At 46.8% G+C, this 70,531-nt stretch overlaps 10 protein-coding genes across 10 annotated transcripts in view; 2 read left to right on the plus strand and 8 right to left on the minus strand.

Moving 5' to 3' along the window:
* Window positions 1-11,574: 11,574 nt before the first annotated feature.
* Window positions 11,575-15,537, plus strand: PtA15_5A608 (uncharacterized protein; the record flags this gene model as incomplete). The annotated part of the gene is made up of 11 exons (XM_053169387.1): window positions 11,575-11,778; window positions 11,867-12,428; window positions 12,519-12,549; window positions 12,636-12,782; window positions 12,860-13,053; window positions 13,118-13,400; window positions 13,492-13,576; window positions 13,662-13,703; window positions 13,778-13,901; window positions 13,979-13,993; window positions 14,096-15,537. 11 exons carry the CDS (start codon window positions 11,575-11,577, stop codon window positions 15,535-15,537), a joined length of 3,129 nt encoding a protein of 1,042 aa, XP_053020589.1.
* A 6,441-nt stretch (window positions 15,538-21,978) lies between these two features.
* Window positions 21,979-23,720, minus strand: PtA15_5A609 (uncharacterized protein; the record flags this gene model as incomplete). The annotated part of the gene is made up of 4 exons (XM_053169388.1): window positions 21,979-22,306; window positions 22,610-23,350; window positions 23,429-23,509; window positions 23,602-23,720. 4 exons carry the CDS (start codon window positions 23,718-23,720, stop codon window positions 21,979-21,981), a joined length of 1,269 nt encoding a protein of 422 aa, XP_053020590.1.
* A 639-nt stretch (window positions 23,721-24,359) lies between these two features.
* PtA15_5A610 (uncharacterized protein) lies at window positions 24,360-25,834 on the minus strand (the record flags this gene model as incomplete). The annotated part of the gene is made up of 3 exons (XM_053169390.1): window positions 24,360-24,413; window positions 24,540-24,611; window positions 25,655-25,834. The coding sequence occupies 3 exons, from the start codon at window positions 25,832-25,834 to the stop codon at window positions 24,360-24,362; spliced, it is 306 nt and encodes a 101-aa protein (XP_053020591.1).
* A 740-nt stretch (window positions 25,835-26,574) lies between these two features.
* On the minus strand, window positions 26,575-27,895 carry PtA15_5A611 (uncharacterized protein; the record flags this gene model as incomplete). The annotated part of the gene is made up of 3 exons (XM_053169391.1): window positions 26,575-27,066; window positions 27,171-27,311; window positions 27,797-27,895. 3 exons carry the CDS (start codon window positions 27,893-27,895, stop codon window positions 26,575-26,577), a joined length of 732 nt encoding a protein of 243 aa, XP_053020592.1.
* Window positions 27,896-28,580: 685 nt separating this feature from the next.
* Window positions 28,581-29,535, minus strand: PtA15_5A612 (uncharacterized protein; the record flags this gene model as incomplete). Its single annotated transcript, XM_053169392.1, has 2 exons — window positions 28,581-29,075; window positions 29,167-29,535. 2 exons carry the CDS (start codon window positions 29,533-29,535, stop codon window positions 28,581-28,583), a joined length of 864 nt encoding a protein of 287 aa, XP_053020593.1.
* Window positions 29,536-37,052: 7,517 nt separating this feature from the next.
* On the minus strand, window positions 37,053-37,328 carry PtA15_5A613 (uncharacterized protein; the record flags this gene model as incomplete). Its single annotated transcript, XM_053169393.1, has 1 exon — window positions 37,053-37,328. One exon carries the CDS (start codon window positions 37,326-37,328, stop codon window positions 37,053-37,055), a length of 276 nt encoding a protein of 91 aa, XP_053020594.1.
* Window positions 37,329-37,514: 186 nt separating this feature from the next.
* On the minus strand, window positions 37,515-38,464 carry PtA15_5A614 (uncharacterized protein; the record flags this gene model as incomplete). The annotated part of the gene is made up of 2 exons (XM_053169394.1): window positions 37,515-38,009; window positions 38,105-38,464. 2 exons carry the CDS (start codon window positions 38,462-38,464, stop codon window positions 37,515-37,517), a joined length of 855 nt encoding a protein of 284 aa, XP_053020595.1.
* A 4,834-nt stretch (window positions 38,465-43,298) lies between these two features.
* Window positions 43,299-44,239, minus strand: PtA15_5A615 (uncharacterized protein; the record flags this gene model as incomplete). The annotated part of the gene is made up of 2 exons (XM_053169395.1): window positions 43,299-43,799; window positions 43,880-44,239. The coding sequence occupies 2 exons, from the start codon at window positions 44,237-44,239 to the stop codon at window positions 43,299-43,301; spliced, it is 861 nt and encodes a 286-aa protein (XP_053020596.1).
* Window positions 44,240-47,022: 2,783 nt separating this feature from the next.
* On the minus strand, window positions 47,023-48,236 carry PtA15_5A616 (uncharacterized protein; the record flags this gene model as incomplete). The annotated part of the gene is made up of 5 exons (XM_053169396.1): window positions 47,023-47,251; window positions 47,313-47,407; window positions 47,464-47,616; window positions 47,715-48,077; window positions 48,159-48,236. The coding sequence occupies 5 exons, from the start codon at window positions 48,234-48,236 to the stop codon at window positions 47,023-47,025; spliced, it is 918 nt and encodes a 305-aa protein (XP_053020597.1).
* An 8,538-nt stretch (window positions 48,237-56,774) lies between these two features.
* The window catches only part of PtA15_5A617 (uncharacterized protein), a gene marked incomplete at both ends in the record, with an annotated part of 18,855 nt that continues 5,098 nt past the window's right edge, over window positions 56,775-70,531 (plus strand). Inside the window, one exon of the mRNA XM_053169397.1 lies at window positions 56,775-56,870. Within this exon, the coding sequence (XP_053020598.1) occupies window positions 56,775-56,870 (96 nt within the window). The remainder of the gene's footprint in view (window positions 56,871-70,531) is intronic.

Consider the following 70,531-nt stretch of genomic DNA (forward strand, 5'->3'; position numbering starts at 1 on the left):
TGTAGTAGGGCTTCCTCTGGTGAGTCTCTTTTCAGGATTGTCGGTACTCGTTCCCGGCTCCAGACTTTCTCAGGCGCCTTTTTCGGAGTTTCTTTTGGTGATCTGTCCACTTCTTCTTCACGATCAATATCCATGGCATCTTTTTCTGGTTCCTGGATCCTAACTTCGCGTCGGCCTTTTTGAGCTTCTGACCTAGTGACAGGATGAGATCTCATGAAGTTTTCCGCGCCTAAGGTAGGAGGGCTCCAATGGATGGTTTGTACTGAGGCTTTCATGAAGGCCGTGTTCCCATTTTCAGTTTGCTGTGAGTCCGCCAATTTCTTGATGGCTTCTTGCATTCGAGGTTCGGCTGATGCTCCTGCAACCACTGATCGTATTGGTCTCGAAGGTACCCACGGTATTTGCTGGCCGTCAGGTAAATACCATTCTTTACCAATTTGCTTCACCAAGCCTTGTTTCATGTCTTTTGCTGCTTCTGGGCATTGATAGGTAGGGTGTCCTTCTCTCTTGCAATAAAAGCAGTTCTGGGCTTCATATAGCGGGGTTGACGGCCGAGCATTTCCGCGGTTGAATTCTTGTTTTTCTGATGGTCCTTGCCGATTATAGCCGGTGGGTGCTCCATTCTTGATCTGTTGTTTAAGCGTGGCAAGCTCCTGCTGTACTTCTTGTAGTTTCTGTTCTACCTCCTTATTGCTTGGGCTTTCCTTTAGCATCTGCTCTCGTTGCTTTCCGTCGCCTTTCTTAAGATCCAAATCCTTCTGCATGATGCGCGTGGATTCGGAGAAACTGGAGAAATTTGTGTAACCTTCGTCAACTTGTACCTCTGTTTCCGCGGCCTTTGTTAAGTCTTCCCATTTTGGTGCCTTGTTACTTCCATCCTTGGCCTTTGGAAGCTGATTTTTATTGATGAGTGTGCGTTTAATGCTTCGTTGGCTTTCTGTCGAGAAGGCACTTAAGAATAGTAAACCGGCGTCATCGTCTTTGTTGATATGTTCGTTCTTTACTAGATACTTGAGGATCGGGGTGAATTTTGCAAGGTACGCTTTATAATCCCGATAGCTTGAAATTCCTTCTTTAGCTTGCTGCTTAGCTACTTTGATAAGGTCGTCCACAGTATACATGATCGTATTATCGAGGTCACCCCAGGCTTTGACCATTGCTACTCGAAGCTTCTTCCAATCATAATCATCGTACCCATCCATTTCCTCAAGCTGGCACTTTAACTCTTCTGTTCGTATGAATCGTGGTATCTGGATTGCTTTCTCGCGATCCAACGCTCCGTGACCATATGCCGCTCGCTCGAATCGTTGCAGGAACTTCATAAACTGGCTACCCTCGTAGAAAAGCCCAGGTTCTTTGATGATGACTGGCTTTGATTGGGGTATTGGTTGGGGGTAATAATACATAGGTTGCGGATTTTGCATCGGTATTTGTTGTTGTTGAAATTGAGGCTGAAACATATATTCTTGCTGATTTTCTGTATTGTGGATTCCGTACCCAGAAGGTCGTTGTCGTGGAGTTGTTTGTCTTGGGGGTATATTTTTGGGTTGTGGAGTTTCATCAGTGTCTGATAAGTCCTCTTCAGTCTGCTCTCTGAATTGATTCTCTGGTCCCTTTCCCTTGTCTTTCCTAGGTGGTGGAGGTGGATTTGTAGATTCCGAATTCCAATTCAGTCCCGAAGTTCCTGTCAATGTTCTGTTTCTAAACGGGGTGGAGGGAGCAAATCCGCTCTCCATATCTGGTAGACTGAACGGTAAACTCATGCCGGTTCGTGTTGATTCCTGGTTTTGTAATATGAATATCCGCTGCTACCTGTTACTGTGCTCTGAAAAAGAAACAATAATATCTGGTCTCTGGTCTCTTTACCAGGGCAAATTGGGGGTTTTCTTTTAATAATTGATATAAATAACTTTACCGTTCTGAGATTGTTCTTCAAACAGTCTCTGCCTATCCAAATTCTTCAGGTCTTACACTTGCCCTTCTTAAGGTTTTATAAACAGCTGTTTTCTTCAAACGATTCCGGAGTTCTCTTCTAACAGGATCCTAGTTATCCAAATTCTTCAGGTCTTACTCTTGCCCTTCTTGAGGTTTTATAACTGGCTGCTTCCTTCGAGATACTCTTTTCAGTTCGGATGGTTAAGTTTTCTTTTCAGAGGTTCGTAATCGGTCCTTTGGATGTTCCTAAAAGTCGACTAGTCGTTCAACAGAATAACTGAATATGCCGTTGAGTTTGATAGATTTGTTGATGAATTTGATTCCTTTTTCCGCTCGAAGTTGAGATCCGTAGACAATGTATTTCTGGTTATATGGTTGAAATTGATTATCCGTTGTCGATCAAACAAGATTATCCTATCACGTTGGGGACTCCCTTGTAAGACTCAAAAGTGTTCCTGAGAACCTTTTGCTGAATGGAGAAGGGGATGATGGAGGTGCAAACTCTGCCCTTCTATACTATCAGATAACAAGACCCACCAAGGTAAGCTTGGCAAGTTTTAATGAAGTGATAGGGTTGGTTGGTTCAAGATGAGCTTGTTGATGACACTGAATAAATTGTTGTTATTGTTAATGTAAGGGTTGTTATGTAGGTTGTTTAAGTATATATATAAGGCTGAACTGTAAATGTTGGGGTGACTGTGATTGGTGAGTAATGAACTGAGGAGCTGACAACTGGGGAGGAGGGAGCTCCTTATATAGACAAAAGTGGAGCCCCAGAGGGCTTGTGGGTTAGGGTTTTGACTAATCTAGACAAGTGTGAGGGATTTTAGCTGGTGGGAGTAGATACAAATGATGTCATAATGTGTCAGGGGTACATAAATGATGTCATAAGAATGCAGTAGGGCCACATGAAGGCTGCGTAAAGTGACAGTAGACTGCATGAGTTGACAGGTGGATGCAGGGGGTGCATAAATGAAGTCTGAGGCTGCAGAGTCAGTGTGTGATGACATCATAATATGGAAATAGAAGAGTACTTGATAATATGTAATGACTGCAGTCTGATGGGGAGATGTATGTTTGTATCCTGTGATTTGTATAAGCATAATGCTGTGATCCTTGAATTGAGGCTGGTGACAGGCTGGTGACTGGGTATGTTGAACGTGTGATGGGTGTCCAGTGTCCAGAGAAGTGTAGGTTCCAATCCAGCGGGGTTCAGGTGATGCTTTCAGTGGTGACTAGGGGTAAAATTGGCCGTAGAATCCATTTCTGAGGTCTGTTTGATGGTATCTTGAGGCGTATTGTGAGTAAATATATGTATGCGAAAAAACTTTTGATTTTTCACTTTTCCGTCTACCACAACGTAAGTACGATACAAGACAGAGACCAATCAGCGTAGCAGCTTGGTCTTATCCTGTTGGAACGGATGGTCTTGTTGTGGGTCTGTTTGTTGATTGTGCAATGTTCTGAGTCAGTTTTTCTTCTATCTCTTTATTTTGTCTTTGCTGTGTTTCTTCTGCTTACTGGGCACTTGGGCTTCCAATAGTCTTACGAGTAGGTCTTGTTTCTTTCTGGGTCCAAGTCAATCCGCAAGAGTTCTATGGCAGAAAGATAAGGTCTAGTCAGCCTTATTTCTAAGTCTTCTATGATCTAGCTCTTGGGACGTACAAGGTTGGTCTTTCTTGTTTGTTTGGCTGGGCTTTGAACTGTGCAGTTCTTGCTGGTTGATCCGCGGCTGCAATTGTCACAATGATGTTCGTCAGCTTATGGTCTGGGGCTTTGTGCTGCAAAAGGGGCTTAATCAGCTTACCTTTCTTAGCGGCTGGGCTTAGTCTGGTTGCGAGCTTCCTTGCGGAATGCTGCGCGTCTGGGGTTAACCGCGCAAGCTTCCTTGCGGGTAGCTGTGGGTGGGGGTCTTAGTCCATAATCCTACAATTGGAAGGAGCACATATTGTCTTTTCAAGAACGCTTGGACTGATTTCCAGCAAGGTTCACAAAAATCGTTGATTTGGAAATCTAGGTTTGTAGTTTTTCACCTCACCTCAAAACCCATGATCCCTCCTCACAGCGGCCACAGCCACCAATGTACGATTCCTGTGTCTTGATTGTATGGATGGTCAACAGGTCAGCATCATCCGTTTCCCCCCAGTTCATATTACCAGTCAACTACCCACCAACATCATATTATTTTCTTTTTGAATGTATTGCTTTGGTCTGGATCTTTTTGCCAGGGAGAACCCACCTCCTGGTTACTTTACCAGTAGTGAATACCAGCGTGTTCACCTCTCAGGAGAGCCAACAAAGGACTTGCGGGTAAGTTTTCCTATTCTCATCGGTGTTGATCCCCAAATTCTGATCTTTCTTTTTTTCTGCATGCAGCCGCAGATCATTTTTTGCAACACCGGCTTCAAGCTGCTTTGTCCAAAGAATGGCAACCAGTGCCGAGCTCAATGGACGCCTGTCAACTTGTCCATGGCCCACGGGAATTTTTATGTCTTAATCACTGCCAGACAGACCCCGCTTGCAGAGTTTCAAGAAAAGATAGCTTCTGCATGCAACAAGAAATTTGACAACGCGGGTAACCTGATTAGAAATGCACTCAATAAAGGATCCCCCCAAATTGTTTGGAAGCTTTTGATGCATGCCAAAGTTTCTCCGGAGTTTGCAAAATCAAAGAACTATACAATCAATGATGCACCATCTTTTGATTGTTGGATGGATGCTATAATTGAGCTCGGGAAGGACCGTACCAAAGTCTTGTTACTCATTGAAATGATCAACACAGAAATCAATCTCAAGAAATCCAAAGCCGTTGTTGAGGTCAAGAACCACATCATGACCGTTGAAGCTGCTCAACAGGCTTCTTTGACCCGCCCAGCTCCGGATCATCCAGCTAACGTCATAACTGCTGATTGATTCAGCCCAATCAACATCCAGATGAACCTCATCTACTCGACTCACCCACCGAACTCAAAATACCACAAAAAGTTCCTGGTTTTCATCTATGCAACTGATCCAAATCGATTCATCCCCTTGACTACAGTGATTGTCCAACAATGGGCCACAGACCTGGTAAGTCAAATGGCTTTGATTTTTTTTTTAAAGATTAATTTGCTTTTTTTGCTTGAAAGGTCAACATTGTTGCTGGGATCTTGATCTACTCCCCTCTGGGCGACTTGAAATACGAGGTGTTGTCTTTGAAGAGAAGGAAGCTTGTCCACACCTCCGAACATCGCAAGCGAAGCCAATCTGTCAATTCTGCCAATTCTGAAGTTGTCACCCCCGATCCTCAAATGCTTTGTGATTACATCAAGTTCATCAAAATCCGTCCCAGCAAACGGAACAAAGTTTTGGCAATCCTTGATGAAAAGGACATCACCCATCCAATGTTTTTCAAATCAAAGCAAATTACCAACAAGAAGATGCTTCAATGGGGTTTAAGCAATGGTATAGTTTATCAACTAAAAGAGAATGTCTCCAAGTTTGAGAAAAATTTGGCCTTGCAATAGCCATCTCTTTTGATTGTTGTAGCTCAATCTTGAGCCTAAGTCTTATCACACTAGCATACTCATTTCCGCTTTTTTTAGCCCAAATAACCCCTTATCAACACTAGCTCACCGCTTTCCAATTTGCTTTTAGCCCAAATAACTCAAGTATTTCAATCATGGCACTTGACTTTGTAGCTTGTATCCCACCAATCAATTTCATCTTGATTCTTGACAAGATTGAATTGTGTAGCTCTGAATCTTATCTCACTTGCCTTCTTTTTGTTGAATTGTATTAGCCCACACAAGCCCATGGCCCCATATCCAGAATAGCAATCCTAGTCAGTTTTAGGGATATCATTGGTTTTTTTCTGCCTGCTACCAAGCAGTTTGATTGGAAAAACTTGCAAGAAAAATACTGTCCTGATGGGTAATACCCATCAAACAAAGGGCCAAGAATCCTTTGAACGATTGTCCCAACTGTAGCAGAAAAAATGCTCACTTGCACTTGCTAGGATCCACTAGGAATTCACTAGGACTCATTTGAAATTACCCGGACTTACTCAGAATCACTGAGATTGCTCAAGATGTGCTAACTGTATGATTTAATTTCAATTTGGGTAGCTAATTTTTTGGTTAGAAGACTCTTTGCTACATGGTTTGTAATACAGGCTGATATTGATAAAAAAATCAGATTGGAGGGGTCGGAGATCACACTAGAGGAGGATCAATGGTTTGGTACGCAGTAGCCTCAATGCTTGTAGGCATTGTAGGCCATCTCCGCAGTCAAAACCTTGCCAGCGATGCAACGGATAGTGCCTTCAGGATCCCTAGAATGGTTGAGTTCCTGAGAGGCTCGCAACTTATCTTTGATATTCGCAAACCCAAGCTCAATGGGGTTGAGCTTGGGACAGTTTGGTGGAAGGTGGTAGATGCGAACTCCGGCCTCGCTACAAAGCTCTTGAACCCAATTGCCCCAATGGATCGCCGCGTTGTCACAGACAAGAACAGAGTTTGGACCTGGATATCTGTTCATTTGGGGAAGCTTTTAAAAACATTTGTATTAGTTGTAGGCTCTAAAACCCTAGATGTTTGTAACTCACCAAGTCAAACTCAAGGAAATGCTCAAACTTGCGAGTGTTGTAAGTTTCAGAGGTCATCATAATAGCCAAGAGTCCGTTGATGGATATCACAGGTAGGAGACTGAAGTGCTCCGGGTTCTGATTGATAATCTGGCAGTCAGCGGGGGTCCCTATTGCTGACCTCGCAAATGATCACAGTAGATCACTGTCACAAAATGAGCTCTCATCTGAAGAAAAAGATTGTCAGTTTTTGAATCAGAAAAAAGAGAAAAGAAAAACTTACCAGTAAAGACAAGAAAATAAGCTGGGAAGAACTCCATCTTCTCGATATAGGAGTATTTGGCGGTGAGTGACTTTTGGATGTTTTTTGTCTCGGGTTTCTTCAATTTTATCAATAAACGTTCAACAAGATTGTGGTGAACGGCCTCGGTGCTGAGAAGGATGCCGGAGGAGTCATAGAGACGCTCCTGGATCTTGTGGAGAAAGAGTCCCGGCTCCAACCGGACTAGTTGGATCATGAAGTTGCATTTGACTGGAGTTAGGCTCGCCGGTCGGCCCCGCTGTTCATACAAACCCGGATCTTTGACAAAGCATTGGGTCTCTTGGAAAAGGTGGATCCACCGACAGAGCAACTGCGGAGACGACGTAACCTCCAGTAACTGGCGGATGTGGGCCAACAAATGCCCTTGTTGCGCCAGGCAGACCACAGCGACCTTGATTTTGGGGGTGTAGGGCTGATAAACCATGGTAGGATTGACGGAGGTGTTGGGTTTGACCAATATTGGGTGGGAGGGGTCGGGGTTATTGGGTGGGATGGATCGTGGTTATTGGGCGGGATGGATTGTGGTTGCCGCCTCCTGACCGCACAGCTGGATTCAGGAGGTCGTCCAACCACAGCCGGCATGCTGTGTTTGGCAGAAACCCCCCCATAAACACGGGTGCTGTGCCCCAAACCCCATAACCTTGTCATCCTGAACTTGTTGAAGAGTCCAAGCTTTATTGAAAAGACAATACTTTACTGGATGACCGAGTCCACCCCGGTCATGGAGAGGAGTAAAAACTTGCCTCAATGACTGGGTCTGTTCTGGTCATTGAGAGGAGAGAAACACTCCTCTTGATTACCAGAACAAACTGGTCATTAAGGGGAGGATGCACTCCTTCTTGATGATGTCCAGAATAGCCCCTCAATGAACGGGTCCGCTCTGGTCAATGAGAGGAGCCGGACCCGGTCATTGGGGGCAGTGGTTACTCCTCAATGACCGGCGAGGGGAGTATGTTATACTCTCAATAACCAGAACAGACCCAGTCATCAAGGAGAGTTTGCACTCCTCTCAAAGACCGGGTCTGTTCCGGTCAAAACACTACTCTCAATGACCGGAACAGACCCCATCATTGAGGCAAGTGTTTACTCCTCTCCATGACCGGGGTGTACTTGGTCATCGAGTATAGTATGTGCTCCTTCCAATGACCAGAGCAACCCAGTCATTGAGAGGAGTACATATTCCCCTTGATGACCGGTAATCTGCACTGCACCTGGCCGGTCATCGGGGAATCCAGTGTGTAGACACTGCTCAATGACCGGGCTGTGCCGGCCATTGGTATGGCAGCCGGAGCTTCTGCCCCTTGAACTTTGGTTTTGAGGGGTTGTGTACCCGATCCGTGTGTATTTGGCAGGTTGAAAGCCCCGGAGGAGCGCTCCCGGGGGAGCAGGAGCCTGTGCTCAGGATTTTTTTTGTCTTTCTTTTTCATCCTTTTTTTGTGTCCAGCTGAGGGCTACAAATCCTCCAAGAGTTTGATGGAGGAGCAAGAAGAATCCCTTCTGCCGGCTGGCAGAAAAAAAAGTGAGAATTTCATAGTTTTGTGTTTGCAGTGCGCAAAGTGTTTTGAGCTACCGCGCACTGTGGCTGGGACGTCGAGTGGAAGCCCCCTGCAGTGCGCGACGAATTTTTCGCGGTGTGCGAAGTACATCCAAATTTCAAAATTAACAGTTTAACATTAAGCGGACCGCCGCGCCCACCAACAAAAAAAATGGCAGCATTTCTTGCTTCCCCCCCCAAAAAAATACAGGTCCCAATGCACCTGGATCGCTTGGCTCTTTAAGCAGTTGGTGCCGAGCAAGAGCCAAGCGATGACCAGCAATCATTGACTCGCTGCCTCCTTTTATACTTTTCCCCATACTTCAATTCAAGCCGGACTCTGTTATTTAATTTCCTTTTCCCCTCCCACCTTTGCCCACATCCCCCTCCCCTTTTTCTTCCATTTTCATCTTTCCACATGCAATCGAAAATCACCCCGAGCCATTTCCCTAGCCCTTCTCCAGGCTGACACCTTTTCCGGCGTGCCTTCGAGTCTTCCCGGACGCAATTGATCCCACAAAAACGGGAAATTGAGTTTCTTTTCAGAAGTTTCATCAACGCCCTCTGCGCACCTATCCGACCCGCTCTATAAAATCCAACTCCGGCAATCCGCGTATTCTGGTTGGAGGAGGATGCCACCTTGGCATACCATAAAGGCAACATTTTAGGAAGTGTCTTAGGGCCTGTACCATAGGGCATGAAAATTGAAATTTTCCAAATTTATTAGCCTCAAAATTTCTTGGGACAAAAACTGAGCCTGGCCAAAATGTAGGCTTGAGCCCAAATGTGAAGAATTTCAACATTTGAACCCTCCGCTAGTTTTCAATTTTCGTGTACTGGGCAAAAAAAGTTGAAATTTTTCAAAATTGAGGCCCACGGCACAGGCCCTTAAGTTAATGGTGAATGAATTTACACCAGCGATCACGGGGCGGCGTAGCCGCCCTTAAACGCTAGTAAATGATATAAAACCCTCGAACGGAGATCCCCGAAGACTCCCCGCGGCAGCAGCCAAGGGCTTGCTTCCCGCCGCAGCGAAGGGCTACATATTTAAAGCGGAGGGGCCCCGGGACGGCTTCCTCCATCTGCTTGTCCCAGTCCCTGATCCAACATTTGGAGGGACCCTCGTCTCAGAGCCAGAGGGGCCTTTCCGGGTCCGTATCTCCAGTCGGCGCCAAACTATTGACCATCACGCCGCCAAAGGCGGGAGTTGCTTGATCAAGTTATCAACCATGGTGTACTCAGAGAGAAACAGATCTTCCAGAAGCAATCTTCTGATCATGCTCCGAAGCTCAGGCACATGCGCGTCCTGCCTTTGCAAGGGTCAACATGTAGCCCATACAGAGCGGTTACATCGCTGAACGAACCCGTCGTGATACGAGTGGATCATTTCCGCCCTTCAAGGACTTGTTAGAGGTCGCTGCGACGGGCCCCGGTACAGCCTGGGCTGGCGCGAAGCGCGACCTGCCAATGGGAATGGGAAGCATCAGGCTGCACCGGTGCCATCGGGAGACTTGCTTAAGTCGAAAGCGAGCCAAGATCCGACCGGGCCTCAACGGAGGACGCGTTATTTGTTCCCGGCATGAGTTTTGCTCGATTGACTGGCAGCAAGGATGGACCGACAGCCACGATCCTTCATCCCAAAGGGCCCGGGCTTTTTTCTCGTCTGTTCACTTTCTTGCGCCTGGAACCTGCTGTATGGTAGTCGTCTCTACCGCTAGGTCAGGATCCCTCGTCTCCATGCCTTTCACTGAACTTTAACTTGTGATCTTTCTCATCACCATCGGAAGAAGCTGACCAGGAGAAACACGCCCCATAGTACTCACCCTTTTTACTTGTTTCTTGCAGGGTTGACACCAGTGGAATAAGATTTAATTAGGCGGCCTGATGGCCCTTCGGCAGCTCCTCGACCAATAGTCAACCGACATGCTGGGCGTAAAACTCACAGAGATCCGTTGAACAGATCTTGATAACCACAGTGCTCGATATTTACATCAACTTCTTGTATAACCGGCGGTTCTCTCAAAAGCTCTTATTAGATCAACGAAGCAACTCAGCTGTTTTCCAAGTTTATATACCCTCCTCTATTCGTCTGCACTTTGTCTGTAGACGAGCGGAAATCTATCAAGTCCATCTGTTGGCCGGCAAGGTTAGTAATATCATGGGCTTCAGTAGCTACATCATTTTCGTCAATATGTTCTTCTTCGCGGGGCTGGTCGCCGCCAACTGGGATCCCTCAACTGGATTTCTACATGACTATCGTCCCAACGCGACTTGGCAGGCAAAAAACAAACTGAGGCGGCTCCATCACGAAGTTAAAAGTCCCTGCTACACAGCTGTTTTTATTTGGACTCGTGATTCAGCTGCGGCCTCCAATGATCGCGACGCTGCCAAGTCTCTCAATGTGCACTCAACTCTCGCCTTGCTCACCCAAAAGGCATGTTGCGCGATTCACCTGGCCTGCAAACGACAACTGCTTAAATTGTTTTGCGCTTCCATCTCGGTTCCTATAGTCCAACTCTTTGCTTGGTCTGAAGTCAACCACAGCTTTGACGGGAATTACGGTTGTGCACACCACGCCGTTTTTTGTGAAACAATGCGATGACTCACTGTAATGTTTTCTGTTGACGAAACAGCCGTATGGTACTTGCCACGCTTATACCGTGAGCCCCGCGTCCTCTGACCTAGACCCAGCTTATTTCACCTTTGGGGGAGTTAAAAGTTTCCCAGTTCCGGTACAACAGCCTCGAGCTAACTTAAGTCCCTCCCTTTGTGGAGGGGGGACGCCGTCCGGCAGGGACTACAGCTGTACTGTATAGGATGCGGCTGTAGCTGGCTGTAGCATAGAGGAAACTGAAGGCGCGATGCCTAGCCGAATCCGGACGAGGAGTACCGGTGAGGAGGGCGTGTATGCCTCCTTAGTCAGGACTACAGACCTGTACCTGAATGTATGCGCATATATCCATCCTCTTTTTTCCAGTCCGCTGCTCTGACCTCGGACCCTGTCTACCCAACACCGTCAGGTACATATATTGAACAGCTATTCCAAATTCATTCCACAATTCCTTCGGTTAAACTCACAACAACACCTTCCTCGTCCGACACCCAGACTCAGAACATTAACACTCAATCACTTCACATCAAGCCACTTTACAAGCTCACATTGCCAGCCGAATATTCATCCATTCTAACCTCAAGTCTCTTCACATTTGACTCGACAGCATGTCTGGACCGATCCTTCCGCTCAATGGCGCCACAGTTGGCTTAATGGCACTCCCAACCGTTGTTGGCACATTCTTCAAACACATCCTTCCATCTCCAGATTCTGATCCGGCGAATCGCACCGAACTGAAATCAGATGAAGCGCTAGCCGTTGCCCGATTAATGAGCCAGAAAATTACCCAATACCCGGTTGAAGACGTACAGGTCTGCAGGCTACAACCCCACCATTTGAGATTTGCCAGTTAAATATGGCTTTTATTGACATCACTTGTTTTTTCACTTTTTGTCACAGCGCCTTGCGAATACCTTCCAGCCAGCCCCATGGACCGTCAGGGTCATCCGCGTCTCAATCCCTGCTTCAACATGCTCTTCCGCTGCTGAGTACCTCACCGCGGCCTTTGGCCCTGATGAGATCAGTAATCTGATTGGTGGACGGCAATGGTGGCAGCTTCGTGAGAACAAGGATGGCTCAATCGAGGGGGAATGGATTGCCATGAAGCACGACCTGCCTCGGTCGCCCTCCTCACAGTCCATGTCGCGTTCGCCGTCGAAACGATCCCCTTCGCCAGCTAACACCCCCCATTGCCGCCACCCCGACACGTCTTCGAAAGCATCTCCCAATAGCAACTCGGCTCAACTTGCTGACCTACTCGCTGCCCCAGCTTTACAATCCACTCTGACCGACAAAGAAAATTTGCCGCACCTGTTTTCCATGCTCTACCCCGGTACGACTCCTAGTCACCCTGTTGACTCAAACACCCCTAGCTCATCCACCTGCGAAGATGAAATGGCCAGTGACCCGTACGAGGATGACTTGGACAAGATGCCTTGTATGCTCTATGTTCACGGGGGAGGTCAGCATTGTCTTTCATCCTCCGCTACTCCTATAGGCCAATATCTTGTTGCATGAAACGCTGACTTGAACAAGAATATTCAAAATGTAGCTTATTACTTTGGGAGCATTAATACCCATCGGTAAGTCTAGATCCCTCTGCTCCATAGCTCTCAATACCACATTTTCCAAAGAATGGGAATCTAAGTCACCATTTTTTTTTCTCTAGATACGCCATCTGGAGATACGCTCAGGAAATGGGTGGCCGCGCGTTTGCTGTCAATTATCGGCTCGCCCCTCAATACCCATTTCCTTGTGCACTGGCCGACTGCCTCGCAGCATACCTCTACCTCATCCGGCCGCCGGAAAATGCCAAGTCACGTGCCACGGAACTTATCGTCACACAAAGTCTAACTTTCTTACTTACCCAACTACATCTTCACGGTTATTCAGACACAGGATGGTAGACCCGTCCAAAATCGTCATTGCGGGTGATTCTGCGGGTGGAGGTCTTAGCTTAGCGTTGTTGACTTTGATTCGTGATGTTGGACTGCCGATGCCCGCTGGCGCCGTACTGATCTCCCCATGGGTTGATCTCACACACTCGTTCCCGTCAATTATGAGCAACTCGGACACAGACATTTTACGTATGTCCTTTTGATCAGGTCTCCGGTGTTGAATAGTCCTGATGACTTGGATAAATCATCATAGCACCCTACGGACTTATGCACCAGCCCAGTGTACATTGTCCACCGTCATACGTAAAGTCCAGTGTCTCTGGCAAAACCACTGCAACACCTGCAAACACGTCTGAAGCCCAACCTGCTCCCTCAACCTCTCAATCGCAACCCCCAAGACCCACCGAAGATTTTAACCCCTTCAAGCTCAAGTTATGTTCCGAGCTCAAAGTCTGCACCAATAAGTCAGATCATGCCACACCAATCATCGAGCTGAAAGATGGCCAGCCAGTTGAAATGGATCCGCAAATTCAGCTGTAAGAATCTACTTCCAGGCATTTTGAATCTTCTTTGTCGGGCTTCTGACTCTTACCTATACTCCCTTGCGTGTCTCCCAACTGTTCTCAGCTACGCCACCAATGATCAATTAACTCATCCATACTGCTCGCCTCTTTTCTCTCCAAGTCTAGGTGGATTACCACCCTTGCTGATGGTAAACCTGATAATCTATCTCAAATGATTAAAGATCAACGCTGGTGACTGATTGATTCCCTCCTATCGTTTTTTGTGCTGTTTAGATTGCTGGAGAGAACGAAGGTCTTAGGGATGAAATCATTTACGTATGTGACTCTAGCCGATCAATCTTCTATTGGGTTTTGCTGACAGTAGATTTTTATTTTTCTTGGCTTGACAGCTCGCTCATCGTGCGGCACACCCAGACCGATATCACCTTCGGGAAGGTTTACTAAACGCTCACCCCGAGAGGAAAGCCAAGATAGCTGAATACCCGCCAACCAAGGTTCACCTTCAGGTCTACGGTGAGTTTAACCTGTATGACTCACTGTTGCAGTCCAGCTTATGGACTTTGAACCTCTCTTCTGTTCCCTTCATCCAGATGAGATGTTTCATGGTGAGTTTAATGTCTCAAGCTGAGAGATTTCTACCTGTGGAGTACTCACCCGTCTTTTTTGAATCGCTTTAGTTCTACCCATGTTCTTTTTCCTACAACCAGCCAAATATTGTTACAGGGCAATTGGTTCTTTTTGCAAATTCATAACTGCTTCGAAAACCGAAACAAATCTGAATACTTCTAGCATGCCTGTATCCACCAATCTGAGCCTCACGACCAACCTTACATCTCCACCAACACCGCTTCCCACGCCACCACCTTCTGCGTTGGTCACACACTTTCTGTCTGACAGAAAATTCTCTCGCATCGCACCTGATGAACCACCTCAGGCAACCCTTCCAGAAGCTACTTTGGCTGAACTCAAGCACACCATCTACCATGCCTCATTCCCTGAACGACGCCCAGACTTTGTGGACGAAATGATTCGTGAACGGGTGGCTCTTGATGGGCATGTGAGACCCTTGGAAGATGAAGCCAAGCTTGATATCCTGAGAATCTCGCCTAACCAACTTGGGATCATGAAGGATGGGCCCCTCAGGCGATGGGCTGAAGGAAGAAATATCCCTGATAAGCAGCACCTTTTGCCAACTCCTTTGCCCAAACCTCACATCTATGGCCTGAAGAATGTTCCGCAATCGGATCTTCTTGACATGCCCTCAAATACCATCTGGAGCTACATTCTTACAGAGGCAACCTACGAGCCAGATGCTTTTCGAACACCAATCAATGTGACAGAATTTATTCACTTTGCAACTCCATTTCTCTCCAAACAGTATCTGCTTGATCTTGAAGAGCGCTTTCATCAACTATCTCAATCTGAGGCTGGCCTAGACTTTACTTTGCGTCATCACAATGTTGCAATACTTGAACAAATCTTGGCAGATCTTCAAGAACTCAATGATGGAGCTGGTGACAATGAGAAGAACCAACGCCAAAAGAACTCATCAAATCAACAAAAATTTGTGAACCATGAAGACCCAATCAGATCAAGCCCACTAGATGACTCAGACGGCAATGATACTCTCCAGCCTTCAGGTAGTGACAACCCACCACCTCTAGACATTTTTCCACAAATCCTACACAGCTTTCAAGAAGCAATACTCATCCTGGTACCCATGTCAGCTTTCAAAACACCTCCAAAGAACATTTGTGGCCGCAATCGCCCAATAAGTGACAGAAGCAAAGCTTTCCGGACCCACCCTACAATTTTTGACGTATCCAATGACGCATCCTTGTACAACCCACATCAACAAACAGCCGGAATTGCTTGTATTTTCCACGGCACCCGGAATTCCTCATTGGCATCCTTCTACGAAAATGGGATCCAACCTGCATTTGGTCGAAATGAATTTTCCTTTGCACCTGCATTCTATGCCTCAAATGATCCCCAGCAAGCCTTTGAACATCCTCTTCACCAGCACATAGGAATAATCTCACCTGGCACCATTGACACTATTGCTGTCATACAATTCGATGTAGCTGTCTCAGTCTTGCATGGAATCAAATCACCGGGGGATGGACAACCACCGTTCCAGGTATATTGATTCTCTGCAAAATCTCTTGATCAGTGGCAAAAGTTCTGTGATCACAACATGAAAGCACGGAATTCCATCAATCACCACTTCGACCTTGTTATTGGGCCTGTATGTTTACCCTCAAAAAATAACAAGCCTGTAACCTGCTTACAGATGAAGCACTCCACCATACAGACTACCCAAATTGCATTTTGTTCATCTAGATCCATGGCTTGGCTTGGTCAACAAGTGAAGAAAATTTACATAGAATCTCGTCCTCTAGAATGAATTCACATACATTATGTTGAAGCTTGACATCTCTCCTTGACATCCTGCGGAACTCTCCGTGAAATCTCAAAACTGTGGACCCCCGAAGCTCTTACTATCATCACTGAAACCTAATCTATCAAGGATCAAATAGCTCAACCGGAAGCCCTCAGTCATCCCTTCCTATTTGACCCACCAACAACCATCCTTTCCCCTTTTCCTTCCGTTCCTCCCTCTCAACCAACCAATCCTGACTCACTCTCTGCGACGCTCATCGCCTCAAAACTTACTGTCTTCTTTGATCTCAATCGACTTCAAACCTTCTTCGATTTCAATCGACTTCAAACTCCTATAGGCTTTCTCGCCATAGCTTCAACTTGGTGAGAAGACAAAACCTAGAACTCTCGGCGGCATCCTCCTCGTCACTCTCTCATCAGCGATCACTAGTCCTATTCCATTTCTTTTCTAGTCCTTGCCTTGTGTTCCTGTCCCGTCATTATTCCAGTCCAGTTGTTTGTTATTATCATTTCATTGGGTATGCTTTCTTTGATTGTTGTCTCTCTCTCTTATTATTTGTTGTTGATCTCTAAATCCTCTTGTTGTGAAGACTTGGCTTTTGTTTCTCAGTAATAGAAATATATGGGTTCTTTACATTATATCAACAGTGGGTCAGCTATGCAACCATACCTGTTAGCGTAGCGTAGCGCAGCGCAAATGCGCTTTTTTTTCAGCGAAGTGTTAGCGCAATCGCGCGCATCTGCGCTAACGCTACGCGCACAGGGTGCAAAGCTATTTTAGCTTTTAGCGTAGCGTTAGCGCAGATTTGCGCAATGGCGCTAACGCTAAGCACGCAGGGCGCAAAAGAGCGTTCGCTACGCTGCGCTACAGCGCTTTTTGAGGCAAAAAAGTTTTTCCGCTAAAAGCGCCTTAGCGCAACGTAGCACAGCGTAGCGGCTGTAGTGTAGCGCTCACGCTAAACAAAAATTGGCGTGCTGTTAGCGCCGCTGAAAATTAGCGCAGCGTAGCAGCGCTAACAGTGCGCTAAAGCTATTCAAAAAAGGCCAGCGCTTTTTGCCGCTACACTAAAAGTTAGGGCTAAAATAGCGTAGTTTAGCGTAGCGGCCCACTGTTGATTATATGCCTATGTCTTTCTCATTCTTACTCCTAAATTTTTAATGTTGTTTTACTGTGATAGTTGCATCTTGAACTATGATAAATGCCTCCTATTGACTTTGCTAGAGGCACTATTAACTGTGTCAGAGACACTATTAAAAGTGCCAGTGTGGTGGATAGACTGGTACACATGTAGAATCAAGATTTCATTGCGCGTGGTGCCCCCCGGAGGACATCAAGGCTTCAAGACATCAAGAACTCAAGCTTTCAGCCCACAACACGTCAAGATTCAACAGCGCGGCGCGTGCCGCACCCTCAAGGTGTTTCAGGCTCTCTCTTCCTTTCCTCCTCTTGTTTCTGTGTTGGTTGGTTTATTGTTTCATGTTGGTTTCTTTACATTATGTTCTTTTATTTTATTTTCATTCTGCTTGCATTGGATAGGTTTTGGATGTTGGAGGGTTGGTTTTCTTTATGATTGTGTCTTTGTTTTGTGTTTGTTTTGCTTCTCCTGTCTTGTTTGTTGTAGCGCACCTGTGTGCGGTAGGTTGTGATGAGCTGTCTGCTAGATGTCACAAACCCCAGGGGTTGAGTTCAGCTTGAATTCAGACTTTGGGGCGGCATTGACTGGCACTGCATCAGAATTTTAGTGATCCATCAGTTGAAAGTTTCTCTCTTGGTGTTGTTGCGCCCGTAACCACACATCTTTTAATTTCATTACCCCGCAACATTGATCACTCCTCTTTATGGTTCTGATCACATCTCCGCCGGCAGTATCCCCGGCACCTTCTCAACATGAACATCGCCGACGCGCCATTCCAGCCTTCAGAAAATCATCCCCCCCCCAGCAATACATGACTGTCAGCTTCATTTCTTGACCAATCACCCCTGAGGGCATTTCAACACTCCCATTCTCAGTAATCATTTCTCCTCCACAAACTGCCTACCATCTGACATGGTAGCCGGAGGTGCTATAAACTGTTTCTGAGACACTTTCAACAGTGCCAGAGGCACTGTCAACTGTGGAGACAATGTTAACAGTGCCAGAGGCACTGTCAACTGTGGAGACAATGTTAACAGTGCCAGAGGCACTGTCAACTGTGGAGACAATGTTAACAGTGCCAGAGGCACTGTCAACTGTGGAGACAATGTTAACAGTGCCAGAGGCACTGTCAACTGTGGAGACAATGTTAACAGTGCCAGAGGCACTGTCAACTGTGGAGACAATGTTAACAGTGCCAGAGGCACTGTCAACTGTGGAGACAATGTTAACAGTGCCAGAGGCACTGTCAACTGTGGAGACAATGTTAACAGTGCCAGAGGCACTGTCAACTGTGGAGAAAATGTTAACAGTGCCAGAGGCACTGTCAACTGTGGAGAAAATGTTAACAGTGCCAGAGGCACTATTAACTGTGTTGGCAACACTATTAACAGTGCCAGAGGCACTATTAACTGTGTTGGCAACACTATTAACAGTGCCAGAGGCACTATTAACTGTGTTGGCAACACTATTAACAGTGCCAGAGGCACTATTAACTGTGTTGGCAACACTATTAACAGTGCCAGAGGCACTATTAACTGTGTTGGCAACACTATTAACAGTGCCAGAGGCACTATTAACTGTGTTGGCAACACTATTAACAGTGCCAGAGGCACTATTAACTGTGTTGGCAACACTATTAACAGTGCCAGAGGCACTATTAACTGTGTTGGCAACACTATTAACAGTGCCAGAGGCACTATTAACTGTGTTGGCAACACTATTAACAGTGCCGGAGGCACTACTAACTGTGTTGGCAACACTATTAACAGTGCCGGAGTCACTATTAACTGTGTTGGCAACACTATTAACAGTGCTGGAGTCACTATTAACTGTGTTGGCAACACTATTAACAGTGCCGGAGTCGCTATTAAATGTGTTGGCAACACTATTAACAGTTCCAGAGGAGAACTGCGGAGAACTTCTTGGGGGAGAACTTCTCCAGGAAAAACCCCTCCGAAGAGAACTGCTCCAGGGAAAAAAACCTCTGAAGAGAACTGCTCCAGGAAATACCCCTCTGTGGAGAACTTCTTGGGGAAAACCCATCTGAGGAGAACTTCTTGGGGAAAAAACACCCCTCTGGAGAACTGCAGAGAACTTGGGGGAAACCCCTGCTGGGGAGAACTTCTTGGGGAAAAGCCCCTCTCTGGAGACCTGCGCAGAACTTCTTTGGGGAGAACTTCTCCGGGAAAAACCCCTCTGCAGAGAGCTGCGCAGAACTTCTTGGGTCAGAACCCCTCTCTGGAGAACTGCAGAGAACTTCTTGGGGGAAAATCCCTATGCGGAGAACCTCTGCGGGGAGAAGCCCTCTTTAGAGTAGTGGAAACCAAAGTGGTTTGCAAGAGGAATAAATGACATTACATGTAGATGTAGGAGAAACACTTGATATATATGTGATGACATGAGCAGGAAAGGGGGGTCTAGGTGAGTCTAATCCCTGTGCCCCTACCAGGTCACAACATAGAGAACTTCTCCGGAGGGAAGCCCTCCTCGGAGAACTTCTCTGGGGAGAAATCCTTCCCCTGAGAACTACTCTGGGGAGAAGCCCTCCTCAAGCGCCTGGCCAAGAGCCAGATCCGTGTGCGGGCACTTGGCCAGCTCTCCTTCTGGGTGGCCTAATACCTCATCATCTCCCCCCTCATGCTGGCCATCCTGTCTGTTATGTTGTTTATTTTTTGTTACAATGCCTATGCGGATGGCCAAGCCCCTCTGGTTACTCATCCAACATGTGGGAACTAAGCGGCTTGTGCCCCACTTCCAATCCCCCCCAACATATATAAACTTCACAAGGTTGAGATTGGCCTTGCGGCTTCTGGCCACCAGGAACAAGAGGTGCACCGTAACAGCCAGTCCAATCCGGAGGAGAGGCCCCACCACCCTTGGTTCACTACTGTGAGAGCCCCGCAGGGTCTCTGTCTCACAGAGAGGGAGGTCACACTTTGTGCCAGGTGCTTTGTGCCGCACTCCCTGGCCGGCAGGGGACTTATGCTAAGTTTTCTTGATGCCCGGTCTGTGCAGGTCTTCAATGGGAATCAGCTTGATGCACAAGCCACTCATCAAATTCCTAAGAGACCGCATAAACTCAATATGTACAGTTGATTACATTATGTTACTGTACATATTTATGCATATTGGAGTTGAATTTCCTATCAATCTCCTTCTTTCCTTTGTGTTGCCCTCTTCTCAGCCAACCTACTATTTACTCCAGAAAACTTACCAAGAGTGCCACCTTTTTGAAACTCAGCAAAAATTGTTCATCAAGTCTGACAATAGTTGAAATATGCATGAAAACAAGGATTATGGAAGGCTAAGAACCCAACTAGATAAGTTGGAGGTTAGTACTTCATACAAAATACAGCATAATGTGTTCACTCAAGCTGACAATAGTTGTTGCTATTTTGTAAAACAATCTTAGAATTTGACTTATTTTCCTTGCTGAAATAGGCCCTGAACCTGGCAGAATTTAATAAAAGGTTCACACTTCAAGAAGTTGCAGTGACTGTGAGTTTCAACCGGAATACTTTTATTTCCATATGAACTTATCCCTGTAATCATTTTCTGGAGGATTTGTCAGCTGGGGGGGAAAGTACTAGAGCTTGAATCAAAATTTCAAGAGATTGTTGAACGAATGGAAATGATGGTAAGATTTTATATTGGACATCCTTTTTCTTTGATGGAAATCTATAGGTTATCTACTGAAACCATGTACACAAATTCAGGCACCAGTTTTGATGGATCTGAGTGCCAGGGTCATAGGGTTGGGAGACACTGCAGTGAATGTATGTTTCTAACCAAATATTATTCCTTCTACATGAACTGATCCCTGCAATCACTTACCATTCAAATCATCAGCTGGGGGAGAAAGTACTTGAACTTGGATTGAAATTTCAAGAAACCCTTGGCCAAATGGAAGGAGAGGCAAGCAGTTCAGTTCAATATTATCCATCTGCTCCATTAATATGTCACTAATGCTCCAAAATTTTGTAAACATCAGATATTTGCTTCTCAAATTGACCTCAGCTGCATTGGAGAAGCTATGAAAACAAGCCAGCAAGCTACCTTGGAAAACCAGAAGGATCTCCTGAGGCACAGAGTTGAAATGAACCAGATTCAAACTCTTGCAAAACAAGTCCATCCAATCATATTTCAATTCTGCAGACAACATGCTGATTTTCTCTATTTCTCAATCTGCAAGCTTTCCAAATAGATTACAAACCTCAAAGATTTTTCAAAGCAAAAATCAGAGTGATCTTGCAGGGCAACTGACAAACCACCCAATATTAGTCAAGCCACCACACTGGAGAAGAATCAAATTGAGACAATCAAACAGACAGCGCCAAGGCCTCATGCCATTCCAGCCAACCCACACAAAATCTCTTTGGATCCTATTACTTCTTTTGATAGCTACTATCCGTGTTTGAATGATCAAACTCATTACTTTTTAAAGGGTTTAATTTCTCTGCATGGTGACCTAATGGCCTCAACTACCCTCAAAACAAATAAATTTTATGAAGAGCAATACAACGCCTTTCTAGCGCTTGAGATGACTAAGCTGTTTACTTTTCCACAAGAAGATTTTCAAATTTATTGAGTTTTTGCTGCATGTGCACCTGGTCAGACTGATCCATACAAGCAAGCCAATTCAGTATTTTAAATGCACTGAAGTCAAAACTCAAGCAAGAGATAGAGATTGATAATTTTTTACACATGTTGAATGGGCCTCTTCCTCATTCAGTTAAACTAAGCAAGGAAAAACAACTTTAACAAAAAAAAGAAACTCAAAGATTCCTCCAAAAAAAAGGGGAGTCCACAATGGAGTCAAACCCAGTAGGAACTATGGGAATAATACAAGATTTTAGGGGTTCTTAAAGAGACACTCTCAATGTTGGAGAAGCTTTGAAATCTAACCAAAAAACTTGAAATCAATTTGAGCCATATTTCTTTCAAACAACTGTCAAACCTTTAGCAGAGAGTAAAAACAATGCAGTACTGATATCAGACAGCTTCCTCTTGTAATTCAATAGATAGTGAAGAGGAAAGAAACAAACACACAATCATTTCTTCTTTGGTTTAGCCATCACTCTTTCATCAACCTTAGCCTTTGCGTGACTGAAAATATAATTCAGGTCTCCAACATGTTTCTTGTGCATGTCAACAATCTCTTGAAGTAGGTATCTTTGACAAATGTCGGTGGTCCTTTTGGAAACTTGCAGAGACATTCCCGTTTTTGTAAAGTCATCCGGTTCACTTGGCTGGAGGGTTCCATGAAGATAATGGACTTGGGAGAAGGTGGCTAGGACCATTGTATCAGGATTGAACTTGAGACCAAAACCACATTCAGGAAATACAAATTCTCCCCCTTCAACATTGTACCCATCAGATCTGAGAGCAAGCAAGCCATTTAACCGGGATGTTGGGAGCACAAGCAAGAATGCAAATGGAAGCCGGTTGTCATCTCTTGAGTCTTTGTGAGGATGGTTGAAGAAGCCATTAGAGGTAAAGGTTAGGTTGCTGGAGAAGCCCTTCTTCTTAGATTCTTCATTATGAAGCTCGGAATCAGTGTTCTTGATTTCAGGTTCAGGATCAGATTGCAGATTGGGATTGCTAGTCGACGGGTTCAGATCACACAAATCATTTGGCATTTTGGCATCAGAAAAGAAAGGGATATTGTTCTTCATCATGAACTCGCGGTTGTTTTCAATTGCAACATTTGCTATTGGATGGAAGAGATCCCACAGAATATTGGATACTTTTTGGGCTTGTCCAATGTGTTCAAGGAATTCGTCTAGATTCTGGCTAATGAAGTCCATGTTGAGATACTGACCAACAATTTCGATTTCTAAATACCCCTTCCTCCACCCTATAGCCCACATGTCCCCAGCACACAAGCGTCCTTTCGATCCAACCCGCCTGACAAATTTCTTTGAGATATGAAGAAAAGACAGAAAGAAATTAATCTTCCCAAATTTTTCTGGATTGGATTCCTTCATCTCTTTGATGTCTACAAAAGTTGCATCTAGAATTATTTGCTTCTTGCCTTTCTTCTTCTTCTTATCAAAAATGGTCACATGGCCCCGATCGAAAAGACGGAACTTTTTTGGATTGTTAACAATTGATCTGGCTGCTTCAATCTCGTTGGTAGTAGGTTGACGACGGTTGATTGTAACTTTCTTCGGAACAGGATCAAGCTTCAATTTTTTGCACTCCTTCACATACAGCTTCCTAGCATCCTTGATCTGCTTCAAATCAGCAGTAATATTTGAGAACAGATCCTGCCCAGGATTGACTTTGACATCCCAAACAAGATGGCCTCCAGAACAAAATGGCAAGTCTGTAATCCAGTCGTGCATAGCTTTTGGAATCTTTGCCTTCCGTTTCTTGTCGTTATTCTTCTTGTTTTGACGTTTTTTGGTTAGTGCGCGCATCCTAGAAGAAATAAATTGAAAATAAGCTTTGTAACTTGTAGCTCTGGGCATAGTAGCAAAAATCAAAACAAAAACATACTGTTCCTTGGTCATAACAGGTGCTGCCGGAGTCACTCCATTTTCCACAGGGTGTTCGTAAACCACAATACAATCATTTGGCCTAGAGGAAATACAATATCCATCAGAGATAAACATTGGAACCTTATACTTTGCATCTGCAAGAGTGAAGGGGGACGGAAAATAGGATCACACTTCTTCTTTGCCACCTGCGGCTGTGCAACAATACCATCCTCATCTTTGCTTGACTCTTCATTGATAGTATCTGGAAGGTCAGATAAACTTGAATCTGTATCATCTGGGTGGAAAGTCATGATGCCTGGAAAGCTTGCGCAGACAACGTGGGGCAATCTTATGGTCAGTCTAGATTGCAGAGAGTTAAGTGCTGAGAAATTTAAGAAAAAATGGGGATGAAAAAATGTAGAACTTACCAAAATTGTATGCTGATTACGTATTCTACAAATGATTCCTGTGCAGCAGAAAAAGTGAGAACACATAAAGACAAGTCAGTAAATATTCTAATATTGTCCATTCAAAAACATCAAACAAATATCACATTATCCATTAAAGCTGTTACCCGTTAGTTTAATAACATGTTGGGTTGGCATCTTTAATTCATAATGTGACTGTTTTAAACTTGGAGCTTTTGCACAGGCCACAAAAGATGGCACATGTGCGGAGGGAAAGACTTACTGTTTGTGTATACTGCGTTTGAGGACAATCAAAGTGTCCTTCTTTACGGGCTGAATAATTCCTGTGCGGCAGAATGATTTCAAACGGTATAAAAGCAAATTAGTTGGTTTTCTGAAATTGATCCTTTGACACAAAAAATTAAGATTGTACTATGAATCAAAGCTGTTACCCGTTAGTTTAATAACATGTTGGGTTGGCATCTTTAATGCATAATACGAGGCTAAATGAATGCGTGGGTGAATACTTACTTTCTGTGTCTCCTATGTGCTGGCGGTGGAGCAACTCCAGGTTAGAGCAATCTCAGCAGGACTGGTCTAGAGAAAACAATCATGTCAAAAATCAGCATCCATTCGTGAATACAAAACCCAGTTTTTCAAGTTGGAGTGCTCACATTTGCAAGCAGGCAGTACAGCTGTCAGCGTAGTGTTAGGCGCACTCACTTCGATTGAAAGCTTGCTGAGTATATGATTCCGAATAAATTGAGAGCTGGAGGGTCCAGTGGCAATCGGATACTGTTGCAATTCAGGTCAAGCGGAGTGAGAGCAGGCAAGGGCCTACAGTGCAGGTCCCAGAGCAGGCGATTTGGGAAGAGCTTGGGAGCAGTCTCGAGCACGCAATCCCAATGGTTGGATGGTGATTGATAGTGTATCATCCATGCCGCTTATGCAGTACCATCAAGGGCCCAGACACGTAGCAACCAATCAAGCTGTATACATTGAGCCCACAGAATTCCGATTATGTAGGGAACCTTAGGGAACTCGAGGGAAATTCTCTGCAACGACCGACCCTTGGGTGAAGCTTTTCGGAATGCCTGCAAGGGGAAACCGTCGCCAGATGGTCGGCGTTTCCACTGAATTTTTTCAGAAATGAGACTGGAAGGAATTCCAAAAATATTTCGGATTCCCAACCAGCCCGAATGTGATTCGGATTCCCTTCGGCCTAAATACTAGGCAAAATACCGTAATCCAAACCAATGGTCTGGAAATCAAAATAATTTTGGAATCTTTCCCATTCCAATTTGGGGTCAATTTCATTGGAAGGTATGATTTTGACTGGACAGCCAGTTTCTTAACCACCCGGGGTTTCAACCACGGGCCATTCCCTCAGTGAATTCCCTGGTTGAGTCGTCTTCATGATATGTAGCAGTAATTTGATTCATAGTAAAGAGGGGCGAGTCGTCCCAGAATAGTGAGAAGTCAAAACAACAAGAGATAAACAAAAGATAGAAAACAACGGGTATGAAAGCATGAAATGCAACAGTCAAACGAGAGACGTAAAAAAATGTCAATAGCGGGTCGGGCACCTTTGATGAACAACTGATCAGCTTCCACCAACACCCAATTTGTCGTTCTTCTTAGCAGCTCGTTCCAATAGACGCGAGTGGAGGTACGGAAACAGAAACTATCAGCCAAACTGGATTTGCTGGGCAGGGAAGAGTTCAATCAACATACAAAGACCTGTCCAGGGTAAGCCTCACGACCGGAGGGACAATGGAGACGCACAGAAATCCGACGATGGGCCACAGCCTGCATAGAAAAGTCGTTGTAGATGATACCTTTGTGTTGATGGACTTGATACCGGCCATCATAGGCTTGTTGACGGTTTGACGGGGCAAGACACCGGGGGCCTTCAAGGAAGCTCGGCGACACGCCTTGCAAGCAATCGGACCTTTTCCATTGATCGGGTTACGGAGTGCATCAACGACACCGCTCAAGAGTTCAGGGCACTGAGACATTGGCAATCTGACCAGTTCGCTTGACAGTGTCACCCTCCTTGATGAGTCAATCACTACCAAAGATCGCCACACCGACGTTGTCGGCTTCCAAGTTCAAATACATGCTGCGAGCTTCAAAGGAGAATTCCGCCATTTCCTCGACTGGAATATGAGGAGGGTTGGTGATGGGTCAGGTGATAATTGGGGTGTGGATGAAGGATGTGTTGTGGGTGGTGGGGTGGCAACGGGGAGGATTTTGTGCATGTGAAGGATATCAAGGAGGGTTGGTGAGGACCAAGAAAAAAAATCCTTCATCCGATGAAGTTCAGTGGGACAGAGGGGAGGAATAAAGGATGGCATCATGTCAGCTGACTTGTGGTTTTGAAAAACCTGTGCCTTCAGTCCACTCGACGGAAGTCCTCAAGTGATCCTGGTGCAGAAGTGGGGTGCACAGGGGGGGCTCTCAGCTCTGGCGAACCGAACTGACATCGGAATCATATTGGAATTATTCCGATATAGTGCAAGCTCATGCGCTCAAGATGAGAGATTCATTGATTTTGGATTGCACGCTGACGCTTCCTTAAGAAAAAACGGCGACTTGTTTGCGGATTCGTGGAAACTGTGGGTAGATCGAGGGACAGTAGCTACAAGAAAGTATAGTACGGCATGATTGTCAGAACAGCATTCAAAAATGCGAGGAAATAAGGAAATGAGAAGGAAGATACCTGAAAATGAAACCGGGAAACCAGATGGAACAACTTTTAGAGGTGCGTGATGATGTTGAGAAAACGGTTGACTAATTGGGACAGTTGCCGTCGATGTCCCATTTCACAATTGCCAGTTTCTTGATGCAATAGCAAGCCGGAGAGGGAATAAAAATGGACTTTTCCGCAGCGTGCGGAAGGACAGACGTATGCCTTCTGGTCGTGGTTCTTATGTCTGGGAGAGTCGAGATGGGATAAGAGCTGGCCGTGATAGTCGAATGCTTTAGGGCAGCACGGACATTGGAATGGACCATAGTGAGCGGGAATTGACCAGCGACGTTTGGCAAAGATCGATTCCCTTCTGACAAATAGTTGTTGATGGTCGCAATCGTATGCGAAGTGAGCATCTACGTGTTCCAGCGTCACTCCAGATTGACAGATACCGGCTTCGAAATGCGCAACAAGTGCCGGAGTGTTCACAAATGTCTTAAGGCAAGCGCGATGGGGACATCTGACAACCTTTGATTGATGGACTGAGGACCTGCGATGCTGATAACAAGAGAGAAGAACACGATCGTGGACCATGTGGCTTGTCTTAGCTTTCTTGGACAGAAATTTATGGTTTCCGAAGCTGAAGAAAAGAGCCGACTTACCATCGCCAATTCGTTGGGCTGGGCGAACAGCACTTTGCATGGCGCACAAAACACATCGGCATGATCCTTTGAGAGATGGCGTTCAAGTTCGGCGCGGTCGGCGTGCCACCGGTCACATCTCACACACTGCATGTGGTATTCCTGATAGTGAAAAGTAAGGTTGTCGCCAACGTCTGTTCGACACCATCGGTAGATTTTACGCCTTACAGAGAGATGCGCTTGCTGGGCCCGTTCGGATTCGATGTGTATCTCACATGGTCCGTAGTAGTGGTGATGAGGAGAATTGGCAAGATGGTCTTCATAATCCGCGTATTGAGAGAAGCTCCAACCGCAACATTCCCCTTCCCAAGTTATATACGGCAGCACTTCGAGATAACCGACAGTAATCATGTTTGGAACTTTGGCTTGATGGTGGTGCAACAGTACGGCTCCGAAAGGTCACACAGAACGGCTTCGAAAGGTCACACAGCGCGGCTTCGGAAAGTCAAACAGTACGGTTTCAATTGGTCAAACAGTACGGCTTCGAAAGGTCAAACAGTACGGTGTTGAGAGGTCAAACAGGACTCAGCTATGACAAGGCTTCTGGCTGATATCACAATCAGCAACTTATCTTGTGAATAACTGACGGGCTGGGCGGATGAGGGTGAGGGTGGTTGGCACTGGCTGTGGGCTTTTATAAAAGGTAGGCCGACGGTGGATTCCTTAAGGATGCGGGGATCAGCCATGACTTTCAAGCAACTTGGAGATTTATATTCTCCCATCACGGCCATATCTAACAGGAACTGTGCGCGGCGAGACGGACATAAAGCTGCTTACTTTTCCCAGTCACTATTGGGCCGATGGCTCGCAAGCATCGGAAAGATTTACTGAGAGGGAGTTGAACCAGATGATGTATAGGAATGGAAATTCCAAATCACCACAGAGGTTTGGCTCCTCCGCATTGGGTCAAGCAGGTTTACATCCAACAGCAACATGGATTCTTTACTTGAAAGACAGACAAGGTAGCAAATCACAGACTGTTTTTTTCGAACTCTTTCGAGACTTTTTTGATCAGATTTTTCATGAGACTGAGGGGCTTAATAGCGTGACGGGAAGTGTGTATGACATACAAGATACATACATAAATACATTAAACTGTTGCAAGGTTTTGGTGATGACAGAAGTTGAAAATGAACCCATTTCGGTTATTTTATCGGATATTAGGCTTTCGCAGGTGCCTCCCAAATCGAGATTACGGCAGGTTATTGGATTGCTTGATGCGCCTTGTCAGTAGCCGGCCGATGGCTAAACGACAGTACACCAGTGGTAGACACACGTTTTATACCCCCACGGAGGAGAATGAGGGGGAAAGTCAGGATAAAAAAAACTAGCAAATGAGGATGAACCAGCTACGTACGTGTGTGACACTTGCTAGAGCTGTGATATGATGCCGTATAATCGATCAAGTAGTTTAGGAAGTTCGTATCGATAACCCATCTCGCAAGTACGCGTCTCTCGGTGCAACAATAAGCTGCTTAGGGAGTAAAAAGTAGCATGACCGCAGCGCTCGGAAGGACAGGTGTACGGCTTGCGACCGTAGTTTTTATGCCTGGGCGACTTGAGATGGAATGCGATCTGGCCGGCGTGGTCGAAAAGTTTCTTGCAAAGCGGGCATTGAAGCGGGCCATGATGATTGGATGGGATTTTCCAAGTGCGTTGAGCGTAGATTAATTCTTTTTTTACGAACAATTGCTGACGGTCGATATGATGGCCAAAGTATTCATCTACGTCTTCTAGCTCCACTCCAGAAGCGCAGGTGCCTGCTTCAAAATGCGCAATCAGAGCTGATGGGCTGACAAAGGTCTTTCCACAAGCATCGTGAGGACATTTCGCATTCTTCGGTTGGTGAGTCGAAGATCTGAGATGCTGTTTCCATCCAAAAAAAAATCAACAAACATTAGTCATCCTGTAAGAAAGCACGCCTTGATCAAGAAATTAAAAAACAAGAAGAACTCGCCATGATCATGTTGTTGGGTTGCGTGAACAGCGTTCTGCATGGCGCACAATACACATCCGAGTGATCATCAAGACAATGGTTCTTAAGCGCCTTCAGGTCAGAGTACCATATTTTACATCTCGGGCATTGCTGGTGATGTTGTTCATTGTGTAAACGAAGGTTGCCAACGGGGGTATGGCACCATCTGCAGGCCATGTGCTTTTCAGATTGATTAAGGTGAGCTTGCATGGCTCTCGCTGATACGAACTCCCTTCGACATGGCTTGCAATAATGATGGGAAGGCGATTGGACGAGATGCTGCTCATATTTCGAGTCTTGCCCGAAGTACCGATTGCAAGATTCGCATTCGTAATGGCAGACGGTGATCATGGCCAAAGGGTTCGTGTAGGATCGTTAGAGACGACGGAACTGGGTCTTGCGAAGGACTGAATGGCTCGTGGCTGGGAGGATGTGACGGGGGCGGTGTCCACCCGGAAGATAGGAAAGTAGAACAACTCCCACCTGGGACCGAGAAATTCTTCAGTGGCCGCCGAGAAATCGGCGCAGCAGGCGCGACACCCACATTCGGAGCAATGGCCCATGACGTACCAGAGACCCCCTCAAACCTTTCCAAGCATCCATTCAACTCTAAAGGTTGATATTGAGCATTCATATTTTCTTCATCTTGTCTATGAACCGGCCGGCTCACCTATTTCTAATGAGCACCACAAAGCTTCACCATCCTTTTGTCTCGAGGAGTGGATCCGGCGCGTCAAAGGTACCTTGCGTGAGCCATGGACTCGCCGGTCGCCTAATGTAGCCGTGCTACAATTGGCTACGCGACAGGCGCCCATACTAGGGGCGCGCTGTACGCGTGTTAGGTTTTTCCGGCTCCGCACGAGCCAGGAGTTAGAGGTGCCGAAGCCCCTGCGTACTGCACGCAAGGGGTTGTTGGTTTCGTTTCTTCTTTCTTTTCTCAGACAAGGCGTGACCTGTACACGCCCATATTGTCTGTACCGTTGAATTATCATTCATCGTTTTCTTCTTGTTGTTTGGTTCTCTTTTCCATTGTCGGCCCTTATAAAAGGGCCTCTCTTGTATGTCTGTTTCCCGCATCCATCCCCTGTCGTTGGAAATCCAGACACCTCTTCTTTGTCATTTAGCCGCGTGTAGCTTTGCTCCGCCGCAGGCCCATTTTCATAGCCTTGTAGCCTGCCCGACTACAAGTGGTAGCGAGTTCCTTTTTACGTTCCGACGTTTTTTGGACTCCACTTTCGGCACCGCTTTCCCTATAATACCAATCAAACAACCCTTTAAAATCGTAGTCTTTTTCTTCGCGCTTCGGCAAATAAAAAACGTAAGATTAGACATCTCTTTGGTTTGGTCTGGGTCACGGTTGCCTCAGTTGGAGTCCCCAGTCTCTTGTCGACTGGTCCTCTGGGGCAGGGTCCTGCTTGGCGTGCTGCGCGCGCATTCGTCTGGTGTTTTTTCTTCACAGTCACTGACGTGTCGAAATTATCCTTTTGTTTTTTGTTTCTGTCCGTGATTAGATGCCCGTTGGTCATAGTCCCCCAAGTGGGAAGCAACCTCTTCCTACCGTTGGCGGCGAGGTTGTCCCTCAACCCCCGCAGGATGGCGTCCGATACTCGAAACGCGAGGTCGAGGCGATGAACCCAGCCGAGCGTCTGTGGTACGATAACCACCGAGACCTCCCTCAATGCCAGGAGGATCTCATCGGATACGACAATGATGCTGTAAGTCACACTACGACGAATAGTAGTGACGTTGTTAAGATGTTGACCCATATTGTTGGGCAGATGAATCTCGACGGACCTGTGAAGAAGGAACCGACGGATTCCAATCGTTTTGGTCCAGCCCCGCCGGTCGACGCGGAGCCGTTGAAGACCGTGTACGAGGAGGACCCGTTGAAAGTCCTCAAGTACTGGCCCGAAGAGCACCCGAAGTTCAAGGGGCAACCGGGCGATGATGCCGTGACCTGGCTTAGCAGGTTGGCGGTACACCTCAACGATCGCAGCGCCCACCCCGCCATCTGGCACAAGGTCGGCGGCCTCCGTTTGGGCGGTAAGGCTTCAGATGATTACTGCGACGCCGCCCTCGCCGGAACTCGCCCCAAGAATTGGGACGAATTCAAGCACTGGTTGGTTCGTTTAAGCCCGCTAGGTACCAGTCCGGCGGCACTAGCTAGGGAGCTCGGCGCGTTGAAGCAGGGCCCCAACGAGACCCTCCAAGCGTTCTACGCTAGGTATCGTGCTTGGATGTCCCGCGCGAAATCGCACGGGTATCCTTTCGATGCGATCACTTCCTTCGTCAATTGTCTGACGAAGGGGCTCGCGAAACGGGTTTTCGAAGAGATCACCCGCTGCCAGGTCCAACGTACCCCGTTGGACTTGGATCAAGTTGTTGTTACGGCCATGGAGTACGATAGTGCGTACCGTGGCGACGCCGCCTTAGCTTCGACTTCGACGGCAAGTTCTGGTTCCGGTTCCGGCAAGCGTCGAACCGAAGGTGGCGGCGACAAGGCTGGCAAGAAAAAGTTGTATTGCTACAACTGTCGGTCGAAGGATCACCTTCTTGCGGACTGCAAAGAGCCCAAGACGGAACGCCAAGCGGCGTACGAGGCCGCCCACCCCCCTACTGACAAGGGGAAGAAAAAAGCTTAGTCGACGTGGAACCGTCTCTCCCGTCGACATCCGTTGTAGTTACTGTGACCGCCTCCCCCCCTTCTCCTATATCTCGAAATCAATCTCTTGTCACAGTTCCTATTGAGCCTCAGGGTGGAAGACCCACCCCTGAGTTTGATGCATCGTTGAGTTCAGCTGATGCCCCAGGCGTGGGGACAGCCGCCTCAGTAGAGCCGTCTGAGGACGCCGCTGATGTCGTATATGATAGTTTAAGTTCTGTTCCGCTGGCTGCCGCATCCGCGGCTGCTGAGTCGAACACGATTCGTGTAGATTTCCTACACGAGGTTGAAGGACGCTTGGCCAGAGTTCTTCTCGACACGGGCGCAGGATCGTCCTACGTGTCTTCTTCATTTGTATCTTCTCATTCTCTTCCCATCTTTCATTCACCATCTTCATTCTGCGTCGCCGGCGCTTTTGGTGATAAAATTAAAGATAACCGGCTTGCTAACGTCCATTTCTCCTTTTCTGAGGTGGACTTCGTTTGTGTTTGCAGGATCGCGCCGTTAGCTAGTTACGACGTGATACTTGGTCGTGATTGGATCGCAACGCACGTTTCGTCGACGGATTGGGAGCACAACTTGTGGCGTCTTAAGGGGCCAGGCGGTAATGTTGTCGTTTTTCAGCCTTCCTTGCCCGCTATCTCCTTGATTCAGGAGACAGTCCTCGCGCCGCTGACGGACGAGGATGAAGTTTTGTTACCCAAATTTTTTAGGCGCCGTGGCATCTGGGAAGGTGCAGCAGAAAAGCTGCTTGCGCTCACGGAATCGGAGGGCGTGGAAGGCCCGCGCGAAGAACGCTCGGCCGACCTACCCACTGTGTTTGGGAAAGAGAAGTTAGGTGAAGAGCTTCGTGCGCTAATAGCCGAGTTCTCGGACCTTTTTTCCCCCATTGTTAAAGCCTCGACACGCAAACGCGTGATCGAGCATCTTGTTGATACTGGTACGGCCGCGCCTATTTATCAGCCAGTCCGACAACTGTCGCCAGCTCTGCTGGGTACTCTGAAAGAGAGACTTAATGGCCTTCAAGATGCCGGATTTATCCGGCCATCTACGTCGGCGTGGTCTTCACCAATTGTATTTGTTAAAAATCCTTCCTCCGGGAAGGTAAGGCTGTGTGTTGATTACCGGCAGGTGAATGCTGTCACAAAGAAAGACAGGCACCCGCTGCCGGTAATTCAAGAGTGTTTTGATGCGCTTCGCGGTGCGAGGTTCTTTTCCAAGATTGATTTGCAGCAAGGGTTCCATCAGATGAGGATAGCCCCTGATGATGTACCCAAAACTGCGTTCGGGACTAAATACAGTCACTTTGAGTGGCTCGTAATGCCCTTTGGTTTGGTTAATGCACCCAGTACTTTCCAGCGTATGATGACCCACATCTTGAGGGAATTCATCGATGTGTTCGTCCAAGTATACTTGGATGATATCCTGGTATACTCTAGGTCAGAGGTCGAGCACCTCGAGCATGTGCACACGGTTCTCCAAGTCCTTCGAGACGAAGAGTTGAAGTGTTCTGGAGCTAAATGCTCCTTTGGCTTGCGTGAAATGCAGTATGTAGGCCACGTTGTTGGATTTAACACGATCCGTCCGATGAAAGAAAAGATTGAATGTATTCAATCTTGGCCGCGCCCCACGACTGTCTATGACGTCCGGGCTTTCTTAGGATTGTGCGGGTTTTACCGCCGTTATGTTAAAAACTTCGCGAAAATTGCTACCCCTCTTCATGGCCTAACGGCTGGAGGCGTAAAGAAATGCGAGAAGATCTTGTGGTTGCCCGTCCATGACGCGGCGTTTGTTTTTCTTAAAGAGGCTCTGGTGTCTACACCAATCCTCCTTACCCCGGATACAGCTAAGGCCTTCATTATGGAGACTGACGCGTCAGACTTTGCTGTCGGCGCGGTACTGTTGCAATATGGCGACGATGAGCGTCTGCACCCGGTTGCTTTCGAGAGCTGCAAGCTCAACAAAGCCCAAATTAACTACCCGGCACAAGAGCGGGAGTTGTTGGCCATTATCCACGCTTGGCGGAAATGGCATGTTTATTTAGATGGCGCTGTTGTCACAACCATCGTGTATACAGATCATGCGTCCCTGGTTTATTTGAAATGCCAAAAGCTCCCGTCCAAGCGGCTCTGCCGCTGGCTGGAGGAGTTCGCCGAGATGGACATTGAAATCCGTTATAAAAAAGGCGCTGACAACATTGTTCCTGACGCGCTGTCCCGACGGAGTGATTTATCACTCGTGGATGATATTGGCGACGTCCTTGATGAGACCGATTGGCCTTTGATAATCCCTTACTTGATTGATAAAAGGAAGATTCCAGCTTGGGTCCCTGAGGGGCTCGTGATGAGAGCGGAGCAGAATTAGAAGTTCTTTGAATATGACTCGGACGACGAGACCCTGATCTATCTGGGGCGTCCCGGACTGCTCGAACGCTCACCGTTTATCCCGCTAGCACACAGGTTTGATCTACTTCGAGCGGTTCATGATGATTTAGGTCACCGTGGCCGTGACTGCACACTACAGGTGCTGCGTGGCCGAGGTTGGTGGCCCAGACGGTACGAGGATGTTAAAAGTTATATTGCCACTTGTGCGCCGTGCCAAGTGCATGAGCGTGCGCACGCGTCGCAGGAAACAGGACTTCAGGTCCCTTTGCCTGCGGTGATGCCGTTTGAGCGGTGGTCCTCCGACTTCATTAAGATGCCGGAGAGTTATAAGGCGGGATACAATTGGATCTTGACTATTGTCGACCATTGTACATCCTGGCCAATAGCCATCCCTCTAAAAAACGCTACGGCAGATGCTATCGCAGAAGCCGTGTTTGATCATGTGATCACCCCTTTTGGGTTACCTCGCGAATTCCTCACGGACCGCGGGTCTAACTTTTTGTCTGCCGGGTTTGCCAGCTTTTTGGCCAAGGCAGGAGTTAAGAAGCTTAATACTTCTGGTTATCACCCCCGTACCAACGGGAAATGTGAACGGTTTAATGGTATCCTGGAGAAGGCTCTTTTCCGCCTGAATACAACTGGGGACCCCAAACGGTGGGAGGATTTTCTCCCCGCTGCTCTATTCTCTACTAGGATTCACGCAAGTGATAGTAGTAAGTTCTCGCCCTTCGAGCTTGTTTATGGTGTAAAACCACGGCTGTTGGGTGATAAGCGACGCATGGTCGCCGCAAATGAGGCCTGTCCTGGCGAGCATGAATTAGCTGCCAGGATTGAGGAGCTTAATAAGCTCAGGTTGGCGGCAGCAGGTAATACTGCCATTCGCGCCGAGGCCAATAAAGCCGCTTTCGATAATAAAACTAGGTTTGCTCGCGATGTAGACGCCCTTGTTGTGGGCCAATCTGTTAAACTTCGCAACGAGGAGCACACGAAGGGCAGCCCACGTTGGTTCGGCCCCTTCGAGATCAAGGCAATTTTGCCGAATAATGCTTATATTCTTAACGACCAAAATGGCGACGAATACTCGAGGCCCGTGAACGGAAATAGCTTGAAGCCGGTGTCCCTACGATCTTTGGTGGTCAATGGGATGTGGGCGACGCCCCCCGCAATTGCTCAGCGGGAGCGGCAGGCTGAGGCCCGCGTGGCCAAGGCCCTGCTTAAGAAGACCACTTCGGTGGCAAAGTTATCTAAGCCGGTAAAGGCTAAAAAGGTTAAAGGCGCCGGAAGGCCTCCGGCCCCGTCGGTTACTGATTCTCCGGCTACCCCGGCTCAGCCGGCGCGGAAGATACGCGTCCGTTTTGACGGCCAGCTGCTCCCGGAAGGTGCTGGGGCAGCCCCTGTCTAGGGGGGGGGCGGTTGTAGCCGTGCTACAATTGGCTACGCGACAGGCGCCCATACTAGGGGCGCGCTGTACGCGTGTTAGGTTTTTCCGGCTCCGCACGAGCCAGGAGTTAGAGGTGCCGAAGCCCCTGCGTACTGCACGCAAGGGGTTGTTGGTTTCGTTTCTTCTTTCTTTTCTCAGACAAGGCGTGACCTGTACACGCCCATATTGTCTGTACCGTTGAATTATCATTCATCGTTTTCTTCTTGTTGTTTGGTTCTCTTTTCCATTGTCGGCCCTTATAAAAGGGCCTCTCTTGTATGTCTGTTTCCCGCATCCATCCCCTGTCGTTGGAAATCCAGACACCTCTTCTTTGTCATTTAGCCGCGTGTAGCTTTGCTCCGCCGCAGGCCCATTTTCATAGCCTTGTAGCCTGCCCGACTACACTAAGGCAGGGGCTTGTGCGCGTTCTACGGAGAGCCTCGCACAGGAAGCGCCCTCCGTAAAGCTTCCACTCAACCAGTTCGACCTTCTCTCTAAACTCGGCGCCTTTCAATCTTTTCCATATGGCGATGGAGCTCAGCTCTTTCTTTTTTCAGAGGAGCTAGCTGCCCCACCTCGCTGACGGGTTATTTTGTGGTTACATATAACTTACGCCTGTTCTTAATCTTTGATCCTTGCAACATGATATATGTCATGCCGCTTTCGAGCTGTCTTGAAGAGCTTCCATTCGCATCGAAGTCCTTTCCTTTCCTTTCAGAGTAGCGTTTTTTTTAGCTACGCTTAATCAGTCACTCCAGAAGCTCCGGTGCGCTTGATGGACCGCCACATCCTCAGTTTGGGCCAGGCGTGGATCTAAGCAAGTGTTTGTTAATACGCAAGAACAGCTCATTCGCCCTTGTCGATTCGAACGTGTCGGATCGGTTCAGATGATACATAGCCCAGCCTTGCCAGCGCCCTCCTCTGGAAGAGCTACATAGGGCGCCCGTGACAATTGTTTGGGCGCAGTTTGATCTTCACCCTTCTTCACCAGATAATTGCTTTCTGGACTAAAGTCGGCAATATCCGGACTTCACATAGATTGTTTTTCTAGTTGGCCCATGAATTAGCCGAGATTGGATTTATGCTTGTCCGCACAGCTCAGACTAAAGGTTCACGCAGGGTTGGATTCCCTTCTTCAGTCATGGTCCAATGTGGTTACAGCGGAGGTCTAAAAGACCCTTGAACCGCGCAATGAGTTGAAGGGCTCAGTGGCAGTGTACAATTGAGAGTACATAACAAAAAACAAGATGGTTGAAAAAGACCGTTCGGGCCAGTTTAAATAGATCTAGAGTTCGAACCGATAAGGGCTCGCCTAAGTCACCTCACTGCTAAAAGGAGTGACCCTCTGCACAATCAAAGTGAATCTCAAGTCAAAGGGGAAAAAGTCATAATATATCGTAACCTATCCGATAGCGATAATTGTTGGTCCATCCATCCCTTTTCGAGGCACTCGCAATCCGATTCCGATTAAAAGTTGTTCGAAGTTAGGCACCATCCGGTGTTGTTCCATCTGGTGTTCGTCCATCCGGTGTTTTTCCATCCGGTATTCGTCCATCCGGTGTTCATCCATCCGGTGTTCGCCCATCCGCGTCCATCCGGTGTTTGTCCATCCGGTGCTTGTCCATCCGGTGTTCGTCCATCCATATCGTTTCGAGGTGCCCGCAGACCCGCGACACATTCCATTTTATATCAAACAGGAGTGAGGCCGAAACGAAGGTCAAGAATCTGCAACACGGCGTTCTACGTTCAAAGAAAGATAAAATAAGAAACAGAGAAACGGCCTCCGATTCGGAAAAAGAAGAGACGTCGGAGCACATACATTCAAGGGTCCAAATATTAACCAATATCCCGTGCTTGCTAGAGCCTAGAGGCACTCCAAAACCTTTGTCAACTCGTCGACCATTGTGTACAATTCACGTGCATGTGTTATGCCACAATCACCGTTGTCCAGGTGAATCATCAGATCGGACAGACTATCAAACCCGGCCCTTCCGCAACGGGCGGAAGGACATTTATAGGCTTTATGGCCGTGATCCGTGTGTTGCAAACTCTTGAGATGTGAAACAAGTTCGCGCTTGTGCAGAAATGATTCCAGGCAAATATGGCAAGGATAGTAGCCATTCTTATCGCAAATGATCTCCTCCAGCGCGGCAGGGAATATCAAGCCCCTTCTGACGAATTGCTGGCCTCGGTCGCAATGGCGGCTGAAGTAGTGGCCAACTTCTTCCAGGTTGACTCCAGATTGGCAGGTCCCTGTTTCGAGATGTTGGACCAGTGCTACTTTGCTGATGAATTGTTGACCACAAGACGGATGGTCACACTCGACATTCAATGGTTGATGAGCATACGATGTGAGATGCTGTGAAGAGTCAAGAAATAACAGCCAAATGAGCCGCCAAAAAGAGTGTAAATAGATACTTCTGAAATCTCGCTGCAAATCTGAAACTGCCTGACCATTGTCAACTCTTTGGAGTTCCCGAAAAGTTTTTGACATGGAACGCAGTACACCTCGGTATGGGCTAAGGAGCGATGCCGATGAATATCGTTCGCGTCTTCGTACCATTGGTTGCACTCCAAGCATTTCTCGTGATGGCGTTGGTTGTGATGGCGAAGCTTTCCAACTAAGATTCGACACCATTCGCAGATCATATGTTCGTCGGGTTGACTAAGGTGACTGTCCAGGGCGTCTCGAGATTCGAAGTCACGACGGCATGGTGCGCAGTAGTAATGCCGAGACGAGTGAATCATGTGATCTTGGTAATGCTGGTACAGTCTAAATTGTCGTCCACAAGGTGCACATTCAAAGCCAGACATGGTGAGCGGGATCGTTGATAGAGATGGATGAGGCTTCAAAACGTCCAAGAAATAAACATATGAAGGATGCTTCCAACTTCGAAATGCCTAATAGATAATTTTGTTGAGATTCAGTACTTTAATATCTTACGAGCTCTATGTTGAGGGGGAGAACCAAGCTTAAATACTCGAGAGAGCCCAAAAGCGGACCTGTTCAGGTTGGGGCAGAAACAGGTAGAAACTACCTGAGTGGAAGTTGGTAGAGCCAGCTGCTTACATGTGCAGTCCAACCTGACGACTGAGGTTGCGGTGCAATATTTAGGATACATATTTCATGGAAAATCCAAGCCTAGAATTTATCATGTATACAGTATTGGTTAAGCACTCACCAAAGGTCTTGATGCTTTGATCGCTGTTATGTTCAATAGCTACCCGGATTCTGTGATGAGGTGGGCATACAAGCCCTACCTACATAAATACTTGTTTTCTATGACTATGACCACCAATCGCTATCTGCCATCATTCAGCAAAGTATTCGTGATGAAAGCTGATGAAAGCATCACCCTATATCTACAAAGAGGTGTATGTCCACCGTGGCGTGTCAAGGAACGCGATGTTGAGCCAACCTATGTACATGAACTCGCCAGGAAAAATGGCCGGCCTCATAGCAGGAGGGATCGGCTACCGATGGTCGCTCACCCTGTTATGCGGGCCCGGCCTGGGATTTTCCCGTCGGCTGGAGCTGCACGCCGGCCTGACGCGATGCTAGATGGTGTGTCGGGGAATGATCTGTATACCATTTGACGCGAACGTGTACAGCCTCTCCGTCAACCGCAAAGTGTGGAATAGGCTTGTATCCAAAACCAACACACCCATATGTCGCGGTTGGCAGCACTGCCACTGGGTCGCTACGCTTTTTTCAAAGAAAAAATTGTTAGTGGAGCGGCGCGTTTTTTCGACCGGTGAGGCCATGTGGTTAGCGGAACGTTGGCGCGTTTCCGCTAGCTACAGTGTATTCATCGGCTAAATCACAGGCTGTCCCGCAGTGCAGGAGCTGCTTTTCTTCTGCCTGTGCGCATAGCGGTAGCTCGAAGGCTGAAAAAGCTGAAAGGCATGTTGGCTGTTGGTGAAGTTATGTACGCTACACTGACACCATCGATAGCGTAGCGGGACCGAAGTTGCGGTCGGGCTAGGCACATTTTTTTCCCAAAAATTGTATCAAAATTGCCAGGGTGTGCTCAAGATGGGGATCTTTGTCCTTGTTAAGAAAAATCTCAAGTTTCTAAAAACTGTCCAAGCATAATTTTTTCTAAGGAACTTGGAGTCTGAAAAGAATTAGGAGTTTTTTTTGTCTTGACCATTTCTCAATTGATACCTGTTGAAACTACCATCCCATAAGAGTACATTGAAAAAGTCATAAAGATTTTGGATTATGATCAAGAAACAAAGAATTCACTGGAGAGCAATCCTGACTCCTGAGGCTCAAGATTTTCAAATTTCCAGGATCTTGAGTTTCCTGCTTGTCCACCACAAGATCCCAAACTTAATAAAGCCTTCTGCTGCTTCAGGTGTGTGATCTTGCAAAGCGAGCATCCAACAGCCCTTGAAAGGAGGAACTTGCATGCTATTGCACCCTTTTGTGGGGCCAAGATTCTCAATTTTGGTGGACTGGGAGGAACTTTTGAAGCTCTAAAAATCCTTCCCTCTTTAACTTTGTTTGGAATAAATTAGCTCAGGCTGTAGGTATGATTTTTCCCTGCTCAACCTATAAATTTTTATATGGTTAATGAAGTTCTTGTCACCTGCAAAACGTTTATAAAAGCCTCAAGCCAATGGAGTTTCAAGAGGTGGTTGACTAACCAGCTGCGCTTAGCAGCTTGTGTACACTATTTGTGTTTGGTTTTTTGTATGATTTTCTCAGAGGGTTCTGAAATCCTCAAAAGACCAAACTTACTTTCCATGTGTGAACATAAATTAGTGAAAAAATAATACAATTTGCACTTAATTTATTGCACTAGTTTGAGGAGGTGCAATGTAAGGACAGAGGATTGTCCCAAAATATGAAACTGTGAAGTCAATCAAAATTGAACCACCCCAAAATGGTTTCAAGTCTGTAATACAGTGTACTGGTGTCTTTTACATGACTAAAGTAAAGAGGAAGAATATAGACAAACTCCAAATTCAACTACTAAATAATCAGATACAAATTACTGAAAAGGGTAAGTGGATATAAAGTTATGGAGAAATTAGAATGTGTCTTAGAGAAGGATATGGTAGTCGTCACTTGTCTTAAAATCAGAGGAGGGCAAATGGCCGGGGTCCTGATCCCATTAGCCTCCATAAACCAAGCTGCAAAGTGAGTATTGGATGGATTGAGGTACAAGCTCAGTTTTTTAAGCACTGAGGCTAAGCTTCCTGAGAGTTAGTAATTGAAGAAAAACAAGTTTGGGATAGGTAAGAGAGAGAAAAAGTGCAAAATAACAAGGATTGGAGCATTTTCACTCAAATGTTCCTGAGTAATATAGAGATCACAGTCTACTACAAAATTTGGATAGTAAGCTGTAAAAGTGGTTGATTTTGTGAAGCAACAAACTAAAGGCATATATTTCCAATAATTAATCTAAAAATAAAACAAATGATAAAGAATAGTAGAGGAAAAGGAAGATACTCAAAGTCTAACACAAAACATACAAAAGGAGACACACTAATTAGAGGAGAAAAATAGTCAGAAAAGCAACACTGGACACTGCCAACAGGAAAGAATAAAATGGGGGGAATCTGAAAGTTTGGATTGGCAGATTTTCAATATGGATGACCATAAAAGAACTGATATTGACAAAAGAAACAGGTCAAAATATGATTCTTGATGGTGTAACCGTAGATGAAAAGAAATTTCAACACAAGATGAAGTCAATCTTGGGGGTAAAAAGCTAGTAAATAAGTGATGATGACAATAAAAGCTTATGGGAAAACATGATTTTCATTGGTAGGAGGGAAGGATTGTGAAAAGAGATAATAATCTTATATGTGTGAGAGGTAAAGAATAAAGTGGTGAAATTCTAGGGAACATGAAAGAGATCAGGGAGCAGGTTCAAAGAGTGGAGGCTAATTTCACTGGGATGCCATGTGAGGAGCAATTATGATGATTTTATTCTGGGCCTTTAGAGTCTTTATAGTGGGATGTAACAATAAGATCAGCAATATCACATGTTTTCTGATTTTTTCTTCTGAATTAACAAGTGGGGGAATCTTTTCTCATCAAAAAGAGGGAAATATAGTACATGGAGTTTGCTACTCTCCAAATTACCAATGTTTGGAAAACATCTGGAGCTGACACACCAGCTTGTCACTAGACAAGTGTGACTACATTTAGTGTGATAGTGGAGAAGTGCTTAGTATGATGGGATATGTAGAAAAAGCCAAGAGTTATGTAGACTCAAGGAGGAAGTTGCTCAATTCAGTCTTGATGGTTTTCAATCAATAAATGGATGTGGGTGTCCAAGAATAGTTCAGCTGATATGAAAACCAATTTCTGATGCTCATTGCTAGGCAGCTTTTGTGAGTCCACTGGTTGGATTTCTCTTTCAATTTTGGATCCAAGAGGTGCTCCAGGAAAAAATTGTCCAAAGCAAAGGCACCAAACCTAAACCTTGTGTGGTGCCTCTTGTTTCAGACTTTGAAGATCTCTGCCTGTGTGTGTTGGTAAATGACAAAGACTGTCTGGATCCTTCAAAATTTGGCTAGTGAATATTGTTCAAGGTCCAAAGTGTATGACAAGATGGTAAAAAGGGTTTCCCCTTTCCCAGTGCTGTTCTCAATCCATAAGGGGCTGAAGGCAAAAAGTAATTCCAAAGTGGAAGGCATCCAGCACTGTTTATTCAAATGATCCTCCTCAGAAGCTGTGTTTGATTGGTAAGTTGACTACTGACTATGGTCAAAATTGATAGTCTTTAATTGGGGCGCCCAGAATTCTCTTTCTTCCATTGATACTTCCAGCCATAGGGTCAAGTGGTCAGCTGGTGATGGTGAATAGGTGCATCTTTGGCTGGGCCCATCCCATCCATGATTGAATGTGAAATGTTGACTTGCATTGTTATCAGAGATCAGAATCAGATCCATACTCCACCAATATCCCACCTCCAGCAAATTGGGAGTTTGCCCATGCATCGGGAGGGATTGGATATGTGTCTGCGCAGCTCAAACTATGAGTTCATGTGGGGTAAAATTCACCTTTGGCCAGGTCTGATGTAGTTACAGCGAAGGAATCATTCACTCAAGCCACGCAACGAGTTGAAGACATAACAGTGGCAGCTGCCAGTAGGACAATTGAGAGTAACAAAAACAAGAAATGAAATCACAATGATCGTTGCAGAAGACCGTTGGGGCTAGTTTAACCAAATACAGAATTCTAACAGATGAAAGTTCGAAGCCACGACACTACCAACACGAACAACCATCTGCATAACTCCAAGTAAAACAGAAGTGAAAGGTAGAAAATCGGAACCGATCCGATAGCGATAATTTGGAAAGTTGGCCGAAGTTCTGCACCATTCACTGTTCGTATATCCGCCCCTCTTCGGGGAGCGCCCAATCCGATAGCTATTTGAAAAGTTGAGCAAAGCTGTGCACCATACACCGTCCGTCCGTCCGTCCTCGGGGTGCCCACAGATCCGAGATATATTCCGCTGTACATTTATCAGGAGCGAAGCTAAAACCAAGGGCAAGAAAAAGCAGTAACACGACATTAGTAAGAAGCAGAGAAACGACCCTCAACACCGGAAAAGATGATAGGTCGGATCACATACATTTATGGGCCGAAATTTGAACCTCATGTCTAGTCGGTATTCCATGCTTGCTAGAGCCGTCTCACAATCTCTAACAAGTCGTCGACTAGTTCGTACAATTCGCGTGCATGGGACACGTCACAATCGCCGAAGTCGAGGTGCATCATCAGATTGCCCAGACTGTAAAACTCGGCCTGTCCGCAGCGGTTGGAAGGACATTTGTAGGCTTTATCGCCGAGATTCTTGTGTTTCGAACTCTTGACATGCGCAACAAGTTCGCCCTTGTGCTGGAAAACTTTCGAGCAAAGCTGGCAGGGATAGCGGCCGTTGTTGTCGCGAAGGTTGTGCTCTAGCCGTAGGGAGCTATGGAAGAGCAAGTCCCTTCTGACGAATCGTTGGCTTCGGTCGCAATGGTAGCTGAAGTAGTGGTCGACTTTCTGCAGGCTGGCTCCAGATGGACAGGTGTCTGCTTCGAGATGTTGGACTAGGGCTGCTTTGCTGATGAAGCTTCGATTACAAGCCGGATGAACACACTCGATATTCCTTGGTCGATGAGCGGACGATCGCAAATGCTGTAAAAGAGGCAAAACAATGAATATCAAATTCGAATGCTACCTCTAGAATCTCGCTGCAAGTCTAAGATCTGCCTGACCATTTTCAACTCGTTAGGGTTTCCGAAAAGTCTTCTGCATGGAACGCAGTATACCTCGGAATGAGCTAAGGCGCAATGCCGATGGACATCGGTCGCGTTTTCGAGCCATTGGTCACACTCCGAACACTGCTCATGATGGCGTCGATTATGGATGCGAAGTTTTCCAACGACGGTCTGACACCACTTGCAGATCAAATGTCGTTCGGAGTGACGAAGGTGACTGTCCAGCGCGTTTTGAGATACGAAGTCGCGGCGGCATGGTGCACAGTAGTGATGCTGAGAAGAATGAATCATGTGGTCTTGGTAATGCTGGTAGAGCCTAAATTGTCGTCCACACGGTGCACATTCATGGCCAGACATAGTGAGCGGGGCCGTCGATGGAGATAATTCAAGCTTCCAAACGTCCGAGAGATAAATTGATGAAGGATGGTTGCAACTTCGAAATGCCTAATAGATAATTTCGTTGAGATTCAGTGATTTGGTTATCCTGCGATTGCTATTGTGAGGGGCAGAAACCAAGCTTACTCGCTGCAGAGGGCCCAACGGCAGGACTGTTCAGGTTGGGGCGGAAACAGGTAGAAACTAGTTGAGTAGAAGCTGGGAGAGCTTGCCGGAGAAGCAATGAGGATGTTTGATGGGGAATCCACAGCGAGAATTTATCCTGTGGACAGTGGGGGCTGAGAGCAAAGGGGCTCTGAGCCGGATCTTGGCTTTTTGCTCGCCTTTATGTTCAAGAGCAACCTGATTAGTCGATCGGATCTGCCACGCACGACTCGGGCACTACATAAGGGTCAGTAGTACAAAGGGTCGTTGGTCGCAGAAAACTCAATCTTGCTTTCGGCTCCAGGGTCTTCCGAATTCCAGCTTTTACCCGTCCGCCGTCTGGTGGCTCTCAACGGTAGCTGCGCCACTCTACCGCAAGCTACAGGGGCATGTGTACACAGGCGGCGCACTTGGCAAGAAATGAAACGCCGCCCGGATGCCAGTGCCATTCTGCCGTCCCGGTGCAGCACCGGACGTCCCCCTGGCATCCCCTCCCACAGGTGCCACCGGATGAACACCCCGCCGCCGCCTCCAAACCCAAAGCAGCCCACAGCCGTCCCTCCAGATCGTAGCTACCCACAGCGCAGCGCCTCCCTGGCCCGAGCGTGTACAGCCTCTCCGTCGAACGCACGAAGTGCGGGAGAGGCTTGTGTCTAAAACGCGCATGCTCGCGTGTCACGGTTGGGCTTCTGAGGTCCTTTTTTTTTGTAAAAACTAGGGAACCGCGCGGCTTGCCGCGGCAGGACCAGCCACCCGCCCACTTTGTGTATGTAATTTGAATTAAAACAACTTCACCAACATTGACTACAAGTTGAGTACAACAGTTCCCATTACCAGTACACCAAAAAAAAAGAAAACACCACCAGCGCAATAGCGCAATAACATTACACTCGACAAGATACTCCTGACGCAATGAAATCCAGTTTCACCACATTTGTTGTTACAATACCATACACGTCTCCGGATGCCGCCACTATGCCAACCATTGTACCGCTGGGAGCCGTTGCCCTGGACAGCGCGCCGTAAAGTTGCCTGTGAGAAAACACTGGCCTAGGTAAAAATACTCTCACCTTTTCCAGAGTCTGGCCCTGCGCTTTGTTGACTGTCATTGCAAATGCAGGAACCACTGGGAATTGTACACGCTGAAATTTAGTTGCAAACTCTTGGTCCGGCTCATGGATGGGGGCAACTTCGGAATGCCAACCTCTTCCCCTTTTGTCGGACCTGTCATCACCTCGCACTTCAACACATGAGGTTGAATTCCTTTGACAAGAAGCCGTGTCCCGTTAGCTAGGCCAGACCCCAGACTAAAATTCCGTAGGCACACCACCGGCATGCCTTCCTTCAACGACAAGACCGGCATCAAAAATCCCGGGAGATTGACTTTTGCTAGTACCTCCGGCGAGACTGTTTCATTGGAGTCGCTCATCAACTCGTCCAGCGCCAAAATATGAACCACACGACCCGGCAATAGCTTCAAGCACACACTATTTATGCCAGCTACATTAACCAATATCGCTTGTTTAATATAGAAATCCGCGAGCCTGTCATCCCCAGGCACTGACCAAACGCTTGCCAAGTCACCATAAACAAAACTAATCAACCCCTTTAAGGGAGTTCCAGGTCATTTTTGAATACTTTGTATCAGGTCTTTGGTCATTCTGCTTCCAGTAATAGTTTTAAATGTGCATTGCCAGGTACTTGAATAGTTCCGCGCTTTATCTCCTGTTATTTGTAGAAAATAAAGCTGTTTGGTCCAGTAAAGGCATCAAACGTAACTCTGATAACCCGTTCAATGATGGTGCGTCAAACTTAGCTAGCACATGTTAGTCACTCACCATTTGTCGGGTGAGTGTCCAGAAGGCGCTCGGGCCAACCGTACTTATAATGAGTATGGTATGACCTGTGAGATTCCTTTCTGTAGGGTATAATGACGGCTAGACACAGACCATAAGGGGGGACAACATTGATCATTGTCCCAGAGGCAGGCCGCGTAGGACATCGGAAATGTTCATGGTGGTGGCATTATCATGACACCGGATAGAAAGGAACCGGCATAGGTAGCAAAAAGGTTTGATAGAGTCGAGGACATGCTCAAATGACGCGCCAGCGAAAGAAAGTGAGCATGGCTCTGTTAAACAGCTCAATGACATTTGATCAGAGCTAGCTTCGTGGGATTTATCACTCTCCAGGGTGGTGAATGAGATGTGGGTCAGTGGTCACAAATGAAGCCGCCTCAAGGGGTATTTACTATGCGGTGTGCAATACCGGCTAACACTGATCTTTGGGCCAGAACAAGACTGGCCATGCTCACAGAGGCAGGCAAAGATAATGCGCTGACTATATTTACTACAATAATTAATACAATGGTTAGGACACCAAATACTTGGGAACCGGGATATGGAGCATAAGAATTTTGATTGATTACAGGAGCTATTTGGTATGGCAGTCAGGATGTGATCACATATAAAAGATATCTATGAACGGAATTCCGGAAACCAAGCAGCATGGGTGACCGTGCTCAGTACAGGAACTACAAGTGGCATCTACAAGGAAACAATTGACAGTATAGGAGTAAGACATTGGAAGAGAGCTAGAAACTACGCATCTTTGGATGGCGCTGGACTTTCAACAGCCTTGGGTTTCTTTGTGTATTTGCGCTTTTTAGGCAATATGTCTGTGGCCCCAGAGGACGGTGACTGAATTATTCCATTGGCACCATTATTTGGGTCTTGGGACATGGTACCAGTGGTGTGATTTTCAATGACGCTTGAACTGGTTCCAGCCACAGGCATAGGAGAAACCGGTTCATGATCAGAGAAATAAATCCTAGAAAAGGCAATTGCAATTAATTACAGGCCAGCATTTGCCAAAATGACCAGAGACTCACTGCACAGGCTTGCGGCGGCCAAAATTTTTGACAGAGGTTGAGGTGTCCGTGGCGGCCAAAGGATTGTAACCAGATGATAGGGATACCAATAATACCTGGGTGGTGCTACATCAAAAACCAGGTTTTGGAGTGTGGTTACAAATGTGCTTACGTTGACCTCAAGCATTTTATCAGGAACCAAGTACTTGACAAAGTAAACAGACAAGAGCATCTCCCAGCCTATTTGGAATAGTCCGAAAGTCTTGGCCAGATTACGGCTCCCAGCTACTTTGTAACGTACATGGAAAGAAACCTGAGCACAAGACTGAGGGTGAGGAGATACCAGTCGGATAATAAAGATCAAGATCCATGAGCATGATAACTCACTTGGATGTCTTAATCTGTATGTTTCATGACGACTACAAGATTTTTGAACTGAGAGTTCGGACTCGGGGTATCATCCACTTTGATTTTTGAAACGATGACACCGAAGCCGTAGAAACTGGCTTTGTTGGCTAAAGATACCTGATATCCTTTGGTGTCCCCCATAGGCAGTGTCATGTCTTGTTCATAATAGAAGACAGGGTGGGACTTGATGTTGGGTGCAATGACACACCCAGATAGTAGATAGATTTTGTCTAAGAGAAGTAAGCTAGCGGAAGATCCGTACCCTTGGAGCCAAGTCTTCATATTTATTTCTTCACCGGTTTTGGAGTCAAGAAATGTGAGAGTAGAATCAAATAGGAGCTGGCCATAACTGGAACCAGGTGGGATGATTGGGTCAAGCTGCCATGAAGTCGAGTTCAGGTCCAACCAGGCAATGAAAAGCGATGGGAAGAGAATAGTACAAGACTCCTTACAACTTACAATGTTGGTAATGTCAAAGGGGGATTGGCTAAAAAGAGGATGGCTTTGACGTTTGAGAGTGGAGACAACGGGGGCCATTTTTAGGTGTGTTGTTTTGAGGAAAGAAATGAAACACATGTGGGAGTTGTGAAGATAATCATGGTGAGGTCCGGTGGTATATGGAATGAGGGACGGCTAATCAGAATGCGTGCATTTTCTTTTGTTTCAGGCCACGGGCTGAACCTTGTGTTGAGTGGAGCCAAAACAATAAAAAGAGGCCAAGTGAATGGGCCGGGAGAGGGAATACGAATAGTGGAGGACTTCCCTTTGATTTACACAGCCGTGTAAAGTCAGATCTGGCACATGTAAAGCCAGATCTGACTCACCCTGTAATTTTTAGCTTTAGAAGCTTTTCCGCAGGCTTGAGATGCCAGAATACCTGCCAGATTTACAACCCCAGGTATTCCAGCAACTCGGGCCTCATCCCTCATTGTTAAACCGGCCATCAAGAGTACACAACCCTCTCGATGGCCGGTATAGACCGGTCATCGAGAGGACACAGCCCACTCAATGACCGGCCTGTACCTCGAGAGGACACATCCCTCTTGATGGCCGGTACAGACCGGTCATCAAGAGTACAGACCCCTCTTGATGGCCGGTACGGACCGGTCATTGAGAGGGTACAGTGTCCTCTTGATGACCGGTACAGATGTGTCCTCTGTACCAGTCATCAAGAGGAAACATGCCTCTTGATGACCGGTGGGTAGGACATCAAGAGGACACAATGCCGGTCATTGAGAGGACTCAAGCCTCTCAATGGCCAGTACAGATGTACCCCCTCGATGACCGGCACAGATCTGCCAGAGGGTGGTGCCCTCTCTCTTGATGGCCGGTCCGTACCGGCCATTGAGAGGGATGTGTCCTCTTGAGGTACAGGCCTGTCATTGAGTGGGCTATGTCCTCGCGATGACCGGTCTATACCGGCCATCAAGAGGGTTGTGTACTCTCGATGGCCAGTCTATACCGGGCATTGAGAGGGTTGAATCCTCTTGATGACCGGTCTGTGCCGACCATCAAGAGGGTTGAATCCTCTTGATGACCGGTCTGTACCAGTCATTGAGAGGGTTGTGTACTCTGGATGCCCGGGACAGACAGCTATTGAGAGGGTTGAATCCTCTCAATGACGGGTCTGTACCGGCCATCGAGAGGGATGTTCTGGTTTGATCTAGTCGCTGAAAAGTGCGTGTAAAACCAGGGTGTAAAAATCTGGCTTTACAAGTGCCAGATCTGGCTTTACACGGCCGTGTAAATCAAAGGGAAGTCCTCCAGTGGAATGTACAAGCAGCGTGAATGCATAACATCAGCAATTTGGGCCGGGGAAGTCCATGCAATCAAGGAGTTGAAGGAGTTTCATGCAAAGACGGGGGTTACAGAGACTCATAGGTCCTAGGAAGCCAAGGGACAGTTAAAAGGAAGACAATGTTTGGCGGGGGCAATGTAGGAGGTGGTAACGTGACATACAGAGTGTGGAACAAAAAATGACTAAAAGCAGGCTGCAGTGTCCTTGCAATGCAACAGCAATGGGTTTGGCAAAGTCACAGGATGAAAGCAGAGAAAAGCGTGTCTAGGATGATGAAAAAGGAATATGTCAATGGGATTTTGGACTTGGTAACAAGAATGTTTTTTTTTTTGGGGGGGGGGGGGGTGCAGAGTCTGTTTTGGAAGTATTAAAGACCTTAAGATGTCGGAAATGTGACCACTTGAGCCAGGGAGCGGGCAAATTCGTCCGGATGTAGGAAAGAAGATCGGATTTGAGCTCCGGTTTAGAAATGTTAAGAAGCTTGAAAGAACGGGAATGTAAATGATGCGCAAAGTGGGAAAGCGCCGGGAAACATGAAAGAAGGTCGGAATTGGAACTTGGTGGTGGCTTGAAAAGTCGGAGTTGGTTGACAAAGGGCATTTAGGGACAGAGGTGTGCCAGCGCGTGAAAAGCATGACTTCCAAGGTATCCAGAGTAGGGCGGCGAGGATGGGAAGAGTATAAAAAGAGAAGCTTGTGAGGCCATATTGGGACAAGGCGCGTGAGGTGGTATTGATCCCTAATTATCGTGCACCTCATGCAGACCTGATCCGATTACTCTTTAGATTGACCAGTCCTGTGACTGGTACACGTTTTTGGCACGGCATTGAACCCGGTACAGGGGGAACCGCTGCCTGAAATTTGTACCATGCACCGGACCAGTGAATTTAAGGAGTTTAATCCTATAAAATACACCCAAATACCCAGTCAATAATAATGTTGGGCAGGGTGTGCCCAAGATGGGGTTCTTCATCCCCATCAAGAAGGATTTTGAATTTTTCAAAAATTGTATGTGTAGGATTTTTTACAAGCCAATTTTAGTTCAACATGACTTTGTTTTTTTTTTCTTCAAACCAAACCATTCCTTATGTAATCAATAGAGGACAAGATGGCCATCCCAGGATAGTAAACAAAATTGTTTTGAGGAATTTTGTGAAGGAGGGATCCTGGTTGAGAAGCCAAGAATCAACTTCAGTTCAATCCTGAAGAGTCAGATTTTCAGATTTCCAAAATCTTGAAAAAATTCCTGCTGGTCCAATTTTCAACATTTTCTTTTGAAAAGTTGATGAGGAGGTCCGCACCATCCTCCTCTATCTCCGACCCAACTTTTTACCTCCGGGGAGATGGATGTACAAGAGGTGAAGCCGTCCAAAAGTCGGCTACACCAAAACTGGCCAACCGTGACGCGGTTGTAAGTCAGTTTTGGACTCAAGTCCCTCCTTCGGAGGGGTCGCTCCGCGACCAGGGCTGCCCGCCCCCCCGCAGAAGAGGGACTTCCACAAGTTCTTTCCTGGCCATGCGGTCATCGGAGCAAACCCCTGCCGCCCCGACCAGGGTGCCCCGCAAGCAGCGGTTCAACACCCCCACAACGCCCCCCCCCCCCCCCCCCCCCCCACTGAGACACCACCCCGGTGTTCACACGTGTTAGAAACACCCCAGTTCCGTCACCCAGCCACTCAGATGGCCCACCTGCATTCCCTCAATCACAATCCTTTGTATATCTGAATAAGCTAACACACATGGAAATCAAAAGAAGTCAGACCCCCCATCCATTCCATCCGCGGCGCCCTGGTCCAAGTCCCCTCCAGCCGGCTTCCCCGCTGATGAGTCCAAAAACCCTTTCCACTTGGCTAGGCCGTGGTACAGCCCCTCAAGACAAGTTTTGTTTGCAACCGGTTGCAAATCTATATTCGAGAGGTTCCGGTGCACCAGCGGTGAAGATAGCGCTGCCAGATTTATAATGTAGTTTGTCTGATCAGCATGTACAACCTCACCAGTCCGCTTGCTTGTTTCTTGCCGCTCCACCCGCCTGGCCTTTGTGAAAGAGATCTCACAGTTTGCCTTGTGGCAATTGTGTTGCACATTAACCTGCGCACGGAGATCCTATGTAACATCAAAAATTAACACCCCAGCTGCTAAAATTGGATTCATTATTTGACCAAGACTCACTCTGGCGTTGATAAACTTCCCATGGCCAGAGCTGCAAACCTCGCGCATGTTGTAGAAAGAATCAACACCAGAAAGCTCAAACACGGTAAGGCATATGTAGTGCAAAACCCTGCCTGGCTTTTGCGCTTCCCACACATGTTTAACGCGGCCCAACTCCGTGTCATCCACATCATTGCTTGATTTATACTAGATGAGAGGAAGAATAGTGATCAGTTGAATTGTCCAATGGACACACATAATGCAAAAACAATAATTAACCGGCCCCACTGACCAGGACAAAGGAGCCATCCTGTATTATATCCTTTGGATTCAAGCTGTACCCAGACAGTCTCACAAGATGGAAGCCTGGTAGTTGCTGATACAACTCCCGGGGTCCAGCCATGGGTATTGACCGTACTTTTGCTCTATGCTGCTCCCCCGCTCCGCCCAGGAGTCAAGAATTATATCCAATCAAATTTTGGATGGAGGGATTCTCCAAAAACATTTGAATAACCGCCAAGCCAGCCGTGACGTAATTTCCTTTCTTTTTATCCAAGAAATATCCCCCCAAGTACAGATGCCGTAGGTTTTGGAAATCCCCAAAAGTGCGGCCAATGTCCTTACCCGGACTGTGCCGGTTGGAATGGATTGAGGCCTTCCTGAGTATGCCGTTATAGCTCTCAAACTTGTTGGATGAATGATTCTGAACCGCTGCGGCAAAGCTATGCATGCTATGTTGATGATGTATGCATATGCTGTTGAGACATTGAGTTCATGGACATGTCAACTCTGTGTGAATCCCCAGACTCAACAAGAACCACAAACATTGACCGCCATCAAACTCAGACACCCTTAATCCACTGTTGACTCAATCCTACCTGCCGTTTCCTAGTATCACCGCTATCGCTCTCTCTAGACAACCGAGATTCAGGAGGAGCCCGGAAATAACCAAGTGGAGGTACACCTGATCCTGAACGGTTTTCTTTTCCCAGTTCTCTTCTCTTTCTGTTCTCCAGTATTGATCATGTTTTCTTTTCTTTAGGCTTGCTGTTATTTCTTTCTCCGCTTATATCTCTCATTGTCTATATTTAGAGTCGTTGTAAGGACTAGAACATCAGAAGGTACATAATGATTTCACTCTTTTATCTCATTATGTTTTCTTGCTCATCTTCTATTTTCTTTCTCTTTATGTCAGTTACATACTACTATTAGCTTTTGGTATCTGCTGCAATAAAGTGTTTGATCTCTATTTCCTACATGGTAGCGAGAGTCATCACTTGGCTATATCCATTATCAGTCTAAAGTTAGATTAACTCACAGGTTAGATTATCAACAGCATGGGGAACTCATCCAATAGCTCTGATGGTGGCCATACGTCCCGGGTCAGTTTCAGAAAACTTGACCAACACAACTGGAATGGAAGACAAACCACGTAAATGTCATTACTGCTGAGGGGTACAAAGACATCATGGACAATTACTGGGTCAAAGCCAACAAGAAGACCCCAGAGTTTTGTAAGATGGCGGCGGGGTGTATGATCAAGCTGACTGCATGCGTCAAGGGCAAACTCCAACCCATCGTAGCAGCCAACAAGGGTGATGTATATGGTGCCATGGAAGCTTTGGCTAATGCATGCGGAGAAAAGTCTATCATTCAACTATGCAATAAACTTTTTGCTCTGATCAATTGCATCTACCATCCTGGTTCCTTGCTAAGTCAACATCTCATGACTTTTTGGAAGCTGTATACCTCTCTAGAGATGACAATACAGTCAATACCCGACTTCATTACCATTTCATCAGGTCTAGCTGCAGCTTTATTGCTCCAAAGTCTAAGCCAGGATGAAAACCTAGTCTCACTGGTTCAGTCCCTTTACAATAAGAAGCCATTCACCTTTGAAAAAGTCTACGATTGGTTGCTAATCAAGGATACTCGTAAAGAAAGCGGAGTACATGAATCAGCGTACTTTTTGAACCAAAATCACAGATTTGGGAAGCAATCACTGCAAGAAAAACTCTAGAAACTGCTTGCAGTTGAGATGCAAGAGCTCAAGGCAAGCTGTGCCTCATGCAAGAATCAAGCACTGGTTGATTCCATGCACATTGTCTAATTTATGCAAGAGTGAGTCTAAGGTACAAAAAACTAAGTACAGGAGTTGATACCTGTGCAAATTCCCCTTTCATGTGCACATACCCCTTTCATGTGCATATATCCCTTTTGTATGCATTCACCCCTTTCATAATGTGTACATAGCCCTTTATGTGCACATACCCCTTTCATGTGTGTATATCCCTTTCATGTGCATGTATCCCTTTCACAATTTTTACATACCCCTTTCATCATGAGTTCATGACCATTTCATGTTTACATGTCCCCTTTGAGTTTTTTAGATCCCTTTTAATACCCCTTTTATCATTCAGGTTTACATACCCCTTTGATGTTTACATATCCCTTTCATGTGCAAATACCCCTTCTGCACAAACCCCTTTCATGCATAAATACCCCTTTCATGCATACATACCCCTTTCATCATGTGTACATATCCCTTTTATGTGTTAATACACCTCCTCACATTCCCCTCTCATGCGTACATATCTCTTTCATCTCTACATATCCCTTTCATGAGTACATGCCCTTTTTATGTTATTCTGTCTGGATTCAATAGTGCGTGGAGTGTTTAATAAAAGAAAATGAAAGGGTGCTCAGGGGGATGCTCATTTGCCTCAGCCTACTGCATGAGCACTACAGCATGTTCAACATTGAGATGCTGAACAAGGTACACAGTCACACTCAAGGTACACCAGCACGGAATTTGGGTGCTTGACTCCAGCTTGAGCTGAATCTTGATTGAAGCTTGCTGCATCTCAACTGCAAGCAGTTTCTAGAGTTTTTCTTGCAGTGAATCAGCAGACCGGGATAGTTTTGCATCCAATCCCCGCGGCATCGGATCCTCATGTGGAAACCATCGAGGCGGGAATCCTGGGCGTGGAGGTTATTGCGGTGTTGCACCCACTAGACCTGCTCCAAACAAGCAAGACAAAGTTCCGGACAGATTTGCTGAATACTTTGATCTTCAAATGAAGAAGTACATGTCTAATCAAGCAAACTTGATCAAAACCGATGCTGTGGATGAGGAGTATGCCGACGCTGCTGATGATGAAGAAAACTATTATGAAGATGACCCTGACGATACCAGGTTCATGATCCTGGACGAAGTGAATGCTCACGGCCTGACTCTGCCAGAAGCTAAAAATCCCTTGATTCTCAACTCTGGTGCTTCTAAAACAACGCTGTGTGATTTCAAGCTGCTCATTGATCCGAAACCGGTCCAGAAATCCATTAACACATATTTGGGATTGATTGAAATAACCCACGTTGGAAAATTTAACATTGGAGGTACTATTATTTACCCGGTGTTTTATGCGCCCAACGGCCCCAGGAATCTTATCTCAGTCTCACAACTTGAGGATCACGGTCTCCGACTTGTCGCAAAAAACCGTTTAATGATCATTCGGCTAGGACAGAAAGTAATCTTCAGATTCCCTCAAGTCTGCAATCTGTATCAAGGTCAAGTTCCTTGGCCCAATACGGGAAATTATGTGCTTAATGTGTCTGAACCAGATCCAGAATTGGATTTTCACATTCTTCTTGGCCATCCGTCAGACGAGTACCTCAAGAAATTCCTTGCGTTACATAACTTAACTTCAGTCAAGTCGAATCAATCAGCAAAAAACTGGGAGGTCTGTAAAAGGTGCAAGCTCAATAAGTCCCCTCACTCTAACCCGCTACCAACCACGGATCGTCCATTCAAGACACTGCACATGGACGTGTTACAAATATCCCCTCCGAGCAAATCGTCAATGAAATATGTTCTAGTTATCATCGATGACTACTCCAGATTTAACCAAATCTATCTAATGAAGAATAAGTCGGACTCAGAGAACAAAATCCTGTCTTATGTCAATGAGATCATGAACAAGACGGGTAAGTGTCCTGCCATTATCCATACCGATCGTGGTGGGGAGTTCAACTCAAAATTGTTTCTCTCTTGTCTTGAAACATTAGGAATTCGTGTTGAAGCTGGTCCAGCAAACAATCCTCAGACAAACGGATTGACGGAGCGATTCAATCAAACCCTTCTAGTCAAAATTTGTTGTTTATTGGCTCAATCTTTGGTTCCGATAAACTTTTGGGATGAAGCGGCCCAATACGCGTCGACGCTCATCAACATCTTGCCGTCCAAGGCATTAAACTGGTCCTCACCCGTTAGTGTGCTTTCCGAGCTTAACTCGTGCATAGAGCCACCTCGGGATCTCAACAAGCTTATACCATTTGGTTTGAAGGTGCATGTATCTCATCGCCCTCCCTCAAAGATCGAAGCCCCTTCTCAACCTCTTATCTGTCTGGGTTATGAAGATCATTCGGATGCTTTCCGGTTTTTCAATCCTACCCGGCGACATGCAGTAATCAGCCGGGATTACACTCCGACCAAGCTGGCGTTTGCGTACAATTGGGGTAAATTTGGGGTGTGGCAACCAAACTTGAACGCCGGTTTCATTGATTTCTTGATGTGTCATTTTTTTCCTGAGTATTGCCTTCAATCATGAATCAGGCAGTTTCTGTTGCACCACCCGGCCCATGTTGCCGGTGGTACAGCTTTTTTCCACCCCAGATTAGGGAAGATTATTGCGAGTTGCCCAAGTCTGGGCCTCAAACCTCTGGGCTACCCCAAATCTAGGTTAAGACGCCCGCTTGCGCGTTGAATGTAGTTTTCTCACGAACTCCACGGTATTCCTGCTTATCACAGGCCATGAAGTGGAAGAAGCTGCATATATCAGGAATTTTCCTCACCAGCTGAAGTGGGGGCATGTGATGCTCAGTGCAACTGGTGCCTGGCTGGTGAATCTGCCTTTCGCTGGCATCGTGGTGAGCCTGCCTGAGGGGCAACCCTGGGAAAGCCCGCGGACGTCTCCAAGATGATCACAGGAAACCAACATTTAACCCGCTTCATCCATCACCAGACTGCCCCATCATTTCATTTCAACTCAAACTTGCACTTTGCCAAATTCTCACTTTTTTGGTTCCTGTGATTAGCTCTTAAAAAACCTTAATTTGTGTATTCTCAACACGATGTCACAGCATTACTCCTCGGACTCTGAAATCTCCGACGATGGCCGCAACGCAAACCCGGGCGCCAATCAAGCCTCCCTTGCTGGCCCAGCACGGGTTCGCCGCTCAAGCATTCGCCGCAGAGTCGCCGCACCTGACTACACTCCACCGCTGAGGAATGCAACGGCGCCGGCAGCCGCGGGAGGGCCCACCCGTCCTGGTTAGTGGTGATATATTAGTCCTGTGGATGGAAGCTAACATGTGGTTGCAGCTATTTTACCTGCAGTGCAGGGGGTAGGTGGCGCGGGACCAGCAAACTTGTGACAGCTGGCCGTCCCACATGCTGTGCTGGCTGGGCAGCAAGCATGGCCTCCATTGGTTTTGAGGATGGCACACGTTGATGAACCGGTGACCAATGAGTTCCTTGCCAAAATTGAAGCTCTTTTTCAGTTGGCTGGCGGGTACGCAGAGGTTGGTGAGCAGCTCGCCTATGTGAGTAACCTTGGGCCTATTTTTTTGGAAAATTCATGCTCACCGGAGCTCCACTGTTGGCAAGGTGATCTGCAGGTACCTCAACCAAGGCAATACGCTGTCACCATGTATAGCATACTGGCAATGCGTCAGGCGATTGATCAATTGCGGCAAGAGCACCTCACAGTACCCCGGGGAGTGTCGGCGACTGCCGCGGAGCTGCCTTTAGCGGTTCAAGCACACAACTGGCACTATGTGCCTGTGTTTACCGTGAGTTCTGTGGTTTGTGGCCTTCGGGGTGCAGAAACTTCTGATGAGTCAGTTTTGTAGGCCTTTGTCCAACGCAAGGCACACAAGCTGCTCTTGAGTAGGAATCTGAAGGTCTATGGGTCTGACACCCCTCGCGGAGCGCCTTAGAACCTCCGAAGCCTGCTGACATTAGTTCTGGTGAGTATGTTGGTACCGGGTGGGCTCGTAAAATGGGGCTGATATCCTGTTCAACAATACAGGATCATATCAACACACAGAACGTGCAGTTCAAGCATGATTACCTGCCTCGCGGTTACTTGGAAAGCGATCCCGCAGCGGTTTCCAGTCTTGAGAGCTTTGTGTGACGAAAGTTGAGGCACTGTTGGGGCAGAGTGAGGGACTTGGTATTTCCCATGTGCCATTGTAACCCTCTTGAGAGTGGCTGACACGTCTCTGGCAAATTTTGACAGCTCCTGAGTGCAATCCAACCTGGTACGGGGGGGAATGTGACCCATCCAGTGCCCAGCGTGTTGGCCTTGATTGCTGATGTAAGTGAGACTGTCTTCAAAAATAAACGGTGGTCTAATGTCAAATGGGCTGACGGTGGAGCGTGCACAATAGATGAGAGCTGCTTTGATTCCCCCAAATGCAAATCAACCGGAGGCTGAAGCCGGCAATGATAGGGCTAACCAGTCTCACCTGAAGGCTTGCATTGCTTATCTGCGAGTGCAAACCGTGGCACAGCATGTGGGGAGGGGACCAGGGGACGCGGGCAGGCAATGGAAGAATATTGATGCGCACCTGCTTGAATTGCAGGGCAAGGGCCGCCAATACCGTACAGCGTGGGTATTTTTGTTTTCTTCCTGTGTGAAACTAAGTACTAATGACGGTGCGGTCATTGGTAGTTTTTATCAACTGGTCCTGAGGTATGATCATGCCACATTTGGCCAACAATATCTCGCGGACATGGACCCGGAATCAATCAAGTTGCTGACGGAGGAGGAGGTGCAGGAGCGCATGCGGGAAAATGCCGCCAAAGACAAACCTGCCGAGCAGGAGGCCCTTAATGGCTGATTCTCGCGGGGCGCCTGTCACCCGCCTTTGTTTTTTCTGGCATAGCTCAGTCTTGATAGCCACACCAACACAGTCTATGGTCACTTGTTTCACAATTTTCTCTCAATTACTCTTGTTTTTGTGTGGCTCCCTCGGAGTCCTTCAGTGTACATAGTTGTGGTATAGCAAGACTATTTTTTTGCATAAGTGTGTGGCTTGGCTTGCACGGGGCCGCTTCTCTTTCTGGGTGTTCACTGGAGGGTGCCCAATTGGTGCCGCGGTGGGAGGGGGGGCGGTATCCACAGTATGCCCGGCAGGGGCTGGGGCATCCCCGGGGTACAGTGCGGTTGCCAATGGGGTGTCCACTGGTACCCAAAGGCCAGTGACGTGTTGAGCGTGCTGCTGTCCCAAAGGTGGGTCGGTGGCGTCTTGCCTGGCCTTGAGCATCTGGAAAACGGCGGCGGGGCGGCCATGTGTTCTTGTTAGGGGTCATCAGGGGGGCGTTGCAAGCCGCTGTCATGGCGGCACGAATTTATAAGTGGATCTCGTCGCCCAAGGGATGCCTTATTCCCTGGGAGAGGGCGTCCTGCAGATGACCCCTCTGGGGGCGTCCCTGCGATGCCAAACTGCACCCGTGGTGTACCTTGCTGGACTACATAGCGATTACACAGCGGGTTGAACCCCACGCCCCGGGGGCGGCTTCCGGGGCGTCGCCGGGACCCTGCAAGATCGGAACGCCCGGAGGGCGCTTGGTAACTTACCGCCCTAGTGACGCCCTGATGGGGCGCATCGGGGGCGAGTCTAATGGTCCCAGGAGCGCCCCGCCGGGTCACCCATGATGCGTTTCTCACTTTGAGGGGCGCAACTGTGACGCCACCCAGAGCCAGCTCCGCTGGGCCAAGAGGGAGCCCCGAGGCCAGCGAAGCCAAAAATCTCCCTTGATGGCCCGTCTGGACCGGCCATCAAGAGGAACACACAACATTATCTTGTTGGCCGGTCAGTACCGGCCAGCGAGAGTAAGGCACTGTTTGCACTCTCAATGGCCGCTACTGACCGGCCATTTAAAGGTGACACATATACCCCTTGGTGGCCTGTCAGTACACCGGCCATCAAGACAAAAACACTAAACTCTTGATGGCCCGTACTGGCCGGCCATCAAGAGCAAAACTCTTTTCTCAATGTGTATACATATCACCCTTGATGGCCCGTCAGTACCGGCCATTGAGAGTAACATAATACACTCTTGATGGCCTGGACTGATTGGCCATCGAGAGGACATGCGCATCTCGCACAGTGACCCAACTGGTCATTGAGAGCAAAGCGCTTCACTCTCGATGGCCAGTCAGCGCAGGCCATCAAGAGTGTAGTATATTCCTCTTGATGGCCGGTACTGACGGGCCATCGAGTGGGGTGTGTATTTCCTCTCGATGGCCAATCAGTCCAGGCCATCAAGAGTGTATTATGTTCCTCTCAATGGCCGGTACTGACGGGCCATCAAGGGTGATGTGTATACACATCACCAAGAGAGTTTTGCTCTTGATGACCGGCCAGTACGGGCCTTCAAGAGTTCAGTGTTTTTGTCTCGATGGCCGGTGTACTGACAGGCCATTGAGGGGTATGTGTATCACCTCTTGATGGCCAGTCAGTAGCGGCCATCGAGAGTATAAATAGTGCTTTACTCTTGCTGGCCGGTACTGACCGGCCATCGAGAGGGTGTAGGGTGTTCCTCTTGATGGCCGGTACAGACGGTGTCAGCCTCGGTGATGCCAAGAACAGAGTTCTTCTAGCTACACCGGGTGATAATATAAAAAATGGATAGTTGGAGTTGTTTTATTTTGAATAAATAAAATAAAAGATATATATTTTTAGGAGGGGCCTGCGAACAGGGGTTGTTTAGATCCCTCCAAGGATGACTGCTGGGGCCTGCTAGCAGGTGTTGTTCTATTCCCAGTCTTACGAGTAAAAAGAGACTGGCGGCGATAAGAGAAATGGGTTCTTACTTACTTATAATAGAGAACCAATCTTTATCGCAGCAAAAAGAGATTGAGAGATTACTAAGGGCTAGAGATGGAGACGGTTCAAAGACTAGATCAATCAAAAGCTGGTAGGATATTGAGGCAATGCTGGTATTAGAATGTCGGCGGGTTGTCTGAAGCTGAGGAGAAAAGAAAAGAGGGAAAACTGACCTCTTTATATATCTTCAATGTCTCCAGTTTTGATGGGGAAGTCTCTTCAATGAGTACGAACTGGGGCGGTTACTATCGCTCGATGATCCTTTGACTTGCTATGTGGCGGTTGATATCCGTCAGTTTAGTATTCTCGTGCTCAATTGGGGCGGTTGATTAACGGCATCAATCTGGTTATTGCTCTTGATGTCGGATGGGGTCTTAGTTGTCAAGAAGATCTTATTGAAGATAGATCTCCTATTCCCCAAAGTTACCGGACATTGACACATGTCACGGGAGTATCTTTGACAAGTGTAACTCGAGCACTTGTGCGTAGTTTCTTATCCACACAGAGTATCTTTCCTCATTTTCAATAGTTTTCAAGATTAATATTACTATTAATCTATATGTACATTATCTTTTTAAGTCTTTATCATATATTTAAATAATATGTGACAGATTAAATAGATATCTGTCACAAAAAATTGTAAAATATTATTTATAATCATTTTTATAATTGTTACGTTGGCTTGCGCTGCGTAGCCGGCTGACAGACGGGCCATCAAGGGAGCTAGGTGGAAAATTTTGGAGCAACTGAAAGTATATTTCTGTCTTTTAATCTCTCTTCTATTTACAATGTGATTTAAATGAAAAGAGAGAAGTTTGTGAGAAGAGAAGAATTACCTGAAAGCAGCACGGGATTAAGCTGAGTCAGGTAAAGCTTCCTGGTTGCTTGCGCTTGCGCTTCGCTGGAGTAAAATGAGTCTGGCGAGTCTAGTGCGATTAAGTGCGCATTAGTCAAGTCTGTCTTTGGTTGCTATTTATATTTCTTGTTCTGGTTCTTTTGACTCACCATTGCAGGGATCAGTTATATGAATAACTTGATCTTATCCTGTCTATACGGATGAGCGGTGTCTGGAGCTGTGGTAGTAATTGTAATTTACTTTGCTTTAGCTTTTGTTCTGTTTGCTAGATCATGGGGCTGAGATCTGCTCACCTTGGTTGGTGCTGTCTGTGATTCTGGCTAAAAGCTGTTGTAGGTAGGGGTGTGCAAACTCCACATTTGGAGTACGGCGGGGTCAAGAGGAGGTCAGGGAGGAGCAATGTAGAGACAAGGATCTACGCCACAACAGATTAAGACTTGATTGCTCACCAAGTCGCTAGCTCACACGGTCAGGAATCTCGTTGGATTAGAGTTGATGCATGGTCAATACTCGGCGTGACAAACCTGAAATCGCCGGTCCACTACCACCACCAACACGCGCGAAACGCCCGAAACAAACAAAAGCATACAAAGCTCTACTCGCACTACCTCCCTTACCACCGTCTCCCGTCAAAGAAAAGGGAGATCCCTTGGAGCACAACCGACCACCCTCGCCATTCATCTTGGCAGTATTGTACATTTTTTCTAAAGTTATCACCCAGCACATCGACGAATCACCATTGGCTCCAATCTCATCAGATAAACGAATTATTATACATCCTTTCGGCTTACCCGTTGCAGCTGTCATTCCAACACCCGAATATCAACCAATAATCAACATCCCTCGAGAGAGATTAACACCCCAGTCTTCACCGGAAATATCGCCTCTTTCCCCCAGTACCATTTTGATCCCAGATTCACCTAGTTCATACATGTCACAAGGCAACGCAACCGACGTCTCCCCCAAGAACAAATTCCTCCAGCAACCAAGCATCTATAAACAAGATGTCGAACCTCTGGCCGCCAACGGCAGCAACTTCACCAAATGGAAGCGAGGACTCACCCGGGTTATCCTACTCACGCTCGGCCATTCGAGTTTTTTTGACGATCAAGAAAATTACAAGAAGTTATTGGCTCAAGAGAACAACAGTTTGCTCTACTTAATCCAGATCACAGTCCACAACAAGCTCTCTTCGCTGGTCAATCAATGCACCTCAGGGACTGATGCTTGTGAAGCAGTCCAGGTGACTTTCCAAGGAACGGTTCGTTTTTGGCAGATTGAACTGGTCGATAAGCTTCTGGAACTCCACATCACCGGCCCAGCGACAGATGCGTCGCAACTCCAGGCCCTTTTTAACAAAACATTTGACATCTTTTCTGATCTCAAGAAGGTGGGAGCGGGTCTACCCTCACTCGTTGAAAGCCTTATCTTACAGGCCATTGCTCCTACCCCTGCGTCTATCTCCCGATCTCAACTCTTTCAGAACATCTCTCTTCAACTCGGCTCCAAGAAGGATGTTACAGCCAGAGACATACAAAAAATCATCACCTCTGCGTACGGCGAGAGCATGCGTTTCGATTCCGATCAACAACACAATGTATCAGTTTTTTGTGCGTTCCCGAATCAATCAACTCCCAGAAGTCTGGCGTGGAGTAACTCGCCACAACCAGCTTGGAGCAACCCAGGACATCATCCTGGCCGATCTGCTCCTTGGAACGGTCCGCCAAGTCAACCAAGAACCCAGGCCAACTTTCCTAATCAACAACGGCAACAAAATGTGGGACGGCCCGGACATCCCACGGTCAACGACATATCAGCAGCCATCAACAACATCCAAAAGGGCAACAGCAGCCCGAATAATCCGGCATTATTCGACGGCAAACCTTGCTCATACTGCGGGGCATTGGGAGATTGGAGGTCTTCATGTCCAACACTCCGCAGGGATGCCAACCTGCCACCGCCCGATACCCCAATCACTGGTTGCCCCGTCTCTGGTTTTGCCCGCCAAGCCGCAACCCCAAATGGCCCACCCACATGCCCTGAACCGAATGCGGCAGTTTGTTCAGCCGTGGGCGTGGATGAAACGGTTGCCGCTGGCACAGGCACAGTTTTGGATTCTGGGGCGACCCACCAAGTGAGCGGATCTTTCCCTTCCTTTTCATATCTCTCTCCCATGAAACTCAATTTGGCTTCATCCAACGGATTGATGCTGGCGACACACAGTGGACACCTCCGGATGACCAATGGGGTTGGTACCCTAACAATTCCAAGGGTCCTGTTCAGCCCGGAAATGACGGGCACTCTTCTTAGCCTTGGCCAACTAATTGACTCCGGATTCCAACCGTCCTTCCTTCCCAATCACGACATCATCCTGATATCTTCGTTTGCTTCGATCACTGCCCGCTATTGCGACCAATTGTGGATCGTCGAACCTGATTCTTTTCATTTCTTCAAACCCTCTGCTTTACAAGTCTCCACCCGCTCATCGGCCAGAATCTCTTCCCCTGCTTTTGATTGGCATTGCTGCCTCGGTCATGTCTCGGACAAAATCGTCAAAGATTTCCTACGCCGGTTTGTTCCTTCCTTCGACCTCAAATCATGGCAACCTTTTATTTGCGAGACCTGCAAGCAAACAAAAAGCAAACAACAAAGGCAATCCCTGCCTGAGGTTATTCCACATGACAACCGCCTCAACCTCCTTGTCACGGATGTGATGGGACCGTTTGATCCTGACTTATCCGGCAATTGTTTTCTTCTCACCGTCCGTGACCACGCGGCCACTTACTCTTTTGTCTTTCCCATGAAAACCCGCTTGGAAGTACCAAACATCCTCATTGCTCTAATCAAGAAAATCGTGTTGCATTTTGGATCAGCCCCAAAGTTCATTCGATGTGATAATGCGAAGGAATATACGGTCCAATCACTATCTAACTATCTGGATTCCGTAGGTAGTCAATTAATCTTTACTTCTCCCTACACGCCAGAACAAAATGGCAAAGCCAAAAGGCTCAATCGTACTCTCGGCGACATCGCCAGGTCAACCCTAGCTCACTCGGAATTACCGTCAAAACTATGGTCACATGCGTATCGTTGCGCTTGTTTCCTTGTCAATCGAATTTCCAACCAACAATGCAAAGACACCCCTCTCAAACTTTGGTCTGGATGACAACCAGAAGCCAACACATTCTACCCGTTTGGGGCGCGCGCTACCGTTCATGTTCCAAAAGAAAGACAACGCAAACTCAACCAACGTGGTTGGACCGGCTACCTCGTTGGTTATCAAGACAACAAACGGGGATGGTTTTTCTGGAATCCAGAAACTCAGAAGGTGTCCAACTCTGAGTGTGCTACATTTCTCAACTTCCAGGGGAAGCCAATATTCCCTGCTCCTTCTAAATTGGCTAACAACTCAATTGTTTGTAGAGTTCTGAAGCTTGGACAGGAGCGGACTAAGGAAATATGTGAAGAGCAAGATAGTCACGTGGAGAACCTTCAGGCCATATCAGACACGGATATCCCGACTAACCTAAAATCAGCGCTAAACTCTTGGGCCTCGGCGGATTGGCGCAAAGCGTGTATGTCAGAATGGACCCAGCTGGTGGACATTGACACCTTTGATGTTGAAGATAAAGGAAATAAACACTCAATTGGAACTCGGTTTGTTTTCGACATCAAACGGAACTCGGACGGTTTGATCAACAAACTCAAGGCGCTTTGTGGTTTGCGGGTTCAAGCAATGGCTAGGCAAAGACGTACGATCTATGTTTGCCCCAACAGCGTCTCTATCAACTCTCAGGGTCCTGCTCAACCTTGCCATCCGAAATGGATGGACAATCAACTCCTTCGACATCACCGGGGCCTTTGTCCACAGCCCAATTGACAAAACCATTTACGTCGATCCACCGATTGAATTGTTTCCTCACCTATCAGGTAAAGTCCTGCGACTGAAAAATGCTTTATATGGTACCTGACAGGCCAGCCGATGTTGGTGGAAACACTTCAAGAGCTTACTACATGGATGGGGTTTTGAATGCGACGAGGTAGAGGAATGCCTGTACCGATACAGGAAAGGAGACTTGGTCATCATTGTGTGGATACATGTTGATGACGGTATTGTATTTGGTAATTTTCAATCCGACATCGATTTGTTTCAAGAGAAAATGGAAGGCAGCCTAAGAGTGAAATGGGACTCAAAACCCGACAAGTTAGTTGGCATCCGAATTGAATATGAGGATGATTCGATCTTTCTCAGCCAGCATTTGCTCATTGACCAATTGATCAAAAAGTACCAATCAGAAGTGAATCCCATTTTGCTGCCGGTGAATACTCCTCTCCCGGCCGATAACCTTTCAACATCATGGGGGGAACCGGTATCAACAACCCTATACCAGTCGTTAATTGGATTGATCAACTACCTTGCGTTAGGCACACGACCCGATCTGAGCTTTGCAGTGAACTATCTGGCACGGTTTAGCTCCAATCCGAACGAATCTCATTGGAACTCCTTATCACACTTGGTCCAATACATCAACACTACGCGGTCAAGAAGACTCTGATTGCGACCAAAGGATGAAGACTTGGTAGTTTGGGTAGATGCAAACTGGGGAGGAGAATTTCAACGTTCCACTTCCGGCTTCATCTTGAACCTTTTCAACAGCCCAGTTGCTTGGGGATCTCAACGGCAAAAAGTGGTGGCGACTTCAACTTGTGCCGCGGAATTCATAGCGCTTGGATCCTCAGTCAATTTTCTTCTCTTTCTACTTCCGATCCTCAACTCTCTTGGCATCAAACCACAACTCAAGATACAATGTGACAACCATGCGGCGGTCCTGATATCCGACGATAACGCCTCAAAAGGTCGCATGAAAAGTCTCGAGAGGAACTTCTTTTTTGTAAATGATGCGGTTAGGGAACACAATATCGGACTTGAATGGGTTAAAACCTCAGACAACTTGGCGGATTTTTTCACCAAATCTCTACGGGCAAATCTACATGCGACATCGACGAGCAAGATTTTCAGATGATCTAATTTTTTTTCTTCTTTTCTTTATTTCTCTTTTCTCCCTATTGATGTTTTCTTTCATTATCCCATTCTCCAAAATCCATCTGTTTTTTTTTCTCTTTCTATGACTTCTCTCACTTGTTTACGCGTAGAATTTTTTTCTCCTCATTTTCATTCTCTTTCATGATGTATTTAGTGGTGTGGAGTTTGAGGGGGAGTGTTGTAGGTAGGGGTGTGCAAACTCCACATTTGGAGTACGGCGGGGTCAAGAGGAGGTCAGGGAGGAGCAATGTAGAGACAAGGATCTACGCCACAACAAAAGCAATTCTTGCACCTTATCCCAAATACGGTGAGCAAGGGTTCTGTTGAGTATAAAGTTGGTCAGCATGTAGTGCGTATCAACTTTATCTCTGCTCGGCTACGTACCCGGGGGCGTGGTCTGTTTTACCTTTTTCCTTTGCGGTTGCTGTCGCGAGTGCCGTGTCTACAAGGACTGTGCAACTCCCGTCAGCTATAGCTTGGGTTTAGGGTTTTGGCTAAACTGCTAGAGGGGCTTACCTCTTTGTGCAGCTGGGGCTTGGTTTGGTTCTATCCGCGCGAGCTCTCTGAAGGTTTGCTGCGGGTGGGTCTGGTCTAACCGCGCTAGCTTCCGAGGAGGTTGCTGCGGGTCTGGGGCTATAATCTTGCATGTTTGTCCCCTTGATGACCGGTTAGCACCGGCCATCAAGGGAGTGGTGCTCTCTTGCACCTGCCACTGAGAATGGCAGGTGACGAAATCCACAACAGGTGACGACACACCCGGGGCGCGAGTTTGAATTTGAGTTTGGATTTTATCAGCGCGACGAAATCTGGGTTACGTCAGCTGTTTGCTGGCGGTGCTACACAGCTACACGCCGGGGGTACTTCCTGGCGAGCGAGATTGTGGATACGACGCGTGACACCGGTTCCGTGAAAACCGCGTGGAATTCACTGCGCCCCACGTCGCCATCACCACCCCGTCGAAAATGGGTGGTGACGATGTGATATCCAGTCGGCTCCACCCTCCTGGGATCTCCTCGTGATAGAATCACAGTGGAGCCGACAACTGCACCCTCCTGGGATCTCCTCGTGATAGAATCACGGTGGAGCCGACAACTGTGTAAAACAGCGCATCCTCGTGGTTCCCACAGATGGGGAATCCACGGCCGTTGCTTGGATGCCCGGTGGAGCCAATGGGAACAATTCCATGGCGTTCGTGGGTTCCACGTCAATCCTTTTGAGCCGTGAGAGGCGAGACTTGTGTGTTTGTTCTCAAGTCCCTCTTAAGTCCCACAACAACCAGCAGCCCTCCCACTCAACAATCATGTGTCATCCTGCAGACCCAGCCACCATCACCACCCCGCTTCGACCAGATCAACCGATGGAAAGATATCAATCAGTATCGAATACAAACTGTTCGTCAGGGTCCAGAAAAACGGCCAATCCGAGTCAAACATGATGCGGATGTCGTCAGGGATTCAAACAGCGCCCTCAGGAAGCGGGCCCGAACACCCAACTATCCTCCTCCACCGACACCAAGACCCCGCCACTCAAAATAGTTGTTTCAAAGCTTTTATTTTCCACTTTTCTCCTTTCTATCCACTACTCCATGGAATGATAAACCAATGAATGAACACTTGTTTTTTCACTCTACACTGGCTCTTAGATTACTTGTGTCTCTATTTCAACTACTCAGTAATATATATATTTATATATCTTACTCTAAAACTGCTAGTGAGTGTCCAATTGAGGTCAAATTTAAGCTGTGGCAGAGGCACTGTAAGCTGGGGAGGAGGCACTCTAAGCTGGGGAGGAGGCACTCTAAGCTGGGGAGGAGGCACTCTGAACTGATGTGGCAGATGGACTCCAAACATTGTTATTATAAGATTCACATCATATTTTCTCAAAAAAATCATATACTTTTTCATAAAAACACCTGTCAACTGTTTGGTTATCTTATTAGGCTACTCTGCTCCTATTTGATAATTATAGATCAAACAATAAGACTAACTCAGAAATCAACTACACAGTCTTGATTGCTTACTGTATCAGGCATTGCATTCATTTCTTTTTCTGCAATTGTTTCAAATATTCACATTGTTCTACCACTCTACCATGTAAAAATTCACGTTTTGCCACCACTCTATCATATTCCTTCTTCACAGTGTTGATGGTCTTTTCAAAATCTCCCCCATCTTTGCACACTAGGGTGTGCTTAGCCATACAGTGTTGATATTTTTGCCGCCAGGCTAATTGTGCTTCTGAAATTGTCTCTCCCACATATCCAGCTGGTGTTGGGACTAGTAAATGATCCTTATCTACGAATGTGATAGCAACAAAATGTGCCTTTGATGGAATCAAAGCAAATGTAATTGGCTGATTGTCATTTGGTAGAACAAAGTCCGGGAAAAATGATGTACTTTCATATGGCAAATAGAAACAAACTGGGGTCTGATATGTATTTAAAATAATTTTTCCCATTCCTGGCATTGTCATCCAATATTCCACCCCACATGGTTCAGGAGACGGCGCATTCAAAATCTTTAAATGTTCTTCAACAGTGTAGAAAGGGTTGGATTTTTGGTAAAAGACTCTCCTGTTCTTCAACTCTTCTGATAGCTCATGCCGTATGTTCATATAGTCTTCTTCTCCTCTTCCCAAAAGGAATGCTACAGACCTGAATCCACAGTGCCCATCTCCTTTAACATTAAAAATTTGTTTCACCCACGGCTGGATTGGGGTTGGAATTTCCCATATGTAGTCATCTCTCATATCAGGTGGATGAGGTTTTGGTCCTAAATGAAAAGAGTCTGAAAGTGTTCTATGACTTGAGAAAGTCTTGGGTGTTGATGTTGAGGAATTGAATATTTTATTATTTCCTTGGTTTGCTTCCTCTCCTTTAACTAGCTGATTTGAGAAAGTTTTGGGTGTTAATACCTCTGATAGTCTGGGGTCAATGGACTTGGAGATTGGACCACGTAATGAATTGTACAAAGAATGATGGTTGATGGATATTGGATTCAACACAGATACTGAATCAGAGATGCTTTTTCTTCTCTTAGCAGTTTCTGATTGGCTGTACTTTGTGGATAAGTTTGAAGGGATACACTGAATATGCATAATTGATTGGGGGGAATATGATCCATTTAAACCAGGAGAATTTTCAACGCTCATTCTTTTTTGAGTGTGGAGTGGTGCATTTTGATAATGCTGCATAATTGTTTGGGGAGAATATGATTCATTAAAACCAGGAGAATTTGGAATGCTTGCACCCATTCTTTTTTGAGTGTGGAGTGGTGCATTTTGAGAGTAGTTTCCTAGTAGGCTGTGCTGCATCTGACTACCTGGATAATGTGAATCATGCCCACTGTGAATGAGTGGCGCGGGGGGAGCTTGGAGCCCTTGAATACTGGCATTAATCTTTATCTGTGATTTACTAGGATTCTGAACAAATTGTTTGGTTTGAGGGGCTGCTACTGAATAAGATGTGTTCATCTGAGGTTGAAAATTCTGATGACTTATGAGAGATGTCAAATCTTTTTGGGGGGGTGTTTTTGAGGTTGTCTGAGGGACCTGTCCATTTAACAAGGGGTTCCCCTTTTTTTGGGCTGGGTTTTTGGTTTTTGTGTTTGGCTGATAAGGTTTATTGTTCCACGTTTCCATGCCTCTTCTGGTGGCATCTTCCCATTCATCTGCTGTAACTCGTGGAAATGACAACCTGGATTCATTCCTGTGGTATATCATTGATCTTAATGAACATGCATTAAGTATATAACTATGATTTTGGCTGTGGTCATGCTTGACATTATACTTGGAGGTTTGGCCTTCTTGCCTACCTACTCTGTCTGTTTTCTCATGAACTACCTGGCACCCTGCGTCATTGCAGTTATGCTGGAAATTGAGACAACAAATTACATCCTTTCACACAAATTCTCGGTCAGATTTGTAGAATATATATGTGATTTGAAAGCCACACAAATTGGTTGACTCACCACAGCTCTGACATAGAGATATGTATTTGTGCCCTGGTATTCCCGCATTTGATAAAAAGCATGGACTCCAGATGATTTGTAAGTGTGGACTTCTACAAAAAAGGTACTTGATGAATGTTCTGCT

Source organism: Puccinia triticina, chromosome 5A (assembly GCF_026914185.1).
Source record: "Puccinia triticina chromosome 5A, complete sequence".
Classification (NCBI taxonomy): Eukaryota; Fungi; Basidiomycota; class Pucciniomycetes; order Pucciniales; family Pucciniaceae; genus Puccinia; species Puccinia triticina.